The 72,089-nt window shown below is 42.3% G+C and overlaps 2 protein-coding genes across 3 annotated transcripts; one reads left to right on the top strand and one right to left on the bottom strand.

Annotated features, from left to right (window-relative positions):
• Positions 1-20,375: 20,375 nt before the first annotated feature.
• Positions 20,376-45,253, top strand: TM4SF19 (transmembrane 4 L six family member 19). Of its 2 annotated transcripts, none has more exons than XR_012689554.1 (5): positions 20,376-20,485; positions 24,202-25,355; positions 27,374-27,546; positions 36,656-36,831; positions 44,520-45,253. XR_012689554.1 is itself a non-coding variant. In XM_075201604.1 (5 exons), the coding sequence occupies exons 1-5, from the start codon at positions 24,220-24,222 to the stop codon at positions 44,531-44,533; spliced, it is 618 nt and encodes a 205-aa protein (XP_075057705.1). In that variant the 5' UTR covers positions 23,895-24,219; the 3' UTR covers positions 44,534-45,253. The 2 variants fall into 2 exon arrangements, 1 of the variants encoding a protein (XP_075057705.1); XM_075201604.1 differs by lacking the exon at positions 20,376-20,485 and having other exon boundaries at positions 23,895-24,396; positions 25,278-25,355.
• On the bottom strand, positions 41,585-63,625 carry NEU4 (neuraminidase 4). Its single transcript, XM_075201603.1, has 4 exons — positions 63,433-63,625; positions 51,483-51,688; positions 44,513-44,768; positions 41,585-42,716 (listed from the first exon to the last, which is right to left on the bottom strand). The coding sequence occupies exons 2-4, from the start codon at positions 51,681-51,683 to the stop codon at positions 41,620-41,622; spliced, it is 1,554 nt and encodes a 517-aa protein (XP_075057704.1). The 5' UTR covers positions 51,684-51,688; positions 63,433-63,625; the 3' UTR covers positions 41,585-41,619.
• Positions 63,626-72,089: the final 8,464 nt, after the last annotated feature.

The raw sequence follows: 72,089 nt of genomic DNA, 5'->3' as shown, positions 1-72,089 counted from the left end.
CAAGCTCTGCACTGGCGGTGCCCCAATCCCGCAGCTGAATCAACTGTAGGAGACGGTCCTGGCGCTTGTTGGACGTTCTTGGGCGCCCAACTATTGAACCTCTCTCCTTGAAGTTCTTGATGAATCGATAAATGGTTGATTTAAGTGCAATCTTCCTAGCAGCAATATCCTTGCCTGTGAAGCCCTTTTTGTTTAAAGCAATGATGACTGCACGTGTTTCCTTGCAGATAGCCATGTTAGCAGAGGAAGAACAATGATTTCAAGTACCACCCTCCTTTTAAAGCTTCCAGTCTGATATTCTAAATTAATCAGCATGACAGAGTGATCTCCAGCCTTGTCCTTGTCAACACTCTCACCTGTGTTAACGAGAGAATCGCTGACGTGATGTCAGCTGGTCCTTTTGTGGCAGGGCTGAAATGCCGTGGAAATGTTGTCTTTGGGAAAAAGTTCATTATCATGACAAAGAGGGATCTTGAAATTAAATGCAATTTATCTGCTCACTCTTCTTGACATTCTGGAGTATATATAAATTGCCATCATAAAAACTGAGGCAGCAGACTTTGGGAAAAATAATATTTGTGTTATTCTCAAAACTTTTGGCCATGACTGTACACACTGCATTCTTTAAATACTACACTATGGTGCTAGCTGTCCTTCGTGGGCTTGCCACACCACCTCTAGTAATTTGGTTACACCTCTCCAGTGGCTGGCCACACCCCCTCTGGTGGGCCTCTAACATTGTATTCCCCCTGTGGGCCCTTCATGCCCCAGTCCGACACTGCTCTACCACAAATATAAATCTGCAATCACATGTTAAACTTACCTCTCCATCCAATGCAATATGGTTTTGGTATACTTGCTTAGTTTTGCTTAACTTTCCTTAATGAAACAGGCCCATTGTCTCTACACTAATTAAACCTTGACACACGATCAAACATCTCTTTCAAAGTCAACTTAAAACATACACATTGGGCCTGATTCATTAAAGAAAGTAAGTCAAAAAAATTAGTAAGTTTTCTCCTGGACAAAACCATGTTACAATGCAAGGGGTGCATAATAATTTATTAACTTGCACACAAGTTAAATACTGGCTGCTTTTTAATGTAGCACACAAATGCTTGATAGAGTTTATGTTTACACCGAAATATATATATATATATATATATATATATATATATATATATATATATAAAATCAGCCACAACATTAAAACGAGTTGCCTAATATTGTGTAGTGTTCCCTCGTGCCGCCAAAACAGCTCTGACCCGTTGAGGTATATACACCACAAGACCTCTGACGGTGTCTGGTGGTATCTGGCACCAAGATCTTTTAAGTCCTGTAAGTTGCAAGTTGGGGCCTCCATAACTCAGGCTTGTATTTCCAGCACATAGCACAGATGCTTGTTCGGATTGAGATCTGGGAAATTTGGAGGCCAAGTCAACACCTTGAACTCTTTGTCATGTTCCTCAACCCATTCCTGAACATGTTTTGCAGGGAGCATTATCCTGCTGTAAGAGGACACTGCCATCAAGGAATACTGTTGCCATTAAGGGGTGTACTTGTTTAGCAACAATGTTTAGGTTGGTGGTACCTGTCAAAGTAACATCCACAATGAATGCATCCTGGTGCCATCTTTTCCCCAGGTGAACGACAGACACACACCCGACCGTCCCCATGATGTAAAAGATTGATCCATGGTCCAGTTTTTTTGGGGGTTTTTTTAAACAATTTTTTTTATTGTTTATTCGAACAAGTTTACAAGCGTGTAAAATCAGCAAGTAGTTGTATACATGGAATAGGATATAATTACATGAGGATATAAAGTCAACGCATAATAAATGTAAAGAAGTAATATCCAAATGTAGTATAGGTGTATACAATTCAAAGAGAAAAAACTTGTAGGTGAGGTGAGACATACAGGGGGTTGAGGGGGAAGAGAAGGGAGGTATCTGAGGGGGAAAAGAAAAAGGTAATTTAATTTGTCTATGGTCACTGGAACAAGAGGCTGGTATATTTAGTCAGTCATCTCCAATCAAAAAGAAGTATGAAGATAATAAGTTAATATAAGAGAATGTCAAACAGTAGATAGGGGCGGTTCTGCTTCATAAAAGGATGTCCAAGGGTTCCAGACAGCTTTGAATTGGATTGGAGTATCATTGAGGGTGGCGGTTATACTTTCCAAGATCCATGGTCCAGTTATGGTGCTCATATGCCCATTGTAGCTTCTATCAGTGGTGGACGGGGGTCACTCTGACCGGTCTGTGACTACACAGCCCCATACGCAAAACGCTGTGATGTTCTGTGTGTTCTGACACCATTCTATTATAGCTAGTATTAACTTTTTCAGCAATTCGTGCTACAGTAGTTGTGTGAGATTGGACCAAATGGGCTAACCTTCGCTCCCCACTCTCATCAATGAGCCTCGTGCTCCCCAGACTGTCACTATTTCACTGGTTGTCCTTCTTTGGTTAACTTTTGATAGGTACCACTGCATACCAGGAAAACCCCACAAGACCTGCCATTTTGGAGAAACTTTGACCCAGTCATCTAGCCATCACAATTTGGCTCTTATCAAAGATGCTCAAATCCTTATGCTTGCGCATTTTTCCTGCTTCCAACACATCCATTTCAAGAACTGGCAGCTCACTTTTTATTTCTTACCCCTTAACAGGTGCCATTGTAACCAGATAATCAATGTTATTCACTTCACTTGTTAGTGAACAAGTGAAGTGTTACTGAACTGATTGTCTTTCCTCCCCCTAGACTCCCCGCCCACCACATCCTCTCTATCACTGTTAACAATACCACCATCTCCTCTGTCACCCAACTCCGCTGCCTGGGCGTTACCCTCGACTCCTCTCTCTCCTTCGCCCCCCACATCCAATCCCTCGCCCAAGCCTGTCGCTACCAGCTACGCAACATTGCCCGCATCCGGCCCTTCCTCTCCCAGGATGCCACCAAAACTATCATCCACGCACTCATCATCTCCCGCCTTGATTATTGCAACCTCCTTCTTACCGGCCTCCCCCATTCCCATCTCGCCCCCCTCCGCTCTATACTCAATGCGGCTGCAAGACTCATCTTCCTTTCTCGCCGCTCCTCGTCTGCCTCCCCTCTCTGCCTTGCCCTACACTGGCTCCCCATTCCTTACAGAATCCTCTTCAAACTCCTGACCGTCACTTACAAGGCTCTCTCCCAGTCTACTGCTCCCTACATCTCTAACCTCTTCTCCATTCACACCCCTGCCCGTTCCCTGCGCTCGGCCAATGACCGTCGCCTCTCCTCCACTCTGATCACCTCTTCCCACTCCAGAATCCAAGACTTCTCCCGTGCTGCCCCCCTTCACTGGAACTACCTCCCTCGCTCCATCCGTCTTTCTCCCAATCTGTCCTCCTTCAAGAGGGCACTCAAAACTTACCTGTTCCTAAAGGCCTACCAACCTTCCACCTAACCTCTCCTCCACCTGTTCTTCCCCTCTCTCCTCCCGCCCCCTGTTCTCCCCACTTCTTCAACTTGCTCCCTGTGTGCCTGTGTTCTGTCTACCCTCCCTTAGGATGTAAGCTCATTTGAGCAGGGCCCTCTTCCCTCTGTTCTCCATACCTGCTCTTCTGCTCCGTCTTTACTGCATTAGCCTGCCTGGAGTCTCTGAAGTTTTGGTATTTTTTGTTAACCGTTTGTGATGTGTTACCTTGTTTAGTCTACTGTCTGTGCTGTGTACGGCGCTGCGGAACTCTTGTGGCGCCTAATAAATAAAGGATAATAATAATAATAATAATAGTGGATGTAATGTTGTGGCTGATCGGTGAATATATATATATGAGGAAGCAGTTGAAACAGAACAGATTTCTACAGATTAGTGCACATGTAAAAGTAACTGCTTTAGATTAGAAGTATGCATTTTGCCTGAGTACTAGAACCAGGACAGTTGGGTCAGGCTGTAATTGGGAGTGGGGCTGTAGAGAACAGAAGGGGTGATGTCTTTATTAGCAATAAATGTGTTGAAAATTTGCAAGCTATTAATTTGATTTTGGGGTTGTGGGGTAATAGGCCTTTTCAGTAAATGGGTATGTTATTAATTTAATGTCTGGGATGACGGGGGGGGGAAATATGTCAGTTTATTAAATTGGAATGTGATTAATTTGCTGTTGAGGCTGCTGGTAATATGTTGGTTTATTAAATGGGAATGCACAGAATGAAAAGACGGACTATGACGTTCATTTCTAAGGACCTGATTCATTAAGGAAAGTAAGGCATAAAAATGAGTACGTTTTCTCCTGGACAAAACCATGTTACAATGCAAGGGGTGCAAATTAGTTTATTTTACACATAAGATAAATACTGGCTGTTTTTTCATGTAGCACACAAATACTTGATAGTTTTATTTGTACACTGAAATTTAAAGTTGATCTAGGACATGCCCTAACCCAACTATAAATCTGTCCCTACAATTTAAATTTAGTTCCCCCTCCAATGTAACATGGTTTTGCCAAGGTGCAAAGTTACTAATTTTTTTTGCTTTACTTTCCTTAATAAATCAGGTCCATTATGTATCTATCAATGAATTTTGCTATTTGTAGAATCAATGAAATATTCCTCAGCCTTGATATATAGGTGATAACATCTTGTATAAGATTACATCAGACTAAAAGGGATAATTGCAATACTAATACTTTCTCACATTAGATTTCCACACCCTTACTTTCTGGTTGGTTTTAGAGAGTTTGAAAATCCAGCTTTGATAATGAATGGGTTTGCCTGGAAAAAGCAGATCACAGTGAAACTCGCGAGGACTTATTCGCTGAGTGTCTTTCTGCCTTCCTAGTTACTATCTAGATGAGCATTTTGGACTCATGCAGATATCTTATTAGGTCGTCTTCCAACTATAAAACTGTTCAAACCCTGAGATTTAGAAATGAATAGGTAGTTAGCAAATCACACCCCCCTCACTTAATGAATTTAGGGAACCGCATATATTAAAGCTGTTATAATCCCTGTTAGGCATTGATACTTATATCCTCCTAACCAAGAAATTTTGATGGTGTTAATTTATTATCCCACAATAGGTGCACTGTTGTATGAACAGGAACTAACAGAGTCTATGAAAAAAGGATATCCGTTTGGATCCTTAGATATATGAAATCATAGAGTGTCAAATCCAAAATGAAGTACCAATTGATTTGAAGGAAGACAGGGAAACACACAACACACAGACATTTTAATTCACAATTTTATTCACAATCACATTTATTTCACTGTTTTTAATAAACAATACTATTTTAGTTCAATTTAAAAAAGGTTAAGTTTTATTAACAAATAGAGGTATATATAACATGATGAACTTGGTAATTGAATAAGACTGTAGTGCACCAATTTATACCACTTCTTTCTCTCCTCTTTTCATCTTTAGCTGACTAAATATGTAAATATGTCCCAGAGTCATATGTCAGTCATATAAAAGTGTGATGGCTCTCTTAGAATACAATAGTTTGGGTTGTGGTGTTGTGCAAGAGATATGTGTGACATCACTGAAGGCAGGTTATGACATAATTGGTAAGGTCTGATTATTACCAAAAATAGGACATAGTATGCAAAAAGGTGGGAAATATAGCTCACTTAGTTTGCTCATGACTTGCACAGAAGGATAACATAAACATTAGTTACACTTCTTGCTTAATCATTCACTCATTATTCATTCATACTTGCTTTATGTTTTAAAAGAAAAATTATGACACTGAAAAGAAAGACACAAATTCCCTCACCAGACTGCTGTCAGCCAGTTAAAAAAGACTAATTAAAAATACCTCTTACTATAAATAAAATGCAGAAGTCTTCGCTACACATATTTGCAGAGATGAAAAGCCACAAACCACGCTACACCACTTCTGCTAATGGGATCGTTCTAATCCTAAACAGTGAGCGTACCCATAATGGGTCATACAATATATTTGTCTATTTTTTAAAATTGTGAACACGTACTCTGGACCATATGCTAGTTGATTTCATGTGTAGATTTGTTTCTCCAACCACACTGTTAGTTTTGCTACTAGCTTATATACTGTAAAGTAGTTTACCAGAGATCTCCTCCGAAATTTAACTAGGCACTATATGGCACGTCTATTGTCTACACAATGTTATTTTAAAGGTGGCAGAGGCACTGGTTAACAGCACCAGGTGTTAATTAATGTAGGCAACAGGGTTTTTGTTTATTGTATTCGTTAAAAAACATAGGATGTCCTAGTAACCACTGAAGTGAAGACACGAATATCACTGTTTTATAAGTATTGGCATAAACTTGCTTATTAATACAGGTATTCAGATACTATTTACAGGAGGTTTAAACATTTATAATAAACAATGTTGATGATGTATCTGTCTATGTACATATATATACCCCCCATTGGAGCTTACAGTCTAAATTCTCTAATACACAAAATATATATATATATATATATATATATATATATATATATATATATATATATATATATATATATATATATATTATAGTGTTGGACTGGCGGATGACAGGTCCACTGAGAGCCCTGTATGCTCTGATGGGGTGTGGTTAGTCATCTGCGGGGTTGTGGCCAGCCCCTAGAGAGGCGAGGCTATCCACTGAAGGCAACACTGATTATTAATTATTGCTGTTAATACATAAATATAGGTATCAATATAACCAGGAGACTGCATGTAAAAATTATACCAATGAAACTGGTAAGGAGTAAATAATGTCAATATAGATAGGAGACTACACACTGCATCCACAAAGAAGTCTTGCAAGCCAAGACAACGCATGTATTCTACTTTAATGCATAATAATTTGTTCAGAAGTAGCAATAGTTATACAATACCTAAACAAGATAAACATATTAAGCAATATGTGACACACAGAGCATTCTGGTGACTGATTTACAGTGCAGAAAGTATCGCAGTGACTGATATACAGTGCAGAAAGCATCCCAGTGACCAGTATACAGTGCAGAAAGCATCCCAACTATTCCTGTTGTGTAATGTCCATGACTATATCACCAATAAAGATTGTCCAGTGCGATTAAGGTGGTTCCAATTCACAAAAATATTTAATAGCAAAATATAGCAGAATTACAACAAACTATGATAAAGTATAACCAAATACATTACGCAGCACACTGAATCCAGTAATCTACCATCAATCCTGAAGTCAGTCTTAGCAAAGAGACTGAATGATACTGTCCAGTTGCTTTTTATACAGTTTGAGTTAACAAAAAAGACAGTGATGATGTCACAGTGTACACAAAAATAAACTAAGGTCTTTCTTCATTGGTCCAGGGTTTTCGATGTTCCAGTAGACTGCTGGACATAGGGGGCAACTCACTCCATCTGTTGCATACGTGACTTCCCACCGAAAAACCAGTTTAAACTGTAGCATATACAGAGTGCTTTTGAGTATTAATCTCATACTATTCATAACTAGCGCTCGCTATGTGTGATCACTACTCTGTTGATACTGGATTTCTGCTGGTGAATGAGGAATAATATAAGACCAAACACCATACATTTCTTAGAACCTGAACCATAAAATACATTTAATGTAAATTCATCTTTGTATAAAAACCCTTTAAGTCTAACTAATAAAAGGATGTGAGTTGGAACTTTATTAAAAGTGAACTATTTACAAATGTACGTGTGAATGTAAGTGTACTTGCTAGATTTTCCTATGTGATTGCATATTTAACATTCTTACGCTGGAGCTTACGAATCGCAATCGCAAAGGATTCTATGAAAAACAATATTTTTTCATTTAAAATGACTTCATCCAATTATTCAACTTTGACAGTTGACACAAATACTGAAAGTTCTGCATTACCCACAAAAGGTAGTAAGTCCAAAAAGCCCAAGTACAAATGCTTTATATGTCACAATATGGGACACAAAGCATCAGAGTACAAGTTGAGAGTTGCAAGTGGTGTGCATAAAAAGCGTGACAAGCCAAACGTGTCGGCATTAAATGTTGCAGACGGTCACAAAAAGGACTGCTGGTATATGGACTCTGGGGCCACTAGACACTTCAGCTGTAACCAAGAATGGTTCATTTGAATAAAATCATGTGAACCCATATCTGTAAAAGGAATAGGAGACAAAGTCCTTACTGCCACAAATGTGGGGATAATCACAGTGTGCCTAAGTTTAAAAGGTGTAACTCATCACAAACACATAAGATGTTCTGTATGAACCAGATCTGAAACCAACCGTATAGCCATAAGTGTTCTTGAAAGAAAAGGTCACAAAGTCAAATTTGCAGAGGGACTGTAATTACAACAGCAACTGATTGCAACCAACTATATGTTCTAGACACCGAACAGTGTTGTGGGATGGTGACTTCTGATAACAACCAATCCATGTAACTGCGGCATAAGAGTCATTTGGTCATCTGGGATATGATAATGTACAGAATCTAGTTGATGGGTTGGTAACAAGAATCACTGTGAGTAATCCTGAGATACTGGCATGTAAGAGATGTATAAAGGGCAAGCAAACCCATTGTCCCTTTCCAAAATCAGCAACTAGGGCTGAAATGCCACTGGAGGCGTGCTCTGGGAGAGAGTCTAGTGTCAGTCATCTCCACGTTTTTGGCTGTAAAGTGTATGCGCATATTCCCAAAAAAGAAAACTAAAGTTAGATCCCAAGTCATTGGAATGTATCGTGCTTGAATACTGTGAAGAAAGCAAAGGGTACAAGCTTTGGCACATTACAAACAAATAACTCATAAAGTCAAGAAATGTGGTATTTCATGAGAAGGCATCATCTAATGAAATGGTGGAAAATCAGCATCCACAGTAAACATTAATAACACTAGATATACAGGCAGCATAAATCGTATCTGAACCTGAAAGTGTTATTACAGATATACAATCAGAGAGCAATAGTTCTGTGAGGAGCATCAGAGCCATTCCCCCTAGGAGATATTGCAAGGAATTTGCTAATATAGCTTTCTGTGAATCACAGAACATACAGGAAGCAAAATCAAGTAGTGATTAGAAAGAGTGGAAATCAGTGATAGATACAGATCTGGGAGCTCTAAACGACAACCACACATGGACTGTAGTTGACAGGCTGAGAGACCGTAAACCGATCAAAAACAAGTGGGTCTTTTGAAAAAAGTTAAATGCGTATGGAACCATTGCCCGCTATAATATACCTTGTTGCTAAAGGATATCCCAAAAAATTTGGAATCAATTATGGAGAAATCTCACCTGTTGCAAGATACAGCATATTAAGGTTAGTAATCGCCATTTCCACCTTGATTTTGACTCAACATTTCTAAATGGGGAGTTAGTTGAGGAGATTTACATGGAACCACCTGAACACTACAGAGACGATGTGTTCCAAAAGGAAAAGTCTTACAGAATTCCCTATATAGCCTAAAGCAAAGTGGTTGGTGCTGGTATGTAAAATTGGATATTATACTGTTAAAAATGGACTTCATTAGGTTAGAGACTGTCCACTGTCTATACCATAAAACTATAGAAGGAAAAATGTTCATCATAGTGGTATACGTGGATGATTTGCTACTAACAATTCAAGAAAAACATATCATAATTGTAAAAGACCCGTTGAAGAAAAAATTCAGATTGAAAGTCTAGGCCCTGCAAATAAATTGTTAGACATGAGGATTATGCAAGATCTGAAAACAGGGACTGATACAGGCGATCAACAGACCTACATTGAGCAATACTTGCACAATATGGTATGTCTGATGCAAAACCAGTGAGTACTCCCATAGAAAAAAAGCTTAAAAATGACAAAAGAAATGTTAGCAAGAAGCAGCGAGGAGATGGAGGAGATGAAACGTGTTCCCTACCAAAGCGCTGTACTAAGCTTAATATATGCAAGTGTCAGAACTCCCCTGACATCACACATGCTGTGAGCCATGTGAGTCAGTTTGCAATCAATCTAGGGAGACAACACTGGATTGCAGTTAAAAAGATCCTGAGGTACCTGAAGAGTATAAACTCCTTAAAGTTGGAATGTAGAAAATCTAAAAATTCAACTTTAAAGATGTGATGCTGATTGGGGATCAGATGAGGATGAGCATCGTCGTTCCTACGCAAGATATCTGTTTATCCTGGCAGGCGCAGCCGTCAGCTGGGCATGCAGAAAGTAACCCACTGTTGCCCTATCCACCACCGAGGCGGAGTACATGGCACTGACAGAAACAGCAAAGGGAGCTTTATGGCTAAAAGGAGACTGTGCAAACTAGGTCTTCTTTGTCAGGATGAGACTATCAACATGAAGTGTGACATGCTAACGAAGATACTAGAATCACACTTGTTAATTGATAATTGATATTCCTGTTAAAATGTGGACTGAAATGTATGATTAATGAATGTTGATTTATCTAACTGATAACTTGATATTTTGTTTGGCTAACCCATCTTCTTGTTACAGGAAAGAGATTTTATTATAAAATGTGTTTGGTACAGTATATGTTTTTCTTGTAACAGGATACAATGCTTGTCAATACGGAGCGATGCGCTCTGTCTCACACCTTGATGGTGGTGTTATGTGCGTATCGTCGCTAACCAATAACGATTGTCGAACCTCGATTTGTGTTTCCAAAGCACAAAGATTTATTCGCAATAAGTGGAAAAATATGCTCAAGCGAAGTAATAGTAAATACAGCCGTTACTTATCGCAGGCGCTCTGGATCCAGTGCAGTCATTCAATCCTGAAGTCTGGGGACAAGAAGTCTGCACTCTGGATCACAAGCTGCTGCTTATATACACAATCAAATACAGTAATACAATTAAGATGGTATAGCTTGCATCTATTGGTCCGGGTCTCAGGAATGTCCAAGGGGTCGTCAATCATTGGCTGGTTCATCCTAAGGAATCCAAAGGAGGGGGTCATCTCTGCAGGGGGTATGCTCTGCTCTTCCCGCCCGGATTCCTTAGTCTTAAGTAGTTCACAATTCCCTATCATTCATAACTTGCGTATGCACTCTGCGATTCCCTCGCAGAGTGAACCAAACAGTAGGATATGTAATAAGGTTCATTATGATACCACTCATGATGTTATTCCTTTAACCCATTCCGTGTATTTCACTAATATGCATGTAACTCTGATATAACATATAAATACTACTATATTTCGACATAACTGACTATGTGTTGCAATTACCATTAATGTGTACTATTTTATAAGTATGTGTGTTTGAGCGAATGTATGGTAAAAGACCGATTACTGTTGCTGCCACGTGTAGTGGATGCGTATGCCCTTTCACGCCGTAGCGTGCCCTTGTATGTCATAGCGTACCGTACGCATCTTTTCAAACAAAGACAACCAAGTTTGCTAGACTTTAATTGAAATGACTTTGTCCAATTTGCTGACTTCGACAGTTCCACCCTTTGATAGTGTAATAAACTATCACCCAATCACCGTTTCAAGTTCAGGATTATACAATACTTCTTCACAGACCATGATCTCGGTATCTGGTACCACCCTTTCAGTCTCTTTCTCAGTGTTACTCTTATGAGACCGTTTTCCACACTTCAACACAGTAGGAACACATTTGTCAACTAAACCAATTGCTAAGATGACACCCAGTATAAGGAGAAGGAGCTTACCTACACTCGCAATCATTTCCTGTACCCACTCCCCCAGACCGGAGAACCATTTTGCTGGGTTCAACCATGAGAACCAACCCGCCACCTTTTCCCCGACCTCATATAACGAAGAATTATGGCTCTTTCGAAATTCCCATTTCAGCTGCAAAATTTCATCCATCTTCCGGTCTATAACCTCTTTAGGGTCTTCCGTATTATTAGTAATGTACGTGCAACATTTGACACCGAACTGGGTGGCCAGTGTCACACAGTACCCACCAGTAATAGAGGTGAGATAATTTAGTACCAGTCTATGTTGCACCAACTCTTTCTTGTACGCTTGTAGCTCCCTTCCAGTATACCTGAAAGTGTCATCATACATCTCGGTGATATTATCTATTAATTTAGCTAGGTCTTGGATATATTTAAAGTTTAATGTTCCCCGAGCGGTCCTGGTGAGATCTAGAGCAACCATAACTTGGAAACCAGCAGTTTCACTAATCAATTTTGTAGCTATGGGTTCCTCACCAGGAATCATATTTCTCTTGCCACGGTGTTCATACTGTGTGTGTATGTATGGTGGTGATGTAGTCTTGTGAATATCTACCATTTCCTAATGAGTAATAGTCATGATTTCAGGAACCAGTTTAGCTAAGAAACACAAGCCCTTGGAACTCGGAGTCACCCAGGAATAAGCTTTCCTCCCACAAACAAAATACACATCATCAGGGAGAACATAAGGAACAGTATGCCCATGAATTATATCACACAGAGTTTTGATAAAACTACCCATGCCTAGTGTCTCCATCTGCTCTAGACACGTGTCGGCATTAATGATATTTTCACATTTATCTGTAGAGACTTTTCCAATGGATACCTTCTTATGTTTGGTTATACGCCCTAACTTGTGACTTCCATCAACATTCCTGCCTAGTAGTGACCTTGTGAGTCTCTCTCTAAAATGAGTGTGGCGAGCCATTGTCTGATCTGATAGGTCAGCCTCCCAATTCTCCAGGCGCTTTGCATGAGATATGTTTAGGCACAGCAAAGATCTGCCTATGGAGTATTGTCGAAGCGTCAGACTAGGGGACCTAGTGTTATTGTACCTCCCTTCTATGGGCCTCCCACCCCTTAATTCGAGTACTTCGGATATGTTTAGAGGGAATGGCACTAATCCTATGTTATGCTGCCCTTGAGGCACGTGAGAGCACACCCAACACTCGGTTTGGTTTAGCACCTTACCCACCAGGGAGTGATAATCCTCCAAAGGATGCCCGCCTATATTCAGAGTACTGGGGGACTGGCATCGTTGGATGCATCTCTCTTCAACTAGGGAGTTGCAGAACTTGCAGATACAATACTCATCAGACAATAGCCCCTCACACTGCCTCCGAGTTCCTGAGCTAGCAGACCTCTTCATAACCCCTGGACCAAGTTTGATAATGGGCTGCTCAGGATATCCTATTAACTTTTCTTCGGCCTCCATTTCATCCGTATCACTCCCAGAACTCTCCTCCGTCCTCCATCCTCCTTCACAAAAATAGAATGTCCTAGAAAAAGTAAAAACAAGGAAAATCCTGGAACAAAAGAAAAACAAAAACCGCCACTCCATCGCTGGAGAGATAGTTCTGAGGCAACGTCTCTGGTTCAGGTGTCTCAACTGCAGGCTTTAGGTCTCCCGGAACAGGTTCACAAGTGACAGTTCTATGTCGTCGGTCTGAGTCTTGTCTTGCACTTTCTCCGGATTATGGACTCTCCTGCAGTGGGTGGAATGGACCCAAGTGTCTCTCTCTGCAACCTTCAGTGATGTAGTACTGGTCAGCAGCACTTGGTACGGGCCTTCCCAACGGTCTGTTAAACAACCTGAACGTAAGAAATTGCGGATCATAACATAGTCTCCAGGTTCAACATCATGACAGTTCGTTTCTGGCATACCAGGTGACAGCATTTTTAGTTTTTGTTGTTGTTGTTTCAGCTGTCTACTCATTCTTAGAAGATATTGTACAGTCACTTCATTATTACACTTTAAGTCGTCTTGTGGACTCACGATCAAATGAGGTTGTCGTCCGAACAGTATCTCAAAGGGGGACAGATTAAGAGGAGGTCTAGGAGTGGTTCGAATGCTGTGGAGGACCAACGGCAAAGCCTCAGGCCATGCCAACCCAGTTTCAGCCATTATCTTACCTAGTTTGTTCTTGATAGTACCGTTTACTCTCTCCACCTTACCACTGGCTTGTGGTCGGTAAGGGGTGTGAAGTCTGCTACTGATTCCCATGAGTTTACACATATTTTGGAAGACATCACCAGTAAAATGGGTACCCCTATCACTTTCAATGATTCTAGGGATACCGAACCTACACACAAAGTCTTGTACGATTTTCTTTGCAGTGAACACAGCAGTATTAGTGGCTGCCGGATATGCTTCTACCCAACCGGAAAACACATCAATACACACTAACACATACTTTAGATTCCTGCACGGTGGTAATTGGATATAGTCAATTTGTATTACCTGAAAAGGTCCGTCTGTAGGAGGGATGTGGGATGGCTCAGTTGGAATAGTTTTCCCGACATTTTTCTTCAAACAAGTAAGACATGACATTGCTTTCTTACCAGCCTGAGAGGAAAATCCGGGAGCACACCAGTATGCTCTCACCAGTTTGCGCATACCTTCTTTACCCAGGTGAGTCAGGCCGTGTGCTGCTTCAGCCAGGCTTGGATAGTATGTTCGGGGAGCTACAGGCTTACCTTGTCCATCCCTCCAGAGTCCTGAGGACTCTTGACCACATCCCTTCGCCTTCCAGACCGCCTTTTCCTGCAGGGAACACAAATCTTGCATTTCAATTAATTTCTGCGTGTCTAATGTCTGAAAAACCATCATAGTCTCGGTCGATACAGTCATAGGTTGCCCTGCTGCCCATTTAGCAGCTTCGTCTGCCCTGTTGTTGCCCAATGACACTGGGTCTTCTTCAAAGGTATGGGCTTTGCACTTTATGACGGCTACTGTTCTGGGTAACTGTATCGCTGTCAGAAGTCCTTTTATGTGTTGTGAGTGTGCCACTGGTGTACCTGCTGCTGTCGTAAAGTTTCTAAGACGCCAAAGGGCCCCAAAATCGTGCACTACCCCGAAGGCGTACCTAGAGTCAGTATATATATTGGCTGATTTACCCTCTGCTAATTCACACGCTCTCCTTAGTGCTACTAGTTCCGCCACCTGGGCTGAGTGAGGTGGACACCACATCCTGATCGTCTACAACAGCGTAACCAGTACATAGCTCTCCTGTCTCTGTCTGTCTATGGCAGCTTCCGTCTGTATAAAATGTAAAATCTACATTTTCTAAGGGGGTGTCACGTATATCGGGCCTTGCAGTAAAGGTCTGATTCAGGTGTTCCATACAGTCATGCGTGTCAGTATTCTTGCCTAACTCATCATCAACCAGGGTCTCCTCACCTCCCACCCTTTGTGTCTCTTGAGACACATACGGAAGGTATGTAGCTGGATTTAGGGTGCTACATCGTTTGATGGTGATGTTTGAGGGTGCCATCAGGGCTAGTTCCCACTTTGTGAATCTAGCTGAAGAAACATGTCTGGTTTGGGCTGAATTCAACAGAGCTGATACAGCATGGGGTGTATAGATGGTTGAATTATGTCCTAATACTACATCCTCGCTCTTACTTACTAGAAGGGCCGTTGCTGCTACACTTCTGAGACATGTTGGGAGTGACCTTGCCACATTGACTAATTGTGCACTGTAGTATGCTACCGGTCTGCTAGCGTCACCATGTTTCTGTGCGAGGACACCTACTGCACAGCCATCAGCTTCTGTACAAAATAGCTCAAAAGGCTTTTCATAATCAGGTATTCCCAATGCAGGTGCTCTTGTCAGACTATCTTTAAGATTAAAGAACGCTTGCTCTGACTCTTCTGTGTGTATGATACGTTCTGGTTTTGAGGAAGAGACTAGCTCCTGCAATGGTAATGCCAGAATAGAAAAACCTGGGATCCAGGACCTACAGTATCCACACATCCCCAAGAAAGTACGAATCTGCTTCTGGCTCTGCGGCAAGGTCATGTGTTGTATGGCCTCAATTCTGTCGGTTGTCAGGTGTCTTAGCCCCTTAGTGAGGCAGTGTCCTAAGTATTTGACCTTAGTCTGACATGGCTGTAATTTATCCTTTGCCACCTTGTGCCCTGTTTGTGAAAGATGAAGCAACAACAATTTAGTATCATGTAAACATGACATAAAAGAATCAGAGCACAACAACAAATCGTCCACATATTGAATTAGAACAGACCCATTGTGGGGTTGAAAGGATTGCAAACAGTCATGTAGGCTTGGGAGAAAATACTGGGGCTGTCAATGAACCCCTGGGGTAGTCTGGTCCATGTGTATTGCACTCCCCTGTAGGAGAATGCAAAAAGGTATTGGCAGTCAGGGTGAAGAGGGACTGAGAAGAAAGCAGAACATAGATCAATGACAGTAAAATGACTGGCAGACGGTGGAATCTGCATGAGGATGACAGCTGGATTCGGCACTACGGGGAATTGGCTCTCAACAACTTTGTTAATTCCCCTTAAGTCCTGGACTAATCTATAGTCCCTCCCCCCACTCTTCTTCACAGGGAAAATGGGACTATTTGCTGTACTGGCTGTACGAATTAAAATCCCTTGTTGTAACAGCCTCTCAATAACAGGATATACCCCTAGTTCCACCTCCGGTTTTAATGGATACTGTGGGATTTTTGGAGCTATCCTACCACTTTTTAGATTGACCATGACAGGGGCTACGTTTGCCATCAGTCCAGTGTCCTGTCCATCTCTGGTCCATAGGGAACCTGGTATTTCCAGCAACATCCCCTTTACTTGAGATGGACTTTGTTCTATAACAGGAGAGTGTAACATTAACCTTTGAGGGGTGTCCAATATGTCCTGTACCTCATGTGCAACCTTCTCGGGTATATCTAGGAACACACCATTTGAGGTACAGTATATGACACATCCCATTTTACATAACAAGTCTCTCCCTAGCAAGTTAGTAGGAGCCGCTGCAGCCAAGAGAAACGAATGCTTAGTATGCAGAGGCCCGATAGTAACTTCGGCGGGTTTAGTTAGAGGATAATGTAACACTTTTCCCGTCACCCCCATAGCTGGAATAGTTTTGCTGGTCACCTGTAGATTGAAAGGAGAGGTTATCACAGATCGGGCCGCCCCTGTATCTACAAGAAAAGTTTGTTTCCTGCCAGCTATGTCAACTATCATTGTTGGTTCTTCACTCTGACTCTTAGTTAACCTCACTGGCTGTAGACTACAGGTATGACCTGACCCCTAGCGCTGACTATTGATTTCCCGCGCAGCATTTGCTGCCGTAATATGCGCGGGTATATGTGAGTCTTCTAGTCTATGTGAATCCTTTCTTGGAGGATATCTATGTGACCCACCCCTATGTGTATTGAGTCTTTCTTTATTACAATCTCTCCTGTAATGTCCTTCCTCGTTACAGTTGAAACACCTGATTACTTTAGGTTTCCTGTTATATGGGTTGTATGCTGGTGGTCGTGTGTGCATCCCTTCTAGAGCCTGTATACTTACCGTCATTAACTTATCACTTTTCTCTTCCCTTTTTCTAAAAAGGTTCTTGTCATGATCCACAGCAGACTCCCTAAGGAAGTCTACCGTGACGCCTCTCCAATTAGGTAATGTGGTTTGTACTCTCGTCTTTAAATTTTCCCTAAGGCCATCCATCAGTACCCCTACAGCTACCTCTCTGTGATGTGGGTCCTCACTTATGTTGGATATCCCAGTAAATCGTGCGATCGCTGTTATAGCTCTAGCAAAGTAATCTGAGGCAGTTTCACTATCCTTTTGTTTAATGGTGAAAATCTTACTCCAATTTACCACTACTGGAAAACAGATGGCTAAGTGTTTGACAATTTGTTCTATATTCCGTTGGTTAATCTCATCAGTCAAGGTGTCATCTTCCTCCAACAAACAATCTCCAATAAATTTTTGTATGTTAGTATTGGGAGGAAGACACGCCCTCAACACTACCTGCCAATCCTTACTGGTTGGTTCGTGAGCATTCCCTAAGTCTTTAACAAATTTCTGACATTTAGCTAACTCCTTTCTAGGGTCCGGGAATTCAGTCATAATGGAACGTAATTCTGATCTAGTCCAGGGACAATGCATTGTAACATTTCTTAAAGGAACTACACCATCCTTATCTGGTTTCCCATTGGGAACCGATATTGTGCGGACCGGGAACACACCCTCTGGTACACTAACTTCAGGGGACGCTACAGGATTTACAGGCCCTAGATTTAGAACACTTTCACTCCTAGTGATCACGCTACTCTCACCTATCTCAGCCATTTTCTCATACTTGCGCTGAGCCTCTAGTACATTAACAGCATGTGCAATGGCCGAAATCACAGTGGGTTCATCTTCATTTTCAGATACACTTGATTGAAACTGATTTAAAACAGGGTACAACTTAGTAATTTTTCTATTTTCAGTTTTAACAATGGCTGTACTTACCCCTCCCGCCACATAAGGTGGCGGGGGCGCGCTTGCGCTGAGTTCGCCACGCTTCTCAATGGTTACATCCGCCTCGCGCGCGCTTTTCACCACGCCTATTTCCAGTTTGCATTCGCTGCTCTGCCACGTGTTACCTTCCATTTGCCACAATTTAAAACAATCATTATGTCTATTTCTCTTTTTCGTTGACTTGATCAACCATATTTTATCTTTTACAGTATTTAGTACCTCTGCATTAAAACTCCCTATTGTTGGAAAAGGCCTATCACAAGCTTTGGTCATCCCGACCCACGTGTCACAATACACAGTTGCATATGCACCATATTTCTTACACATGAGAAACCTCGCTGAACCAATAGGGCCTTCCTTAGGCAGTACACTGACCATCTCTAGCGTATGCTTAGCACCCATGTTGAACAATATACCTTCTACCCGGAACACAGACACACCGCAATGCTCTGTTCCTTCCGGCCAAATGTGAAATACAGACACACCGCAATGCTCTGTTCTTTCCACCTAATACTTTCAACTCTGTTGCTATACTCACCGCTAGAGATCTATAATGCTCGGTGAACGTATTTCCTTTAGCCGCGCTCACTGGCTTTTCTCGCCCCTGGCGAGGGTCCCTAATACAGAAATATCACTGTGGGCCCCAAGGGCTATCAGCTCCTCGATACCCTGGCTCAACCACAAAAATCTGCTGAGTTTATTATCGCTGGGAGCGCAAAGTCGATACAATCAACCTGCCTTTCCAGTATAATTCCTCCTAGCTGCTTCACCAATTCGCACTAACGGTGCGACCGGATCGCACTGCCTACCAATACTAATTATTAGCAAACCTTGCGATCTATTGGTAGCGCTTTGCGAAAACCCAGTTTTTGCATTCGGTATACCTGCCCTGTATACCGTCCTTCAGTTGGGCAATCCGCCTCGTCAGACAGCAACTGAGCACCTCAACAATAAAACAGTGTATCTACGTTACAACATCACACACTATACACCTTTTCTGCGCAGAAAATCAAAAGTTCCCAACAATAGTAATAATGTCTCAGAGGCTTTCACAAGTAATTATACTATGCATGTATAATAACTATCAAAACGATTGTTTAACCACGTGGCAAGTTTACCGGAAGTTCGCGTACGCACAGCAGGAAGTACACATACGCTAAACAATGCAATACAGTTAAAACGCACAATGACAGAAAAAAGAAACAGTTTTCTCTTTTGTCCCTAGGTTCTAGTTAGCGTGCCCTAGATAATGCAAAACGGACATTCGGTTTCGCAACACAGAGTAAAATTCAGGTTTTGAACACCATGCGTTCTTACCCGTTTATGACGCGTCTCCACCCTTTGTTGAGGAACCGAAATCCGTTGGTCTTGCGTATCATCGGCAACGAAACCTCCAAAGCTCACGAGCCCCCAATTGTTATGTGCGTATCGTCGCTAACCAATAACGATTGTCGAACCTCGATTTGTGTTTCCAAAGCACAAAGATTTATTCGCAATAAGTGGAAAAATATGCTCAAGCGAAGTAATAGTAAATACAGCCGTTACTTATCGCAGGCGCTCTGGATCCAGTGCAGTCATTCAATCCTGAAGTCTGGGGACAAGAAGTCTGCACTCTGGATCACAAGCTGCTGCTTATATACACAATCAAATACAGTAATACAATTAAGATGGTATAGCTTGCATCTATTGGTCCGGGTCTCAGGAATGTCCAAGGGGTCGTCAATCATTGGCTGGTTCATCCTAAGGAATCCAAAGGAGGGGGTCATCTCTGCAGGGGGTATGCTCTGCTCTTCCCGCCCGGATTCCTTAGTCTTAAGTAGTTCACAATTCCCTATCATTCATAACTTGCGTATGCACTCTGCGATTCCCTCGCAGAGTGAACCAAACAGTAGGATATGTAATAAGGTTCATTATGATACCACTCATGATGTTATTCCTTTAACCCATTCCGTGTATTTCACTAATATGCATGTAACTCTGATATAACATATAAATACTACTATATTTCGACATAACTGACTATGTGTTGCAATTACCATTAATGTGTACTATTTTATAAGTATGTGTGTTTGAGCGAATGTATGGTAAAAGACCGATTACTGTTGCTGCCACGTGCAGTGGATGCGTACGCCCTTTCACGCCGTAGCGTGCCCTTGTACGGCATAGCGTACCGTACGCATCTTTTCAAACAAAGACAACCAAGTTTGCTAGACTTTAATTGAAATGACTTTGTCCAATTTTCTGACTTCGACAGTGGTTTCCCCGGCGGTCTAGTGAGGACAGAAAGTGGGGCAGCCTCCGGCCATCTGTATGCTCAGACCAGAAGTTTGGCCTTTCTTTTGAGACAGTCGCGGAGGTAGGACGCACCTTTAACAGCTCCCTATTATATCTATAAAAAGTACACAGGGGCATAATATAAAAGATCCCACAGACTCTACTAATATTATAAAGAGAGTTTGCCCACAATAAAACTGTACGGACATGCAGTTTACCTCATGACGTTTATTATACATGCAGTATATATAAGTGTATATCTAATTGCTGACTGACATTAACATATTATCAGGTATAGGAGAAGGGATTGGGACAGGTTGCACTAATTGTCTGTAAGTGATAAATACCCTCTTATAGGATAATTTCCAATAGATTATATCCTAAATATTATGCCTCAATGAGGGGTGCATCAAAAACCCATAAATATCGAGTTTGAAAAGAAAGGGAAAGGGGGTTGTTTAAAGGACGATGCACTAATCACTTTACAATATCGAGATATTATATTTTATTGAAATGTTCAGAGATTCCTATATAAAACTTAAACCTTTATTGTATAATAAAATATCAAATGAGATAACAGTGAAATATAACCAGATAGATAAAAATTAAAATGAATTGTGTATAAAAACTGACTCCACCCGATGAGTCTCTATATCACTAATTAACTGGGGGCAGAGAAGGTTATATTAGTGAGTATGGCTAATTTCCATATTGACTATATGTATATCTCACTACGTATAATTATTCCCCTCAAAAGGTGTATGATTGCAGTCCTAGAATTTAATTCAATAATCCAGATATATAAAAATATTACTAGATAAGGGTTTCTCAGCTTCCAGCAATTAGTAGTACTTCCGTGACATAATTCTCTTATGTACAATTATAATTTGAAAGCTTAATTCCCTTGCTCAATCGTGTAGAGCTCTATAACTGGAAATAGGTTTCTAGCTTAGCATATCAATGAGTTCTAATGTATCAATTGACAACCGTTGCCATTATCATAGCAAATGCAACTGGTTACATGATTGAATTGCACACAGAAAACGGGAATTTATCAATTCAAATGACTGGCAGATCCTCTATCCTAGGATCTAATCTTGTGTCCTCTTATATATCTGATCATTTGATCCTAATTTATCCGGATAGGGAAACTGGCAGAATGAGTGAGAAAAGGAGAGGTATGGTAGATTTGATCATTAAGGAGTAGAGAGGATCAAGAACGAGTCTCCTAATGATTCATAAGATTCATATGCCCTTTTATCATCCTCATACACTATTCTAATGATAGTTCCACAATTATGAGTCAGTATTTTATATATAAATAATATGCCGGTGATGGTTCTATAAATCAAACACTGCTGACATTAGGCTCTAGTTATAGTGTAATTCTTGTCGCTTGTGATGTTAATACTACATGCTCTAATAATAACTTTTTCATGCTAATAATTAACCTCTAGATGTTAATACATAGGGACACTATGCCGATCATAATTCAGCAAGTGTGTGATTGGTCATATTCGCCTTGACTTATAATGGGCTTATTAGAGGTAATAGATCAATGGGTAAAACAATATCGTCCACTCCCACTATTCTACTAGTAGCTATCACGGTTATATATCCGTGATTTACATATCAGTGATATGCCGATAATAGTTTGACAAAACAAGTACTGCTGAAATCCAGTTCGGTTATAATATAATTCTTAAACATTTATAACATCAATTCACATAGCTACTTTGCTGCCTGAGGTACCTGAATCCAGTCACTTTTTTCTCCCTGCTTGAACTGCATGTCATTAACTCCCACTTTTCTCCACTACAATGGATCAGTCCATAGGCCACACCATCTGCACCATGGAACGTGATTGCCAGGGTCCATTTACCATACTCCTCCTTCGTCCTGTCTCCTCCTTCCTGTTTTCTCCTCCTTCATCCTCCTCCTTGTTTCAGAATCAGTACATTTGTGGCGATACATGTACTATCTGTACCGCTCCAAACTAGGTAACTAGAGTAAGGCTCAGCACACATTCTCACTGAGACTGAGCATGTGTATGTTGAGGCTGAGCCCCAATTGGAGGAGCTTCGCACACGTAGTTACGGAGTGCCAAGGTGGGGTAAACAATGAATGTACAGTGGGGGATTGGGGCCCTGGGTGGAGACCCTGTCCCCATACACTAGGGAGCAGAGAACCCAGATGGTAGGGCTCACTGGGAATTTATCTGGTACCCTGGTGGTCCAGTCCAACCCTGTATGTTTGTATGTATATCTCTATAAATAATATCTGTGTAATGAGTGTATTGTGATGTCATCACTTCAGTTTTCATTAGAGAAACGTGTTTATTGCAAGGAATAATTTGCAAGGGGTATTGGAAGTCACCAAGAATTTACATGACCTGTATAAAAGCACTCAACCTATGGCCATGTGTCTTTATATGCACACTGAACCTGGTAAATTCCACTATCCTTATAATTTATAGTAGGGAGTACATTATACCACATATTAATATCACTTCTATATTGCAAAAAATATTAAGTATGTATCTTTAGCAGCGAGGGGAAGGTTTGAGCAGGTAGAACCTGTATTCAGATACATATTTTCATCTACATATATCATTTAAATTACTCCCTTGTGGGAAATGTATCTGAATTCAACACATTGGATTCTCATGTAAACACGTACTTAACTGCTTTTAATATGGAGCCTTAAAATTCCTCTTTCTGGGCTAAAATTGGCAACTTGTGGTTCAGTCGTGCTGTATATATAACAGTGCAAGAGGAAGTCATCCAAGCAAAGTGATTATGTTTATTGTGGAAAACGTCCTGGTAAATACATTGCTGAATACGCTGCCTGACAGTATTGTGACAGAGCCTCATTGGTGTTAGTTTCTGTAAAAAGGTGAGTTTGAATATATTGCCTTAAAAGTTAACATATATAAGAATGCTACATAACGTTCCAGAGATATCTTGCATACACCATTTAATTAACAATCAAATAGGCCCAATGGTTTCATCAGTATTTCTACTGAGTCCTCATTTCAGTTGTTTAAGATTGTGGGAAGGACCCAGGCCTTGGAAACTTTAATTGGAATTGATTGTGAACGGCATCATATGAGATGTACTTCCAAATTTGCTTATCTCCACATTAATCCATAAAGAAAAAAATTGAATATATGACGTGGGATTAACATAGTTAAAAAAAAAAAAGACAATATAATAGATTATATTGTTACCTGTATGTTCCTTGATTGTTATTTCTATGTTCTCAATGATGGGGACTTTTTTTTATCGTGTTAATAGGAGCTGTATTTACTATGTAGGCAAATTAGGCATATGGATAGGGTGATTTTTATCATAGGGTGGCATAAAACTGGTGTGATGTAGATTTTGTTTACTTAGTTCCTTTTCAGTTTTTTCCTTTTTTATTAAACTATCTATTTTCCCTAGTAAAACTGAAACAGGAGGGGATGTTGAAAAAATAAGTATGATCTTGTGGGTGCACAATCACTTAGGACAAAATCACTCACAGTGCCTAGAACTGCACCGACTCTAAATACAGTCCTGGGGACAGCTTTCATGTTTTGTTTTGTTTTTATCTAATTGCAAACAATGAATTTGTAACTGAATTAGCATTCTGTGCTCGTTTACATTGCTGCTGTATAGGTAACATTCATACATGGCCCTTGAAAATAGTCAGAATTTATATATGTATAATTTGTAATCTTATTGCTTTGCATAGCGAGTTTTATTTAGTGGAAATGCATGTCTTTTGAATAGCTGTATCCCTACTTCATACTTTCAGTCCTGTGCTTCTGAAGACATGTGCGTAGGGAAGTGTGCCCGTAGTATCGGCATCTGCCTAATATTCCTGGCTCTGCTTTCTATTACTACAAATCTTTTCCTCCTCTACCCCAATCTTGATGGGTTGTACCTGCAAAAGGACCAGATCAGCAGCTATGCTCGAAGCATGCGGGGAGTTTGGGCAGGAGGAGTCATGGTGAGTATTAAACTACTCTGTTCACAGCTGCAAGTTCCTCCTTTACACTTGGTGGTCTCATTGTCACACCGTGACTCAGGGTGTCTCATGATGTTGATATCAGGGGCACAGTAACCCATACAGCTGCTGTCAGCTCTGCATTATAGGTGACCCATGATGACACAGTCTCTAAGAACTCTTAGGGCCCACAGAGCTTGGATACACATTGGTTAATTTACTTGGAAGTTTTATGCAGCAGCTCCAAAGAGTACAGTTGTGTACAGTATATAGTTCAGGTACGTGATTGATATTGATCAAGGGGTAGCCGTTTTTGTGGATACAGAGGGTGGGAGTTATTTTAAATGGAATTGGGAAGTCTCTTCCTATAATTTCTAGTTTCAATCCTGGTTGATATGGTGGGTTAGAAATATTTTATGCATTTGTCTCTTTTAATCAGGATCTGTTTACAGTTTGGCAGGTCCCAAGGATGCATATTCCTTGTACAATATCTCTGCTTTGCTTTTCATTAATGTACATTTCTTCTGGGTGTCTCCAAGGCTCTGGATTTTTTCCACTGCAATGGTTTTTACTTGCAGAAACTTTGAAACCATCTATGTATCAATAGCAACCAGCTAGGTAAATACTGTAAATAATTATTTTTGTGTAAGGTTACTGATTACATTACTGAACACCCTTGCATGAATGTAGAGTATATAAAGCATCATATGTAGTACATAAACCCTGCAAAATCACACAGTGACTGTAAGGAACACACACAAGACTATTTATTAGTAAAGCATCAATAACAGAGCACATGAGCACAACTGAGGATCATTGCAGATAATGTCTTGTATGCATTATACACTGTATCAAGTACATTTATAATTTATTTTTACTTTGAGGTTTTATTGGCTGGTATACAAATCACAGTTGCTGGATTTCAAGTGAGAAGATTGTCCTGCTGTGGACCTCGCTGTGACGTAAGTGGTCAAGTTTTAATAAAGCATTACATAAATTCATACTTGCCAACTTTCACGGAATGTCCGGGAGACTCACGAAATTCGGGTAGGGCTCCAGGACTCCCGGGGGAGCAGGCAAGTATCCTGCATACGGCAACTTGCTCATCTAAATGACGCGATTCACTGTACCCCCCGTGACAAAATGCTGTTTATCTTTCGGGGGCTGGGCCAAAATGGCACAATTCACCGAGCTCTGCCCCTCCAGCCCTCCAACCACGCTCCCTGCCCGGGATCTCTCGGAATTAACCTTTAAAAGGTTGGCAAGTATGGATAAATTATGTTATTGTTAGCAAAGTATGAAAAATGTAAGTGTACAGGTGACGCTATCTGTAATCTAAAACCGTAGGCACATCAGTTATATTTCCTATCTGACTGCACAATAAAGCGACATGGGATCCTATTAATAAATAGGCTCCTTTCTCTGGTGATATGGCTTAATTTTTTTTATTGCCACAATTTTTTTATTTTTTTAAAGACTTTTAAACTTTTTTTTACTGAAACCCCGTCCCTTCACTACCGGAGGAAGGGGATGTATTGTCAAAAATAGCTAACCGTATTAGTAGCTTCAGCTGCCAACAAAGGGCTCTTGAGCTCCTGCAGTTATGCTTGCAACTTTGAGCTACTAGCCTTTTCCTCTTCTCAGGGCCAGTGAGAGAGAGCACTAAATGCCCCTCTCCTCTGGAACTTCCACTCAGGAGCTTCGCCCCTAGCCGCCCCCTGCTTATTACGTTGTGTAAGGCAAATGGAAAGGGGGCAGCTGGCATCCTCTGCTCCTTAGGCAGACTGAGAGTGTGGCACTAGGCTGTGACATAATTGCCCAGCTCCTCTTTCAAGCCCATCTGTGACATCAAGGAGTAGCAGCGGTTAGCAGCTTCACAGGTAATAAGTTGCCCCTCCCTTTCAGCAATATAAAACATTATGCCACTTGTTCAGTGTTTTAGGTATCCACTAAACCTTGGAGTTCTATATGATGCCTTAGGTCACCTGGTGGTTGTGCCAGCCATGCTTCCTCTTCACCGCTAGAAACGCCTATACTGGACATGGCAGTCATCCATCCGTTACGTGTTCCAGCAACATTTGTTGTGTTTGCTTGGGATGGTGCATCTTGGAGAAGCACTAAGCCTTTCCAAAGTACTTTGGTATCTACCTCCAACTTCAGCGACCACCACAAACAGACATGATAACAAGAAAATGGAAGTGGTTGACTGCTAAGATGCAATATAGCTGCTTCCTTACTGGAAGAGGAAAAGGATAAATGTGTTTACTCTCAGAAAAGTGGGTGAGCGCTCATCAAAATATGCAGCTCCAATAGTAAAAATATGATAAAATAGTGGAAGGGCGCAATGATAATGAAAGGACTAAACAGACAACGGGAAATGTTTATAACTCTTTTCAGGTGGAAGTGAAAAGACTGTGTCGGAACTCCGCGAGGAAAGAGGATAAAAATAGAGAAAAGTAAATCTTACCCTAGTAATCCCTATTCGTAGTAGGAATCCTCAGGATGTGGCGATACATACAGTCCAGGTGTAGAGATGAAGCTTCAATCCGCTTTAGAGAAGATCTCCGTGCTGGCTTGATAACTCGTGTTGTCGCGTTTGACATTTTAAATTCAGCATAATCTGAGTAATAAAGTATTCAACCTATCAGGAAGAGGGATGATCTATAAGAACCCTCTAACTCCCTTCCAACATATCCTTGAAAAAGTCCTAACTTCGGATGAAACGCGTTGGTTATTATTTTTGAACCTTACCAGCCACCGTTAACTTGCGGGCCAGTTCATCACTTCCGCGTGTCACTTCCACCTGAAAAGAGCTATAAACATTTCCCGTTGTCTGTTTAGTCCTTTCATTATCATTGCGCCCTTCCACTATTTTATGATAAATGTGTTTAGTTGAGACTGGAGATGAAGGTCAAATGGTAATATGAAATGACTTTAAATATCAAAGAAATCATAAGACACAATATCTGTGTTCCTCTAGATGCTGTTGTCTGGTATTTTCTCCTTCATTGCTATGGTTGGAGCTGCAATTTCCCTTCTAACTTCTGTAGCTGGATTCTTCAGTGGTCCTTATTGCTTATACAAAGTGGATTGTGGAACAACAGAGGAGTGGGGTTATCCTTTTATAAGTGTTGACCTAAACCTCAACAATTGGTAAGTTATGTGCTACACATGTGCTCGTCTGTACTCTGTATAACCATGTATGACAAATAAATAAGTCCTGTTTCTGTTAGGAGCTCATTGGAGCAGTTATTTCTGTGCAGAAAAGAAATTAACTGAGACATATACTCATCACAGTAAACCTTTCATGTCAGTGCAGTCATAAATCCATAAAAGTTGTATTACCCTATTTGTACACAGCATAATGTAATATGATATCTTATTGCATAAGGTTTTGGCAGTGTTATTAATAAATGCAAAAGTTTTCCTTATGAAATGTAATGAAATACAAACACTCCCACATCCATTTCCCACTTCAACAATCCACTGGGAATCTTGTTTCCTGTCCAAGTGGAAATAACAAATAAGTGTTTGAGTAGAGTGATTAAAATATGAAAAAAGCTGTTGTTTTTTTCTGCAAAGCAGCTTGATTTATAGGTGTTTCCAGACCATAATACATAAAGTATGTGGCATTTGTAGAGCATATATGAATATCTTGGTGAAGGGCAGACTACTCTTCAAAAATTCCGCTCTTGCTCCTTTGTAGCTACTTCAGTCACAGGGCTCATGAGAGTGACAGGGACCTTTGGCCCTTCTCTCTTGTCCACAATGATGGCTACATGCTCTCACCACCTTTAATGTACCTATGTGACTAATAAAGACAGCAATGGAATCCATAGACAGTGTCAGGAATAAAAACCTTGTTAACAGTTCCTGGCACTGCAATGGGTACAAAAAGCGTTCACACTGATAGTTGTGTACATAATGCAGAAACATCCAGCATTGCACTACCTGATCCGTGAAAGATAGAGCTAATAGTAAATGGCCTGTCTGTCAGTTTTCTATTAGTTCTGGCAACAGGGAGATCTATTTCAGTCAACTGTCAAATATTCTTCGTTAAAAAAAAGAAGTAGCAAATAAAAATGAATATATGTCACTCACCGGACTGTGAGTGCTTCTTCCCGGACATTTAGGAACCGTGGCCGTCCTCCATCCTGAGGGACTGCGCATGCGCAGCCCTTTCCATACCTCCAGTGTATGTTCCTTTAACTAAATTGGCAGATCAGGCAACCTCCCTATATTAAGCACCTGTGGTCAACACCACGTTGCCTGATCTTGGAGTCTCATTCCCCATGAGTCTCTGAAGGTGTTCCTGTGTTTCCTCGTTTATTCAGCCCAGCTGATTCCTGTGGTTTCCAAACCACTTCTACCGCTGTGGTTTCCAAACCACTTCTACTACTGTGGTTCCCATACCACTTCTACCATCTACTATAACATCGTGACTGTGAGCTGATTCCTATCCGCTGCCTCCGTGCACTACAGTCTTCTAATCACTTCAACTCTACCATGTATCATTGGGACTGTTAGCTGATGCCTATCCGCTGCCTCCGTGCACTACAGTCTTTCATTCACATCCACTCACCTGTTCATGATTGTGACTGCCAGCTGATTCCTATCCGCTGCCTCCGTGCACTACAGTCTTCAACCTGCAACTCGTCTGTGTTTCATCATCGTGACTGTTTGGCTGATTCCTATCCGCTGCCTCTGTGCGCTTCAGTCTTCAGCCCTTGTCAACTCTCCCGTGTTTCCTTGAGTCTGCTGCCACTGTTGCTGCCCGCTACTCTCCGGTACCTACTGTTCCAGTTCATCTCTGCTCCGGTGTCCCATCGTTACTGCACCTGCTGGTTGCTATTGGCTACCTCCGTGTTCCCGCAGAGACCCGCTGCTGTTACTTCTCAGCGCTACTCATCCATCTACTGCTGATCCGCTCTCCACGCCTTCCTGTGTTCCCTGCTGGTCTACCTACCTGTGCGCTGCACCTGCTAGACCACCTCTTCACCCATCCAGGGACTTTGGATCCTGCCGGCCTCCTGCCCTTCAGGTATCTCTGCACTCCTGTCTGACTGCCTTCTCCTGAACCACGGTATGCATACTTCCCATTGACTGTGCTGTGTATTGCATACCTTGCTGGACTGTGTTGGTTCTCCTCTGGAGTGTACTATCCGCTGAGTCTATTGCCATCATTGACTGTGTCGGTTCTCCTCTGGAGTGTACTATCTGCTGATTCTATTGCCATCATTGACTGTGTTATCTCATGCTGGATTACTTCAAGAGACTTTCTATATTGGCAGTGTTGTTCAGTCATTTATACAGTTATATTGTGCATATTACTGTGGATCAAAGTCAAGGTGCCCGTGTATATATTGTGCATATTACTGTGGATCAAAGTCAAGATGCCCGTGTATATATTGTGTTGCAGTCTCTCCCCGTGCACCTCCTCACATATATATTCAGTGGTACAACTTGCTAGTAGCAGACCACTGACTCCTGTTTACAGTTTCACCCGTTCCAGTATCCTCTCACATAGCAGTGGTACAACTTGCTAACGCAGACCACTGACTCCCCGGATACCTCCTCTTGGATTCCATTCCTTCACTCAGACAGCGGTACAACTTGCTATCCGCAGACCGCTGACTCTCATCACCTCCTCGTTTCTGTTGGACATTCCTCCTCACTATAGCAGTGGTACAACTTGCTACCGCAGACCACTGACTACCTTCACGTGTCCTTTGTCCATACAGTTCCTCGTGTATTACTACTTCCATATTGCCAGTGCTGCTAGTCATAGACTTTCCTGAGCATCTCATCATCTGCTATTTCCTGTTCCGTGATCACCCTGCTACCAGAGTACCATATTACCACCTATACTGCTCTGGTAAGCCTATCACCTGGTGATCCCTGGGTAAAGACTCCTAGTGCCCGTGACAGTAAGATCAGGCCATGACAGACCCAGATACGGAACCTACCGCTAAAGAGATGCTGCAGCGTCTGGTCAGCCGTGTGGAGCAACAGGATGCTCGCCAACAGCTGTTACTTCAATGTTACCAATCTTTAACCTCCCAAGGAACATCTGGACAGACCGTTACAGCTAATGTTGAAGCTCCTGTGCTTTCCTCCGTTTCCCCAGTGCCATCCCAGGTGTCTACAGTTCCTACGCTACACCTGCCTACTCCGTCAAAATATGACGGGGACCCCAAAACTTGTAGAGGTTTCCTTAACCAATGTTCAGTCCATTTTGAACTTCAACCTCAAAATTTTTCTACCCATCGTTCCAGAGTGGCCTATCTTATCTCATTGTTTTCTGGACAAGCCCTGGCTTGGGCCTCCCCTCTGTGGGAGAGAAACGATCCAATTCTACAAGATAGTGCCAAATTCATTTCCACGTTCCGAAGTGTGTTCGATGAACCAGGTCGTGTGACCTCCGCTGCTTCCAGCATTCTTCGTTTGCGACAAGGCTCCCATACAGTAGGACAGTATGTCATTCAATTTAGGATCTTAGCCTCTGAACTTCAGTGGAACTCTGAAGCAGTAGTTGCCGCCTTCTGGCAGGGGCTTTCCGATAAAATTAAGGATGCACTGACTACCCAAGAACTTCCTTCGTCACTAGAAGATTTGATCTCTCTTTGCCATCGTGTAGATATGAGATTTCGTGAAAGAGAGTCTGAGAAAACAACGGCTGTCAAAGCACTTCTTCGTTCTAACCCTCAATTTCGTCCAGCTCCATCCTCTGCGATTCCCATGGAGATAGGACGTTCCAAATTATCTTCAGAGGAGAGGAAACGAAGAGTAAAGAATAGACTCTGTATCTATTGTGCTGATTCCACGCATATGCTCAGCTCTTGCCCTAAGAGATCGGGAAATGCCAGGCCCTAACTAGTTCTGGAGAGGTGAAGTTAGGGTCCCTGGAGTCCTCTCCATTGTCTATGAAATCTAAAGTCTGCGCTTTCGATGTTACGATTTCCTTTGCTACCAAATCCTTTGAGTCACAGGCATTGATTGATTCCGGAGCAGCAGGAAATTTCATTTCTAAATCACTAGTGAATCAATGGTCCCTACCAGTGATCACTTTAAAAACACCCATTACTGTGACGGCTATAGATGGATCACGCCTCATCAATGGTCTCATCACCCAGAGTACGTCTCCAGTAACCCTTCAGATTGGTGTATTACACCATAAAGAAATTTCGTTTTTAATTCTTCCAGTTACGACAAGTCCGATTGTCTTAGGCCTTCCATGGCTTCAGTGTCACTCTCCCCAGATTGACTGGCGCACCCCTCAAGTTACGTCTTGGGGGTCTGAATGTCACCATCGTTGCCTCTCTCAAGTTATTCCTCTTAAAGTACAGCAATCTTCCATCTCATCTTCCTCCCCGGGACTCCCTCCTCAGTATGCTTCATATGCCGATGTCTTTGATAAAGCTCAGTCTGAACGTCTTCCTCCTCATCGTTCTTGGGATTGTCCGATCGACCTTCTACCTGGCAAGACTCCTCCCAGGGGTCGGGTCTATCCTCTCTCGTTACCTGAAACTCAAGCCACATCTGAGTACATACAGGAGAATCTCCAGCGTGGGTTCATTCGACCTTCCACCTCTCCCGCTGGAGCTGGGTTCTTCTTCGTCAAAAAGAAGGATGGATCATTACGCCCTTGTATAGATTTTCGTGGACTCAACGCCATTACTATCAAGAATCGGTATCCCATTCCGCTGATCACTGAGCTATTTGATCGCATCAAGGGAGCTCGGATATTTACTAAATTGGATCTTCGTGGTGCCTACAATTTAATTAGAATCCGTTCCGGTGACGAATGGAAGACCGCGTTTAACACCAGAGATGGGCATTACGAATATTTAGTAATGCCCTTCGGGCTGTGCAATGCCCCCGCGGTTTTCCAGGGTTTCATCAATGAGATCTTTCGGGACTTATTATATGTATGTGTCGTTGTCTACCTGGACGACATATTGATCTTCTCACAGGACCTGCCTTCTCATCACCAACATGTGGCAGAGGTCCTCTCCAGACTACGGAAAAACTCGTTGTTCTGTAAATTGGAGAAATGTTCATTCGAGTTACCCCAGATTCCATTCTTGGGGTATATAGTTTCCGGAGTTGGCCTGAAGATGGATCCAGACAAAGTAAATGCTGTACTACATTGGCCTCAGCCAACTACTCTTCGTGCCATCCAGCGTTTTTTAGGTTTTGCCAATTACTATAGACGCTTCATTCAAGACTTTTCATCCATTGCATCTCCCATTGTGGCCCTAACTCGGAAAGGGGCTAATACTAAGCAATGGTCATCTGAGGCTCTCCAAGCCTTTCAAATCCTCAAAGAGTCCTTCTCGTCTGCTCCCATTCTGCGACAGCCTGATGTGACACTCCCCTTCTTCCTAGAAGTAGATGCCTCTAATGTGGGCTTAGGAGCTATTCTCTCCCAACGCTCGGAGCAACAAAAATTACATCCTTGTGCCTTCTACTCTCGGGGTCTTCTGCCCGCAGAGAAAAATTATACTATCGGGGACAAGGAGTTGCTGGCCATCAAAGCTGCATTAGAGGAATGGAGATACTTGTTGGAAGGAGCTCGCCATCCGGTGACGATCTTCACGGATCATAAGAACTTGTCATATTTGCAATCTGCTCAGTGCTTGAATCCTCGTCAAGCAAGATGGTCTCTTTTCTTTTCCCGTTTTGAATTAATTATAACCTTCAAACCAGCCGCTAAGAACAAGAAAGCTGACGCTCTATCTCGAGCTTTTGTGACGTCCTCTGATGTAGAAGAGGTTCCCAACCATGCTATTCTAGATCCCAAATGTATTTCTCTGGCTGCTTCATCCACCAAAATGCTACCATTTGGGAAGACCCTTGTGCCTCCTACTCTGAGGAGGAAAATCCTTTCGTGGTTCCATGCCTCTCGTTTTTCTGGACACGCCGGTGAACACAAGACCTTTGAGATTCTCTCTCGTAGTTACTGGTGGCCTTCAATGAGGAGAGACGTCAAAGAGTTTGTTGCTTCCTGTGATTTATGTTCTCAGTTCAAATCCTCCCGCAGAACTCCAGCAGGGTTGCTGCGACCACTACCCATTCCGTCCAAGCCTTGGACCCATATTAGTATGGATTTCGTTACTGATTTGCCACCAAGTAAGAATCACAATACTATTTGGGTAGTGGTAGACAGATTTTCGAAGATGGCTCATTTCGTCCCTCTGTCCGGTTTACCTTCCTCGTCTACTCTGGCTGAACATTTCGTTAAAGAAATCTTCCGCATCCATGGATGTCCGTCTGAGATTGTGTCGGATAGAGGAGTACAATTCGTTTCCAGATTCTGGCGGGCCCTTTGTAAAACCTTGGGCATACGATTAGCACTCTCATCTTCTTACCATCCGCAATCTAACGGACAAACGGAACGAGTCAATCAAGATCTTGAGACCTTTATTAGGATGTTCTCTTCAGCCAACCAAGACAACTGGGTAGAATTGCTCCCTTGGGCTGAATTCGCCCATAACAACATGTACCATGAGTCATCATCCAAAACTCCATTCTTTGTGGTCTACGGTCACCATCCGTCTTTTCCGGAATTTCCTGCCCTCCCGCCCACCCAAGTTCCTGCTGTGGAGACTGCTTGTCAGACCTTCAAAAATATCTGGTCTCAGGTCAAAACCTGTTTAAAGAAGACATCTAACAAATATAAGTCTTTCGCAGATAAGAAGAGGCGGGCTATTCCACCACTAAAAATTGGAGATCGTGTCTGGTTATCCACCAAAAATATTCGTTTGAAGGTTCCATCTATGAAATTCGCCCCTCGTTTTATTGGTCCATATAGGATCATTCAAGTTGTCAATCCAGTATGTGTTAAACTTCTTCTTCCTAAGAATCTTCGGATCTCCAATGCCTTCCATGTGTCCTTGCTCAAACCTCTCATCATCAACCGTTTCTCGACTCCTCCCTCAGCACCGCAGCCAGTTCAAGTTCATCAGGAGGAGGATTTCGAGATTACTGAGGTATTGGATGCAAAAATTTCGCGAGGAGTCCTCCGTTTCCTCGTTCATTGGAAGGGCTTTGGTCCTGAAGAGCGTTCATGGATCAAAGCTGAAGATCTTAATGCTCCTGCCCTTCTGAAGAAGTTTTATTCCAAAAATCCGGACAAGCCCGGTTCCAGGCGTTCTGTGCCCACCTTTAAAAGGGGGGGTACTGTCACTCACCGGACTGTGAGTGCTTCTTCCCGGACATTTAGGAACCGTGGCCGTCCTCCATCCTGAGGGACTGCGCATGCGCAGCCCTTTCCATACCTCCAGTGTATGTTCCTTTAACTAAATTGGCAGATCAGGCAACCTCCCTATATTAAGCACCTGTGGTCAACACCACGTTGCCTGATCTTGGAGTCTCATTCCCCATGAGTCTCTGAAGGTGTTCCTGTGTTTCCTCGTTTATTCAGCCCAGCTGATTCCTGTGGTTTCCAAACCACTTCTACCGCTGTGGTTTCCAAACCACTTCTACTACTGTGGTTCCCATACCACTTCTACCATCTACTATAACATCGTGACTGTGAGCTGATTCCTATCCGCTGCCTCCGTGCACTACAGTCTTCTAATCACTTCAACTCTACCATGTATCATTGGGACTGTTAGCTGATGCCTATCCGCTGCCTCCGTGCACTACAGTCTTTCATTCACATCCACTCACCTGTTCATGATTGTGACTGCCAGCTGATTCCTATCCGCTGCCTCCGTGCACTACAGTCTTCAACCTGCAACTCGTCTGTGTTTCATCATCGTGACTGTTTGGCTGATTCCTATCCGCTGCCTCTGTGCGCTTCAGTCTTCAGCCCTTGTCAACTCTCCCGTGTTTCCTTGAGTCTGCTGCCACTGTTGCTGCCCGCTACTCTCCGGTACCTACTGTTCCAGTTCATCTCTGCTCCGGTGTCCCATCGTTACTGCACCTGCTGGTTGCTATTGGCTACCTCCGTGTTCCCGCAGAGACCCGCTGCTGTTACTTCTCAGCGCTACTCATCCATCTACTGCTGATCCGCTCTCCACGCCTTCCTGTGTTCCCTGCTGGTCTACCTACCTGTGCGCTGCACCTGCTAGACCACCTCTTCACCCATCCAGGGACTTTGGATCCTGCCGGCCTCCTGCCCTTCAGGTATCTCTGCACTCCTGTCTGACTGCCTTCTCCTGAACCACGGTATGCATACTTCCCATTGACTGTGCTGTGTATTGCATACCTTGCTGGACTGTGTTGGTTCTCCTCTGGAGTGTACTATCCGCTGAGTCTATTGCCATCATTGACTGTGTCGGTTCTCCTCTGGAGTGTACTATCTGCTGATTCTATTGCCATCATTGACTGTGTTATCTCATGCTGGATTACTTCAAGAGACTTTCTATATTGGCAGTGTTGTTCAGTCATTTATACAGTTATATTGTGCATATTACTGTGGATCAAAGTCAAGGTGCCCGTGTATATATTGTGCATATTACTGTGGATCAAAGTCAAGGTGCCCGTGTATATATTGTGTTGCAGTCTCTCCCCGTGCACCTCCTCACATATATATTCAGTGGTACAACTTGCTAGTAGCAGACCACTGACTCCTGTTTACAGTTTCACCCGTTCCAGTATCCTCTCACATAGCAGTGGTACAACTTGCTAACGCAGACCACTGACTCCCCGGATACCTCCTCTTGGATTCCATTCCTTCACTCAGACAGCGGTACAACTTGCTATCCGCAGACCGCTGACTCTCATCACCTCCTCGTTTCTGTTGGACATTCCTCCTCACTATAGCAGTGGTACAACTTGCTACCGCAGACCACTGACTACCTTCACGTGTCCTTTGTCCATACAGTTCCTCGTGTATTACTACTTCCATATTGCCAGTGCTGCTAGTCATAGACTTTCCTGAGCATCTCATCATCTGCTATTTCCTGTTCCGTGATCACCCTGCTACCAGAGTACCATATTACCACCTATACTGCTCTGGTAAGCCTATCACCTGGTGATCCCTGGGTAAAGACTCCTAGTGCCCGTGACAATATATTAAAATTGCAAATGTATTGTATTTTGTATTGCATTTTGCTTTAAAGTTTAAACACGGTAGATTGTGGATCATACTGAGATGCTGCAGAAGCTTCTAATATACCTGCATTATAATTGCAGATGTCTTTGGAACTTTACTTATTAAATAAATGCAGTGGATATATGAATGTTTATGCATTTTTTAATATAGTTGCGCTGTAAATAAATGACCTCATTCATTTTTTTTAATGCTTTGCAGCATCTCTACATCAGACATGTCCTTCACCTGCATTGAGCCTCCACAAATCATAACCTGGAACTCAACTTTCTTTGTGTCCCTGTCTCTAATCAACATTCTGCAGATTGTCCTGTGTCTCTTCCAGTTCATGAATGCCATTCTTGGAGTGTTCTGTGGACACTGTGAGCAAAAAAAAGGTTTGGTTTGTTATTAATCCACTTATTGTCAATTGCCTGTTTTTATGACGTTGTAATTTATGATGTTTTAGTTTTAGGTGTTTCCAAAGATTCTGTATTCAGTTTCTGTAAATTTTTGAAAAACTTGAGAGGTGTATGAATTGAAAGCTTTTGTAGTATGTGAAAAATCCTAGGCAGGACATGCATCTTGATTAGAATTTCCCTGCAAAATGAAAAGAGAAGAGCTTGATAGATCTAAGATGTAAGATCCCGCTTTCTTTTGTATACTAAAGGAGGGAAATTAAGTTGGTAATGGAGACTAGTGTCTTAGTTCCCAAGTATTTGATACTTGATGGGTGCTGGAAGAAAAATTGTAAGTCTGTTGGAGCACCTGGGCCTAAGCATCAGGGATAAGTTAACAGCAACTTAGTTTGAATAGTTAATTTTAAAATTAGAAAAGGGTCTAAATTTGTCGAACTCCTTGATAAGAATGGGGTGAGAGATTTTAGGCCAGAAGATCAATGATAAATGAAAGCCAGAAGATCATTGGCTAGTAGTTTTTTTTTTTGCGCTTGGAGATCAATTTTTTAATACTGTTTACATTAAATAAAAAATAACGATAAGCTGGGATAAAGTGCTTCTTTTTCTAATACTGTTAGATATATTAAATGAATCATAGAAGGAGCCACTCATCCTTTTCCAAGCAAAGGGATTCCTTTATAGGGCTAGTATTCTATGTAGACCCAAGTGCCCAAAAACAGGTTTGGTAAACCTCCAATCAATCCTACCGAAGGCTTTCTCTACATTAGTCCAGAGGGTTGTTGCTGGGATTTTGACAGTACTATATGGTGGATAAGATCAATGGACTTTGTGGTATTGTCTGCTGGGAATAAAGGAATTTGTTCCAAATGAATTACATCAAAAGCAAAAAGAAATTTGAACCAAATGAATTACATCCAGTCTAGGAGAAGTAATATTAGTTTGCTAATGTAGCAAAAAGTTTGATATATACATATAACAAATAAATCGGTCTACAGCTGAGGCGCTGGATGGATCCTTTTAGAACTTGGGTTTGTGAATGGTTTTAATAGGAGTCTCTAATGTAGAACACACCTGATAAAACCTAACATTCAGAACAGTTTTTTGTCTTCTTTAATCCCTTTGCACCATATGAAGGTGTAACGGTAAAAAACATTAAGGTTGCTTATGCTATGAGCCCCTTCATCTGAGGAAAAATTAGGTAAATGCCTTCATGTCCTCACCTCCAAAGGTGACAAGCAAACAAGTTCTGGGTTGCCAAAGCTGGGAACAAGGTTACTATAATTTAGCAGGTCTGATGGATCTCTTATAGGTGGCGGATTTCCAGCTGCCCAATTTTTTTTCCTACTCTCCACAGATGACCCTGCTACCGCTGTGGACGTAGCCACACCTATTCTAAAGGAAAGGGTGCCATAATTGGCTGCATTCAGCTCTATAATTGTGATACATCATTTAAAGACAAACCCAAGTTAATAGTTGGTAAGAGACATAGTCAGAGTCAAAATGCAGCAACCAAACGTGCCCACTGATAGGTCTAACCAACACGTAAGCCCTAGCTAGTGCAATCGGACAAATGGCAGGATCTGGTTGTGCCTCCACTGTAATCTACGCACTCAGCCAAATTGCTCTGTTTTCAATTTGTGCAAATTGCAAATCAATGGATGCATCTCTTAAGATAAAAATTTTCATGCTTAGCCCTAAAACTGATATTATGTTCGAGGCAGCACAAAACTAATAGCCTAATCGCAGGGGAAGAAATAGTGTACACTATGTCCTTCGGAAAGATCCCGAAACCCCTAGAACCTTCCGCGTCTGTGTACATCTTAAGCTCTCGGCTGGACACTACAGGTCCTGGCCGTATGTGCACCCCATTAAATTCAACAAGGAACCACACCCAAATTTACAAGTCCTCTCTAATTTCTTGTGATAGCCGAATACGCCATAGGCTTTAGTCACACTGGTCATCACCTTCTGCAAACTTTACCAATAGTGATAATGTGGTAAGCAAAATTAAGGGATCCTAATACCAATTGGATCTGCCTGATAAATACTTTTGCCAAATTATCTGACTGACAAAATCATCTCTCATTTCAATTCGCCACCTTTTCCATAGGAAGGCGGTAGCAACACACTATAGTGTCAATTTCAATACCCAGAAAGGACAAACATGTAGGCCTTCATTCTTAACGAGCACAATTGGCGCGGCAAGCACCTGCAATAGGGACTGGGTATCGTATAAAATCTTGTCACATTGCAGGGATAATCATCCAGGTAGTAAGCCACTCCTGGATGACCTGTGCCAGTTTCTATGCACCAGTGTAAAAACATACTGAAACGTTCAAAGTAGGTGCACAATATAGAGCACCCCATGGGAAGGCACCTATTTATGAAAAACCCATCTAGGGTTTGAAAACTCAGGAATCTGAAAGATTCAGTGTGTAATGGGAGGAGGCGGAAGGCTGATTCTATATCAACCTTCGCCAGTAATGCCCCCTCGTCTAATTCTCTCACTAAACCCAGGGCAAACTCAAAGGTCTGGTAAATTACTGTAGTTTGCTGTGGGTCAATGGCACTGTTTACTGAACTAACCTCCGGAAAGGATAAGTGCTAGATCAGATGAAATTTACCTGGGGCCTTTTTGGGTACAATTCCTACAGGAAAAAGAAACAGAAACAAAAAAACAGTAACAATCAGCGTGTCTAAATGGGAGGAGGGAGATAGACAACACATGTGGCCTAAATCAACTTCCTTCTGTATTTTATCTCCCAGGATGTGTAGTTGAGTATGATCTTAGGTTCCTCATAGCCATCGCCGGCAAAGTCCCCGCTATGGGCAACTTGAAACCCTCCTTAAAACCCTGCAACAGAAAAAAACATGCTCCTAATCAAGGTATAACCGAAGCTAATGAGACAGGGCTTTGACATCGATAGGGGAATAGGCATTACTTAGCAGGAGCGCCCTGTGCTCCTCTACTGGTGGTGGACACTAGATTTGTTAATTTCTACACTATATATCCTCTCCGGTATATTTAGTATAGATGATGGCACACATAACTGAGAGACGGAAAACTATTTCTTCTTAGTAAATAGACAGCAGTGCTTTCAACAGTGCATTGTTCACAAATGATTTTAACAGCAGCAGAATTGTTGACCATTTTGGTAAGTGGAAGGGTGGATATATTACACATGACTCAATAAAGAGAACTTATCTTTTGTGTAAAATAATTTTTCTTGTTTAATCTTTATTTAGAATTGAACATACCTGTATATTTATACATTAACAACGTAATGAGAAACAGACCTCAAATTTTATTTTATAAACAAAAGTGGGAAGAAGTGGTGGGTGGAAAAAGGGGAAGAATGGGGGGATCCTCAGGACTGTTCCTAGATAGGAAGCACTGCTTCGTGTTGCAGGAAGAAAGAGAAGTGATTGAATCTGCATGATCAGATAAGGTATGTTTAGTTGTGCCACCGGTTTGCGTGCCTCAAGGGAAGGAAGTCTAAATGCCTTTGGAAATACAGAGATAAGTTATCCAATGCTCCATCTTAAAGTGATAGCAAGTAGACTTATTGAACTCCAACCATCAAAACCAAATTGCCGTAAATTACATATAGCAGTCTTGATTTGACATGGGAATGTCGCCCATGGCCTTAAAGAAGTCTATCCTTGTTAGATAATCCTGTAGGATTGGAGGACAGCGGGACCTTCAGTGTACTGGGATCACTGCTTTTGCAGTGTTGTTTAGGTGTGTAAGTTGTGACTTTATACATTGGGATATAGGGATATAATTGGGAGGTTAAATAGCTAGAAGTCTGGTCCTTCTGGGACTGGGTATCCTATAGCCTCTATTGCATATTTCCTAACCTTTAGCCAGAAGGGAACTAGTCTTAGGCAATTCCACCATATATGCAATGGAGACCCCACACCCGATCCGCACCTCCAACAGCAGCTCGAGACACCTGGGTGCACCTTGAATAGTTGGGAGGGCCCACCTGTACCATCTAGAAAGGACCTTGGACTGAATTTCTACCACAGAGAGGACAGGAACTGGCTGGCATAAATTGAAATATCTTTTACCAGATCAGGTCAGTTTCTGACCTCCCCAGATCCTGATCACAAGATCTTGCATAACTCAGAGGTGAGTTATACAGATTTACATTTAATATTTTGTAGATAGTGGAAATAATGTATTTGGTGTCTTGGGGACATAGATAGTTTCCCCCTCACCTATTGGAGATAATGTCTAGCTTGCAAGTATAGCCAGAATTCAGAAGAGGGGAAACTTAATCTCTCCTATCAGGGAAAGCATTTTTCATACCTCTCAATTGTGCAGATTACAACAAGATGGTCACAATTTGCAGACATTGAAGGAGGCAGGGTTTATTGGGACATGGGTGGGGCTTCATCAGAATGTGGACATGTTTGGTCTGAAAGTGGGCGTGATTAGGCAGCAGGGCTTATTTTGTTCCAATTTTTGCCTGGTTAAATGGTGTGAGGTATGATTTTTTTACATAGGTGAGAGGGAGAGAGCATAACATATTAGCATGCATTATATTTAAATTCCCTGGCTTGGCTTTAGAGTCAGCCCCATACTATGTTATGCTAATTTCCAGGTGACTTAAATTGCCCAGCAGTGAGCATTATGTAGTATTTATTAATATTAATATTTATTTATTTATAAGGCGCCACAAGGCATCCGCAGCGCCGTGTGTATGTGGCCTTATTTGGACAGGTGACAGGTTTTCCTAAGAATGAAAGTGCTATTTTCTTTTAAGAAGTCATACAATTCCCTTTCATTCTATTTTTGTTTACAGACTGACGGAAAATGGGTTTAGGAGGTAGGTTTTGTATGACCTCATATAGGGTAAACATGCTAAATGATATCTGCTCATAGGGAGAGGTTATACCATTTTCAAAAAGGCATGCAATCACAACTACTGGAGAGGATCCCAATGCCCCAACTTCACCAGAACTTAGCTCTATATATGCCAGGTCAGAGTAGGCACTAGGTCCTTCATAGATAATCCAAGGGCCTGTCCAGCTGTCAGCATCCTTAGGATATGGGCTGAGGTAAACACCCAGATTCACACGAGACTGTGCACTGGTGGGATGGGAGTACAGGACCCAGGTAGGGGTCTGGAATCTTTGGCTGATCCTGTAAAGAGTCTCTTGTTGCACATGGCATTCTGTTAATCCCAATAAAGATGAAGATTCTGCACTAACATGATGGCTGTCCATGCAAACCTCTTTCCCTCGTGACTCCTTGTAATGTATCACTTTACAGAGATTGCTCTCACAGTTTAAATGATATTGTTGTAGCCTATTTCCAGCTTTATTAAGCTGCTGATATACTCGTACTCTCTTTCTTTCCCAGTTTCCCACATTTATCATTTTAGCTATAGTTATTGCATTCTTAGGCTGGTCAGATAGGAGATTATTAGCATTAAGGCTTGAGAAGAATTTCAGTGGAGCAGGAAAACCAATGACACTTCCATGGCACCCACTGGGTGTCTCCACCAATTTCTCAACTAACTGTCCTGGCTGGAAGACAATACCATCATCAGAACTCAGAGCTTGCACTCTGAATCCTAGAGAGCTTCTGGCATTGCAGTACAGAGTGTTTCTGCCATCTTCCTCGTCCACTGACACTAGCTGACACTCCAATGTTTGCAGGTTTGGGATGAGTTCTCCAAATGTCCAGGTCTTTCCATGGTCATCACTGCGGAATGTAAATGCTCGTGGTGTAGTACGGCAGAGCTTCCCAAAACAATCTCTGCAGTTGATGTGATACGTATAAGCAGGCACAAGGAGACGCCCTGACTTCAGCTGGATGCCATGGCCTGGTCCCAAGGCAAAAGTGGCCCACTCTGAAAAACATTAAAATTCTCATTTAAAAATAATAGCAACATGCATATTATACACTAAATTACATTTAAAAATGATCCCAGTTCAGCAACGCTCCCGACAGTGACAGTTTCTTAAGACACTTGAGGCCTCATGTACAGTTAGACCGTATGCAGGAAAATGCCCGTACATTAAAAAAACCCACATTGTTCTAACAATGCGTCCAGCTGTACATAACTAGCATTTGCGCCAGGTGAACATTAGGAGTAACAAGTGAGTGTGAGTGTATACTTATACCTGCTATAGTGATAAAACGAAGATATGTGGCTTAACAGTGTGAAAGCAGTGTCCTGAGAGTGTTATAAATAATTGTGGAAATTGCATTTTCAATATTAAATATATTAAATATAAACAAATATAGATTAAATTCAATGAAATAAAAACATCTGATTTTGTCACCTGTAAGAATATTCTTTCCTGCTGCAACCCAAATGGAAATATCAATTAAGCAATGCAAATAGAGTTCTGTAGACACAGTAATGATTTCAATGCTATTAGCTGGAGAGGTCAGTGTAACAGTCAAGCAGCTTGCGAGTGTTGCTAATAGTCACCTGCATCATTGCATCTCATTGCACCAGCCCTCCAGCACCCGCCACAGATACGCATCATACTTCCGTCGCATTTACATGAACACACCCTTACTGTGCATGGCCTACGTTTGCCCACCCCTTCCCGCACGCGTTCCTACTTACCAGCCGCAAAAAGTTGTATGTGTGAGATGCGTGAGCCGCATACAGACATATGTATACTTTTTTGTATGCAAGTGCAGTAATAAGATGCGTATTTTACGCAAATGAAACATACATGGATCCAACTCGGCATGCGACCCATGGTGATCATTTCAGCATGTATTAAACAGTCACCAAACAACAGCAATTACTGTCTGTTATTTTTAAGAACTTTCTGTATAACCAGTTTACAGATAACAGATCAGATAAATTCAATAGTTTATAGTCATTAATGTACATCACTTTTAGTGGATCAATTATTGTAAAATACAAGTTGTTATGAGTGAAAAAGCTAGAATTTACAAGAATATATGCTAAAATGTCATTAATTTATTAGTAATACATTTTAAATATTTTTTTTACCATTTACAAAAGAGCAACATTGTAGCCTAAAAAGGTGATGTTTAATTGAAAATAGCCTGCAGATCGCAAATTGTGGGCTTTCCTAGGCTTATTAGCTACCTTTAAAGATATGGAGAGTCAAGTTGTTATTAGTAAATCTCCCTCTCCAGCTGGTAATACAGTAGAGGTCCAATGTCTGTGATCGCTGCCACTCATGTGATGAACCCTCCCTGACGCCTCTATAATGGATCATTCTTCTCCCATAGCTGGATGCAGGATTTACAATTATTCACTGCTCATGTCCTTGTTCCCAGAGCAGCCTCTTGGTTCATGGTTGACGCACAGGAAGTTTTCAGCAGTGAAGAAATGAAAAATTCACCTGTGATCTTTTCTTAGGAGAAAGATCTGTTATAGAGGCATTGGGGTTTGAGTGGATTTCTACTGATATGGGGAGACAAGTCTGCCATTAAATATTAAGTATTGTCAGGGTTGGGCACATGGGAATTCTGTCATGGTATTTTTGTCAAGATTGTTTTAATACTGAATCAGTTTTTTTTCTATTAGTATTTTAAAGTGCATCAGTTAATCCCACATAAAACTACACTGGTGTCTTCAACACATCAAGTAAGGATTTCTCTAAATAACTTTCTAGCAATCTTCAGTGTAATGATACGTTTTCTCATTTGCACCTTTTAGTGACTCCCCGATGACCTTGCAAGTCAAGTCTGTGACATCACTCCAGCTTCTGCCCTGATCTGAACTTGTCACATAGCACAGCCGGGCCAGGTTACGCCCAGTGATGATCTGGTAGGATTCGGAGGCCCGGCCCAGCACAGCAATAAAGAAAAGGAAGATCTGTCCTGTAAAGTCATTGTAGATTGGACACGGGTTCATTGAGCGATGTCCAGGAAGGTGGGCTTTCTCCAGTGCACACATGTCCTCCCACTGCAGGAATACACAGTGTATTCATTTGCATTAACAAATACATATAATTCTATGTATATATTGTATATACACTAATACTTTTATCACATTCTTGTATCCTGCTAGTTAACATTACACTAATTGTGTTTCTATAGTGGCACAAACACTTAAGTTTGAAACATCACCATGTAAGGGGTGCAGCGCACCTGCTACTGGTGCGTGCTGTAGCGTTTGGAGAGGAAGGGAAGTTTCTAAGTGACAGCATAGTGCATTACAGTGCTAGGCAGCCCTCTGCGGGAGTGACCACACCCTCAACGTGACGTGGTCACACCCTCATCGTGACATGGCCACACCCTCATCGTGACATGGCCACACCCTCATCGTGACATGGCCATGCCCCCTGTCCTGAAGCCAGGTACTGAAATGTTGGGAGATATACAAAGCACTTTTATGAATCAGTTGTAACATGTTGTAGACATACAATAAAAAGAGAAAACATTTTTAAATGACAATTGTGAACATGCATTTCTAATGTTTCCTTGTTTCCTCCAACATTGTTTCATTTGCTCAGTGATTAGGGCAGTAGAAACGATACAACAGTACAACATAAGCTTGATGCATATAAATGAGGAAAGCACATGTATAGTATGGCCAGATTGTACACAGCATGCAACCCCTGGTTAATGGGAATTGTAGTTACTCAGGGATTTACTTGGGAATGTAGGGAGTATTACATAACATATGATATGATGGCAGCTGTGGTTGGACATGGGTTAAACAGTTTGTGGGCTGAGGATGAGTATAATATTAAAAGTACTATTGAGAGTTATATGTTTGCACAGTGGAAACCTTTCAGATTTGAAGAAAAAAAATATGGCATCTAATTAATGCACATTCCAAGTGCTAACCCTTGCAAAGGTTATTATCTGACATTTTATAATAATTTAGTATTTTTCGTTATGTGTTCTGAATCAGCAGTTTTTCACAATGTTGCAGAGATATTTGCAAAGCACAACCCGAAAGCCACAATCAGGTGTGTTCTGCTGTCTTCTGCAGACCAAGGAAGCACTGGTACACTCCATCCCACATTGCTGTGGTCAATGGCCACTTATTGCAGGATTGAGTGAGGAGACTGACATGGTGAGTCCCTATTTTCTCTTGCGTTATCAGTCACTGCACTATAGTGATTGCAGGAAGCAGCACAGGTGGGGAAATGCTTGTTGGTGGACAAGAGGCAACGAACAGCCCGTGGTGCCGACTAAGACAAGGTTGTCACATCGATCCATGGCAGCAGCGACCCTTGACACAACTGCTTTTGTGGTGAGTGTACTTCATCTTAAGCCTGTCAAAAGGGCATGTTTTACCAAGGAGCAAGTTTCTCACCTTTTATTCTGGAGTGCATCTTTTAAAACAAAGGTGTTTCAAGTCATAGATAGTCCTTTATTCAACGTTTTGCAACTTTAAAGGCACGTGGCCGGGTATAAGCTCCCTGTTATTGCTTTGTGCCAACTATCTCTTCTGTTTTTCTGCATATTGTTATTTGGTGTGGCCATGCCTAGATAGACTGTAGCACACTATTTTACCTTTTGTGTCCTCCTTTTTATGTTTTACTAAGGATAAATTATTTTAGCCTCCATGACTGAATTGCTAAACCAAATTTTTATTCTGTATACAAGATATTAAAATAAGGAGGGGAGACAATGTAAACGTGGAGGCACTGTCACATTTTCAGTACGTCACAGATCTTTTTTTACTGTTCAAATGGTCTAGCATTTAACACCACCTCAGTAGTAGTATTAGCAGGTGTTTTGGTGGGATTTTGTTTGCTCACCCGAAAACCATTCACTGCCCATGGTAAGGATTCCAACATGCACTGATTTTATAAATTTTTATAAACAGATCTATTGACATACAATATTTTTATTAAATGATTTATACACACATATCACAAGCCAGGGTTGGAGAACCCATTAGAACCCTAGGGCCCGATGGGTTCTTGGGGGCCTGCTTGCTACCTGCCATTTACATATATTTTTAAAAATTTACACTGAAACTAAAGCTGGGGAGAGCCGGAACGGGCTGCCTGAAGTGTTAATAGTAATATAACACAGCGCAGACCCGGCAACCAGGGCTGTAATGTCAGGGGCAAACGCAGGATTTGTAGAGAGGGGTTGCCACGCCGCCAGTGGGCGTGGCTATAATTGTAGATAGTGCTTGGCTGCTCTCCAACTTTTCCTATCCCCATAATATACACGGGTAATGCTGCATGCACTACTTTTCGAGCAGAGCCGTGTGAAGCGGGACATACTTCCCAACCAGGGGAGGGCTGACAAATTTTAGCCCCGGAGGGGGAAGGCTCAACTCAGCAGTATATTTTAAAGGGAAAAAAATGCAGGTGGCCCAGTGACCCAGCCCACTATGGGATTGGCCCGGGGGGGGGCAGATGCCCCACTGTCCCCCAGCCCACCCTGCCCCTACCCCCAACTGTCCCTACGTGTGTCAGAACAGTTGGCAGACTGTCCTGCTCTTTCCTACCTGTTGTTGCTGCTTTCACTACTTGTTGCTGCTCGTGTCCTAAACCCAGTTGCTGCTTGTCTGGTTCCTGGAATGGGGGGTCCTTGTTTTGAAAAAAGACAGGTAAGAACAGGGCCGTCTTTTCCACTGGGCACGATGGGCAGGTGCCCGGGGCCTTACGGGCAAGGGAGCCCAATAGACAGGGCTCTTAAATAGAATAAATAATCATGCATAAAAAAAATCCTGCAAAAAACCCCCCAAAAAACAACTTACCTTTTGCGGACACGCGCTCAGGTCAAGTGGCGATCTGGCTTCGGCTCCCTCCCTGTTCCCCTCCTCCGTGCTGCCCTCTCACCGACTGTCGTCATCACGCTCAAAATTTTCATTGAGAAGCACAGCTATATATATCTGGTCATAGTTATAGATGGGGGCCTTGATTTATGGAATATCGCCCGAAAAGTTGTGAAAAGACGCGATAGAATATAAATATATATATATATATATATATATATATATATATCTTATGTTACTCTCTTCTGCAGTCTGTTTTCAGTTATGTGAGTGGTTGTCCATAATGTTCTTAATATGGCCCTATGTAAGAAATCCCAGCAATGAGTGAACACAGTAGTCCTCCCTCTCCCAAAGCAGCTTGATATTAAATCAAAAGCACCCACGTTTAATAATTAGGCTTCCCAGTAACCAACCCAGACAGTAAATTAATGTTGTTCACCTTTTATTAAAAGATTTCCCTCCAAAGAACCCCAACATTAAATTAATAGTATTTACATTTAATAAATAAACCTATTTCCTCCTAAACATTAAAGAATTAGCATTTACTTTTAAGAAATCGCTCTCCTTCTTCCCAAACTCAGCCACACATTCAAATACCAGCACCTAAACCACCCCAGCATTAAATGAAAAGTCCCATCATTCCACCCATATAAGTCCCCGCTATAACCCCACTATTAAATTAAATATCCCCAACCTTCACCCCACCAATAAATTAAAAGCCTCACTCTCTACCTACTATGAAATTAATATTTCACACCCCATCCACATCACATAAAATATCCCCCCCCCCCACACTTACATTAAAATCCCTTTACCCCCCTTCCCCTTATATTAAAAGTCCCTCCAAGCCTATGTTCATAAAGGAACTATTGTACTTATATATTAAATCCCCCCACTTACATTAAAAGCCCCTCCCCCCCCACACACACACATTCACACACTGGCCCTCATCATCTAGTGCTGTGTCTTGTGTCCTCCTGCTGCACACATGACACATGCAGGCAGTGGAGAGAGGGGCGGAGAAACAGCAGGGGAGAAAGGGGCGGGTACACAGCAGGGGAGAAAGGGGAGGGGAAAACAGCAGGGTTGAGATGGCTGTGAACAGTGCAGATAGAAACAATCTGCACAGAAGCTGTTAAGTGACTGGTCCTGGGGACAGGGTCCAGCCACCTCAAACATAAATTTCCCAAGCTGGGAGGGGGGGGGGGGGTCCAGGCACTAGAAAACCCCCTTGCTTTGCCTATGAATGTGTCGGTGCCAGGGCTGCCAAGAGGAATTCAGGGCCCCGGTACACCAAATTCATGGGGCCCCCCTTACAGGTGTGCAAGTTAAAAAGTTTTGCGCCGCCACTCAGCGGGGAGTGGGTGTGGTCATACAATTGGGGGCGTGGCTATGCATAATTGGGGCATGCCTGGCGGGGAAAAGCGCTAGCCCCTGAATTCACCGGAGCATCACATATGTCCAAGCACTCCTGACTTTCAACACATCTAGCACCACAGTGTAGTACACAAATAATGCAGTGTGTACACACAGAGTTCACAGTCTTGGCCTGTACCTTACATTGGGCAGAACACTCACCAAAAATTTACATTGTCCCACTAGAATCACAACATTTCACACAATCTCCTACTCTCTCCTACCTGGTCTTCTCACTCTCACCCCATGTGGCTGCAGGTTTCTTTAGTTGCGGCTTGTCTGGCTCCTCGAATGTTGGGGGACCCTATTTGGAAAAAAAATGGCTACATTTAGAAAGTTACAACTAGCCCTGCCGTTAAATCAATAGCACCCATGATTAATAATTAGGCCTTCCTCCAGCCCCAACATTAAAATAATAGTATTTCCATTGCCCCGCAAACAAAATAGCAACCCTTAATTAGCCACCATCTACCTCACACACACTACATTGCCAAAAGCTTCCTGTGCCATCACACACACATTACTGTGCCCCTTCATCATCACCACGCTATGCCCCCTCATGATCGCACTGCGCCCTCCATGCTGCTTTTGCCTCTTTCTTCATCCCCCTGTGTCATGCTGCCTTGGCCCCCCCCTTTATTCAACCCCCTGTGCATTGCTGAATTTGCCCCCCCCTTTCTTCATCTCCCTGTGCCATGCTGCCTTTGCCCCCCTTTTTTCATTCCCCTGTGCCATGCTGCCTTTGCCCCCCCTTTTTTCATCCCCCTGTGCCATGCTGAATTTGCCCCTCCCTTTCTTCAACCCCCTGTGCCATGCTGAATTCCCCCCCCCTTCAACCCCCTGTGCCATGATGAGTTTGCCCCCCCTTTCTTCAACCCCCTGTGCCATGCTGAATTTGCCCCCCCCCCCCTTCCTTCAACCCCCTGTGCCATGCTGAATTTGCCCCCCCCTTCCTTCAACCCCCTGTGCCATGCTGAATTTGCTCCCCCTTCCTTCAACCCCATGTGCCATGCTGAATTTGCCCCCCCCATCTTCATCCCCCTGCGTTTCTCCTCTTTCGATTACCTCTGTATTGCTTTCTTTCATCTTTCTTTTCTTTTCTTTTGACTGTCTTCTGTCTTCTTCACTGAATGACAGGTGTGACGTGATGATGTCACGCCCGACATTCACTGCAAACAGAGGAGGGGAGAAGGACGCCGGCGCCGCGATCATGTGAGTATTTGTATACACACATGATCAAGAGTACAGAGTGAGGGAGTGAGGGCCCGGGCCCGGGTAATTAGTACCCGCCCCCCCCTCGGCGGCCCTGGTCGGTGCAGGCGGAAGACTGTGGGATCAAAACGTCTGTCCACTATATGCAAAGGCCCAAGACCCCAGATAAACATTAATGCAGTGCGTGTCACAGGGCAGCACTGCAGGGCTACATTTGTCCAGTGTCAGGGAGGCGGAACAACGAGGAAGGTGCCCAACTTCCTGCTCTCTGCAATGTCACTGACATGGAAACATAAGGTCAGGGCGCTGTCAGTATAGAGAAGCCGAGCGAAGCCAGCATGCAGGCAGCAAGAAGAAGCAGGAAGAAGACAAAGCAAGAAGAGAAGCTGAGAAGCCCCAAGTTTATTAAATTGCTGTGAAAAGGGGAATTGCTGGAGAGAAGATGGGGAGATTCCGGGGGTTGGAGAGAAGGAGGGATTTTCATTGAAGAATATAAATATTTTTCTGCAGCAATATATAGAATTGTTATTTTACCATCATATGGGTATTGTGCCCATTTGCACTTATTTACATACATATTCACATTTTGGAAATTTTAATTACATTACTGCTCTAGAGGGCACCTTTCTGGGTTTTTTTGTTCCATATTTTAGATTCAATCTTTGATTCACAAAGGGTTTATGGAACTGAGCTGCCACCTGTCATTAATAAGAGAATGCAATTGAAGATTATGGCCTGCTCCGCTTAGGCATGCGTGCCTCAGCTATCGAGCCAAATGGGGTAGATTGGCTTTTAACGCCCAGAATTGTTCAAATAATTCAGACAAAGTTTACAACTTACGGGTGTGGCCTGGGGCTGATTGGTCTGCTTATATTTGCCACCTATTTTCAATAAATTTATCTTTCAATACATTTCTGACCTTTCATTTCGCCAAAACAGGTCTCTGTGTTTTTATTTATAGTGGTAAGTTAACTCTTGTAGGTGTAAGATTGTAAAGGTAAAGGATGTCAGCCGATAAGCGGATTAATGAAATTGCACAGTACTGCAGCGTTGTTCCTAAGCAAATGCAGTATGGCTGGTAGCAGCAGTGGTACTGAAGTAAGAGGATCACTGTGTGGGATGGGGTGCACCATGGCAAGAAAAGTCCCTGAGTAGTGGAATGTTAAGTTATCCTTGTTGGAGTGTGAGCAAGAACCTCCTAACTCTCTCTTACATTCCAAACAAATAAATCATCATTGTTTTAGTTAATGGCACTGTGTGAAAATGACTAGATATGTTTCAGTTTGTCAAGTACCCTCTGACCTCCACGTAGTTGCGGTAAAAAGTGCCACGGCGTAATACCAGCAGATTAGCATGGGCATCATCCGCACTAAGTCTTTCTTCTGCAAATGCCAACAGTGTTGACCAGCGTGGGATGTACAGGAGGGCTGGTACACGATATGTCACTCCATTCTTCTCTCTCTCAAAGAGAACTGTGCGAGCAGGAACATGACGGGACCCCATAACAACTGAAAAGTACAAATGCAACTTGGAAGTTCTTCACTGAGAAAACACTCATATTAATATCTAGCATTAATAGTACTTGTTTTTTTATATATATATATATATATATATATATATATATATATATATATATACACATATATAAAGAAACAGATACTCAGCACTCGCCTGTTTTTAAAATAGAAAAAGCAGTTAGTATATTATTCATTTTGAATTAGGTGACTGCAGAATATCTCTGTTTATACGTGGTGGGCGACCCCCCTCTTGCACCCCAGTCTGTAGATGGTGACCAATGTCTACATATATATTATATATAAATATATTATGTGTATATATATATATATATATATATATATATATATATATATATATATATATATATAAAACACCACAACTAATGCATACTCATATGCAGAAATAAATATAGAAAAAACTGTGTTGACAGAACCAGAGCTCATAGTCTTGGCTGGTGGCTGCAAAATCGAGATGATAAAAAAAAAACATGTTCAGTACGGGGCTAAATTCCCTAGGGGAACGGGGCCCACTAGACAAATTCACCCTTCCACTATGAGCACAGGGGAGGAGGGTGCACCATTCTTTTGTTTTTGTTTTAAAACTACATTAACACACCAGTATACCTACTATTTACCTACTGGTTTGATAGCTCTATATAAGACTTCAAAATCGTGTCTTTCAAAGGACAATTTTGTCAGGATTACAATCTACATTGTACAAGTCTTTCTATCATCACCTACATGTGCACTGTATTCCTTACACTCTTGGGGGTATATTTAGTAAACTGCGGGTTTAAAAAAGTTGAGATATTCCCTATAGCAACCAATTAGATTCTAGATATCATTTATTTAGTACATTATACAAAATGATAGCTAGAATCTGATTGGTTGCTATAGGCAACATCTCTACTTATTCAAACCTGCCGTTTAGTATATATACCCCTTAGACATTAAGTCTATTTCTGAAGTGTCATCTTCAGATCATTGTATGTAATTTACATCATGATGCTCACAACGTACAACACTGCACAGTATGTTGGCATTTTATATATAAAGGATGGTAATCATAATAATTACACTCCTCTTCTTTGTTTAGCATTCTGTACATATACACTATATTCACTCTACTTCACTCTGTCTCTTATCATCCTGTACATCTACTCTGTATCCATTACTCCTCTCTGTCTCTTATTATCCTGCACATGTACTATGTATCCATTACAAGCATCTCTGTCTCCTAATATCCTGTACATATACTATATATCCATTACAATTAGAGATGTTCACTGACCCCCGTGTTCTGGTTTTTGATCTGGATTAACTTCATGTTTTTTTTTGGTTTTGGCAAAACCGCCCTTGCGTATTTTGTTTTTGGTTTTGGATCCCTATTTTTTTCTAAAATTACATCATTTTGCGCTTTTTTCCCCTACATTATTATTAACCTCAATAACACTAGTTTCAAGTCATTTGCAGTCAATTTTGACCACCTCACAGGTCACAATATTAATTTCATACACTTTCAAACAAAGACTGCAGCGACCTGGCTGGATGCTAAGCGACAGAGCAATGACACAAACACACGGCAGTTCATAGCACATCTAGGAAAGATTGATCATGAAATCAGTTATGGTTCATTTGATCGCTCCACCCGTTCCTTGGATAACTGAGGTAATTCTACAGCTAATACATGGCGACGAACTCTGACTACCCCGGGATGTGTGCTTTTTATAAGACCAAGACCAATCCAGGGTGCCAGACAATGCACTGAAAAGAGCCATTGTAATTCATAGCAAAAAGCAAGTTCATCATTGAGCTTCGAATCAGCCTCAATTCCCCAAAAATTACAACATAGTTAAGTACCTTTGATTTAAAGTGCAGATTACGACAGCGTGGGAAAATCCCTTATACTATAAATAGACCTTGCGCATGAGCTAAGTTCATTGTGTATCGGAGCTTCTACAGTATAGAAGCTGTTTTGCTGCGTCTGTCCTTTTTTTCATATTTTTTTAACCAAGCATGTTCCGGATTGGATTACAAATAATGGGCCCTTCTGGCTGAAGATAAGAAGACTGCTATCAACAAGGGGGCCCTCCTGGCCAGAAGAACTGAAGATTTTTCCAGGCATGGATTTTGGGATACAAATTTATTTGGGACATTTACAAGTTGAACTTTGGAATTACAAAATACTTTTGGACATTTCAAGCAGGTACTTTGAAATTACAAATACTTTGGACTTGGTTCTCAAGCATTATTGGATTAAAAGCTGCTGACGAAAGAAGAAGAAATGTGATTGATAAGTATTTTGGGGTTTTCTTATTTGTAATAAATATATGTGGTATTAATGAGGGTGTGTATTTTTTGTATTGGGTTTTTATTATTATTATTATTAAAATGTGGTGGTTTTAAACAGGGACTAGTGGTTTATTTAACATTTGTTTTGTGGAACTACAGGTCCCAGCCAACTGTGGGTGTTAGGGCATGTTGGCACTTGTAGTTCTCCAAGTGTCAGCATGCGCTGGCTGCCATGGGTATGCTGGTGCTTGTAGTTATACAAGTATCAGCATGCCCACATTGTTTATGGCAGCCCGGGCTGGCTGGGACTTGTAGTTCCACAAAATAAAATGGCGTCTGTTTGTTTTTTTAACTATATAATCGCCATTATTACCCTACACCCACCGCCCAGGGGTTTAGGAAGAGCCCTAGTGCTTTCAGCACTGGGCTGGGTTTTCATAAAGGGGGGGCCCTCTCATTTTTTTCGGTAGACCCCGCTCCCTAGGGAATCCAGCCCAGAACTGAACAGCCTGGGGTTGGTTTGTCATTATGGCAGGGAGACCCCTGCCGAGTGTCCCCCTGCTATAGTGCCACCCACCCCAGGCTGGTTTGCCTAGTGCTGGTTAAGTGAAAATTGGGGACACCACAACATTTTTGCCCCCGATTTTCACGTAACCAGCAGTAGGCTAGCAGCACTAGGTTTAATAGTGCTCGGGTGGGGGGGACCCCACGCTTTTTTTAAAAAAAACTTTTATCTCTTTTTAAACATTTGACAGCTGCCAGACCTCTGGCTGTATAGGCAGAACAGTGTAACAGTGAAGTGTTTACTAATCTCGCAGCTAGATGAGGACAACACAGGAGAGTTTGCTAATCACAGGAGTGTTTGACATCACAGCAAATCGCCAGAGATGACCAGCGATTTTTAAGATCAGAGTAAAAATCGCAGTTTAATATAACTGGCGACTTTGAGACTAAAATTGTGGGTTATCACCCGCGATTTGTTGACATTTTAAAATGCTGAAAAAAATCGGACCTTGATACATTTAGCCCCAGATGTCAAAATGTTGTGCTGAGTCATCTGCATCATCAATGGGTATCTAAGATTTTTGCAAAGCACACAACAACGAAAGTGCCACTCCTTGTGGCTGAAGTGCTTGGTTTGTTTGGGCCCCACAAAACAAGGTAACAATGGGCTTAAGGCACCTAAGGTAACAGTGCTGTTAATGAACTCTACTGTGGCAAGATGTTGTTGTCATCATCTTCAGCCTTATCCTCACCCTCATCAGTGTGTGCATCATCCTCACACATTATAAATTCATCACTGCTGGAATCCACCATTACAGAAGTCTCAGTATTTTGATATAATTGGCAGGAAAGTCCTTCCTCGTGGAAATTGAAGTTCATTTTTATGAACATAATATTTTCCACATTTTGAGGAAGTAGCCTCCTACACCGATCGCTGACAAGGTTCCCAGCTGTGTTGAAAACTCTTGCCGAGTACACACTGGAGGGTGGGCAGGTTAGGCAGTGCAAAGGAGTTGGTACATGGGTCTCCAAATTCCATTTTTTTTCCTCCCAGTATCCAAAGGAAGTGTCTGATGTGTCTATTTCTATGCTGTTGTTAAAATCATCCTCCACCATCCTTTAGATGTTGATAGTAGGATCAGGTGGAATTACGGCAGAGGTGTCACTTTTTTTGGTCAATTCTTTTAGACAAGACCAGATATCAAAATGTTGTGCTGAGTCATCTGCATCATCCCTGGGTCTCTTGGTAAAGCTAAGTTTTTTCCTAGGAGCAATTGAGTGAGAAACTGAAGGAGGAGACGCTGTCCTGTTACGTAACACTTGAGCTGTCATCTTGCTCACCAGGAGCTCCTTGCATCTCTTCAGATCTGGGTCAGCTGGAAACAAAGAGAAGACATAGTTTTTAAACCTTTGATCAAGCACAGACGCCAAAATGTAGGGATTCGATTTCAAGATTTTGATAACTCTTAGATCCTGGCGAAGCGAATAAAGTACTTGATCTACAAGTCCGACATGCTTAGCATAATTGCTTTGTTTAATCTCCTTCAGTTTCTCAAGCTGCTTTTCCAAAAGTCTAATTAAGGGTATTACTTCACTCATGCTAGCAGTGTCTGAACCAGGGCCGGATTTACCACTAGGCAACCTAGGCAATTGCCTAGGGCCCAGCGGTCCCCAGAGGGCCCTCCCAGGGCCGGCGGTGAGACCACCCTTTAAAAATGGGCCGCTACTTATGGGACAGTGCTATGTGCTTGCCCCCCGGGCTAAAGTCTGCCAGCCAGCCTCTGAATAGGGGTATAGCTTATGCTAAAAAACTATAGTGCTATGGATTTTTTCAGGGAGGGGGCCCCAAACCAGTATCTTGCCTAGGGCCCCATGAGGTCTAAATCCGGCTCCGGTCTGAACTCACTTGACAGGTGACTACTTTGAATGGTTTCAGCACCTTGCACAACACGAAAAATATTCTCCACTGCACTTGAGTAAAATACATCACCCCTCCTTTCCCAATGTCATGGCTTGTGGAGTAAGCGTGGATGGCTTTTCGCTGTTCCTCCATCCGCAAAAGCATATAAAGGGTGGAATTCCACCTTTTCACCACCTCTAGCTTCAGTTGGTGGCAGGGCAAATTTAATTGCTCTTGTAGCTGCTGCAATCTTCTACATGCTGTTGCCGAATGCCGGAAATGTCCATATATTTTACGGGCCACAGACAGCATCTCCTGCACGTCCCTGTCATTTTTTTAAAAGCTCTGCACCACCAAGTTTATTGTGTGAGCAAAACAGGGAATGAGATGGAATTCACCCAGCTGTAATACCCTCACAATATTGGTGGCATTATCAGAAATTACATATCCTGAGGAAAGTCCAAGCGGGATAAGCCATGTTGCAATGATATCCCTTAGTTTTTGTAACAGATTGTCAGCTGTCTGCCTCTTAGTGAAGCCAGTGATACACTGCCTCTGAAAAATGTGACGTACTTAGGTACATGCTGCTGCTGTTCCTGCTGGTGAAGGCGAATCACCAACCCAGTGGTCTGTCACAGTCTTATAATCTTTAGCTTGCTCAGTTCCGCTTGTCCACATATCTGTGGTTAAGAGTACAGTGGGTAGAATGGCATTTTGTAACCCAATAATTAAATTTTTACGAACCTTCTGGTAGAGGTGAGGAATAGCTTTTCTAGTAAAATGGTGTCATGAGGGAATTTGGTAACGGGGACACAAGACCTTAAGTAACTGTCTAAAACCAGCTGCATTAATAGTGGATATTGGATGCAGATCTAATAGTAGCATAGTCGCCATGGTGTCTGTGATCCGCTTTGCGACTGGGTGACAGATTTCATACTTGCTTCCTCTTGCAAATGATTATTTAAAAGTCAATTGTTGTAGTCTTCTTCTTGGTCTGCTTCTGGACTGAAGATCCACCGCCAGCAGCAGCAGCAGCGGGCCTAACGCTCATGAATTCTTCTGAGGAATCCAGGATAGTGGAGGAGTCATCTAGCTTTACCAACTTGGATGCAGGACTAACTCCGTTCGCTACTGAAGATATTGATGAGGACGTTGTGGGTGTAGATTGCAAGTGTTAAGATCTAGCTGAGAGAAGGGACCTAGCTGATGCTGGACTGCTTGTTGTTATTTTTTTTTTAGCATAAGTTTCCAATTTTCCCAACAGCTTGCCATGAACTCGTTTCAAATGGCATAACATGGATGGGGTTCCTAGATGGTTAAGGTCCCTACCTCTACTGACTGTGGCTTTACAAACGCTACAAATGGCTAGACAACTGTTGTCAGGATTTGGGTAAAAATAATTCCACACATAAGAGGTGAATTTTTGGTCTTATGCCCAGGCATGTCAATGGCCTTCTTCTTATCACGTGCAAGAACTGCTTCCACTGGTGCAGAACTTACACAAACAACATCATCCTCATCAACATCCTTATTAGAGCCCTCGTCAGCTACACAAATATCCCCCTCGTCCTGTTGCAATTCCAAATTAGCATCCTCAATTTGTGTGTCACTGGTTACAGTTGGGCTGCTCATCCACACATCTGCAGAAATGCTGAAATGGGCCTTTTTTATGGGTACACTATCAGAAAGGTCAGGCTTACACATAGCACTCGTGGATAGACTTTCCTCAGGGATTTGTGTCATTTCTGAATCTGAACATACATTTTCCTCTAATGCCTTACTGTTTTCTTCCAGCTCGGCTTTTACTCATAAAAGTATTTGGACACCACTTTTGGAGTCAGAATGACAAGGTCTTGCTTGGTCATTACTGACCTTACAAGAAGATGCCTCAGTGACAGTTGCAGAACTAGCACTCATAGGGAAAGGCGAAGGCCTCATTCTTTTCTTGCCACTGCATGTGCAGAATGGCATGTTGGCAATTCTATTTTTTTCTGCAGATAACTTTGCCTGGATTACAGGTCTTTTTTTCTTGGCCAAGGTGAAAGGTGTTTTTTTACATTTTTGTTTCCCTGACTTAAAAACACTATGCACTTTAACATAGGCTTTAGCAGATGACGTAGTGGGATTACTATCAGTATGACTGGTGCCAGCAGCTGCTTGGTGCTAATGACAATTAGCAATGGACCTCTCCTCTTTGTGTGTTACCTATATAACACCGTACAATGTGACTGCAAATTTAGACCAAGACTGCCAGCCCTATTATTTCTATTTCAGCAATGACAATTAGCAATGGAGCTCTCCGGTTTGCACGTTAGCTATATAACTTCGTACAATGTGACTGCAAATTTAGACCAAGACTGCCAGCCCTAGTATTTCTATTTCAGCAATGACAATTAACAATGGAGCAATGGAGCTCTCCTGAATGTCACTGGAGATTTTGAAGAACAATACTACCCCTCCTCTTTCTTTTCTACCTATGACACTGCCCAACTGCGCTAGAGACTGCCAAGAACCGTGCAACCCCTTCTGTGTACCTCTGTGAAATGGCGCTGGATTGCCATGGAGGGCGGTACTTAAAGAATCCAAAACTCGCGAGATCCAATAACGTAACAATGATGTTTTGCCTTGTTTCTCAATTCCGAGGGCACGCAAAAGTACCGAGCCAACTCGGCTCAGTACTCGGATCTGCTAAGTTCGGGTGTGTTCCGTTCTCGGGGAACCGAGCCTGAGCATCTCTAATTACAATCATCTCTGTCTCTTATTATCCTGTACATGTACTCTGTATCCATTACAATTATCTAAATTGTATTCAGTGTTGGACTGGGGCAATTGTGGAGGCCCACCAGAGGGGGTGTGGCCAGCCACTAGAGGGGCGTAACCAAACCACTAGAGGTGGTGTGGTAAGTCCACGAAGGACAACTAGCTCCACATTGTAGTATGTAAAGAATGTAGTGTGTATATAAAGAGTACCTGCCCCTTAGATTGGACAGAACAGTCACCAAAATTCGGGATTGTCCCACTAGAATCAGAACATTTGACAGACTATCCTGCTCTCTCCTACCTGTTGTTGTCACTTTCACCACCTGTGGCTGCTGGTTTCTTTAGTCCTGGCTTGTCTGAATTCTGAAATGTTGGGGGCCCTAATTGGGAAAAAAATTGGTACATTTAGAAAATTCCAACCAGCCCCGGCATTAAATCAATAGCACCAACGATTAATACTTAGGCCTTCCTCCAGCCCCAACATTAAAATAATAAGTGTTCCCATTTAGTAAATAGATCTATATCCCTCCCTGCAAACAGCCCCAGCAATAAATTAGAGGGATTTACGTATAATAAATATACCTATTTACGTATAATAAATATACATATTTCCCGCAATAATCACTGCCATTAAATAATTCATATTTACATTTAATAAATAGACCTCATGCTCCTGAAACTCAGCCCTACATTCAATTAATTGCCCCCAAACCACCCTGTCTTAAATGAACAGTCACCACTATAAAATTAAATTGCCTCACCATCACACCACAAGCAAAATAGCACCCATAAATTAGCCACTACCTACTTCACACACACTACATTTCCACAAGCCCCCTGTGCCATCATACACATACTACATTGCAACAAGCCCGCTGTGCTATCACTTACACATTACTGTGTCCCTTCATCACCATGCTGTGCCTCCTTATGATCACACTGTGCCCTCCATGCTGATTTTGCCCCCCCTTCACCTGGCCCCTTCATCACACTGTACCATGCTGGTTTTGCTCCCCGCTTCTCCTGGCCCCCCACCATCACCCTGTGCCATGATGCTTTTGCTCCCCCGTTTCGTCACACTGTGCCATCCGACCCCCCTCCCTTCATCATTCTGTGCCATCCTGCTTCCCCCCTTCATTACTCTCTGCCATCCGGGTCCCCCCCTTTCATCACTGTGTGCCATCCTGCTTCCTCCCCGTCCCTTCATCACTATGTGCCGTCCTGCTTTTCTCCCCCTCTCCCTTCATCACTCTGTGTCATCCTGCTTTCCTCCCCATTCTTCCGTTCCTTTTCTTACATTCCTATTGGCTTCATTTTTCTCTTCTGTCTTCTTGCTGGTTCCTCTTTGTGCCGCTCCCCACTGAATGTCGGGCGTGAAGTGATGACGTCATGCCTGACATTTAGTGCGAATGGAGCAGAAAGAAGGGGCACTGGTGCCGAGATCATGTGAGTATTTTTTTTTTAGTACCCTGCTTCCCCTACCAATGAAGTGGGCGAAGCCATCAGGCGTCGGGACCCACCGGGGAATACCCCGGCTCCCCAGCGTGCCAGTCCAACTCTGGTAATATTATCCTGTACATATACACTGTGCCCACTACAATCATCTCTACTAATATCCTGTACATGTACTCTCTATCAATTACAATCATCTCTGTCTCTTATCCTGTAGATATACACTGTATCCATTACAATCATCTCTGTCTATGAATATCCTGCACATGTTCTTTGTACCTATTACACTCATTTTTGTCTGTAATCCTGTAGATATACACTGTATCCATTACAATCATCTCTGTCTCTTAATATCCTGTATATGTACTCTGTATCCACTACAATCATCTCTGTCTCTTAATATCCTGTATATGTACTCTGTATCCATTACAATCATCTGTCTCTTAATATCCTGTATATGTACTCTGTATCCATTACAATCATCTCTGTCACTTAATATCCTGTATATGTACTATGTATCCATTACAATCATCTCTGACTCTTAATATCCTGTACATGTACTCTGTATCCATTATAATCATCTCTGTCTCTTAATATCCTGTACATGTACTCTGTATCCATTACAATCATCTCTTTCTCTTAATATCCTGTACATGTACTCTGTATCCATTACAATCATCTCTGTCTCTTAACATCCTGTATATGTACTCTATATCCATTACAATCATCTGTCTCTTAATATCCTGTACATGTACTATGTATCCATTACAATCATCTCTGTCTCTTAATATCCTGTACATGTACTATGTATCCATTACAATCATCTCTGTCTCTTAATATCCTGTACATGTACTCTGTATCCATTACAATCATCTCTGTCTCTTAATATCCTATACATGTACTCTGTATCCATTACAATAATCTCTGTCTCTTAATATCCTGTATATGTACTCTGTATCCATTACAATCATCTCTGTCTCTTAATATCCTGTATATGTACTATGTATCCATTACAATCATCTGTCTCTTAATATCCTGTACATGTACTCTATATCCATTACAATCATCTCTGTCTCTTAATATCCTGTACATGTACTCTGTATCCATTACAATCATCTCTGTCTCTTAATATCCTGTATATGTACTCTGTATCCATTACAATCATCTCTGTCTCTTAATATCCTGTACATGTACTCTTTATCCATTACAATCATTTCTGTCTCTTAATATCCTGTATATGTACTATGTATCCATAACAATCATCTCTGTCTCTTAATATCCTGTACTTGTACTATGTAGCCATTACAATCATCTCTGTCTCTTAATATCCTGTACATGTACTCTGTATCCATTACAATCATCTCTGTCTCTTAATATCCTGTACATGTACTCTGTATCCATTACAATCATCTTTGTCTATAATCCTGTAGATATACACTGTATCCATTACAATCATCTCTGTCTCTTAATATCCTGTATATGTACCATGTATCCATTACAATCATCTCTGTCTCTTAATATCCTGTACTTGTACTATGTATCCATTACAATCATCTCTGTCTCTTAATATCCTGTATATGTACTCTGTATCCATTACAATCATCTTTGTCTCTTAATATCCTGTACATGTACTCTGTATCCATTACAATCATCTCTGTCTCTTAATATCCTGTACATGTACTCTGTATCCATTACAATCATCTCTGTCTCTTAATATCCTCCGTTTAGGCAGCGCTGTCCTATACAGCAGCTGCGGCGCTGTCAAAGAAGCGTCCGCGGCGGTGCTGTATACAATACAACACCGCCGCGGACGCTTCTTTGACAGCGCCGCGGCTGCTGTATAGGACAGTGCCGATATGGTGAGCACTAAGTTAGCGCGGGGGGGGGGGGTTCTGGAGACTCAGAAACCCCCCCTGCGTGCGCCACTGCTCTTCTTTGGATTATCAAGGCAGACAAAAGAAAATATATAGAAAATTGATGTCACCAGTTAATAATAAACGCATTAAAAATAAAACAGTGATTAATTTAAAAAAAACAAACAAATAATGTTTTTGTTTATTTTTTTCTCATGAAATACATTTATTAGGATGTTATTAATGTCTACTAAACATAAAATACATTGTACAGTTGCTCTTGTTTGCATACACATGTTGTAGCATGCATACAAGCCTGTCATCACTAGTGCTCAGGACTTAGACTAGCTCTGCAGCTAGAGATATGAAAGAAAACCTTTGCAATACCCAGAGCTTGATTCGGACATAGCTGCGTGCGCTTGTGTTTGGCACGACTCTACTGTACATTGACAATGGCAAAACGCCCCCTTCCACACCCTGTTCACTCCCCTAGAAAAGCACATGTCCTTTGCGCTGGAAGACGCAGCGGACAGGGCTGGTTCTTGGCATGCGCAGAGTGATTTTGCGTATGATAAGCTCGGTACATACATGCCTTGATGAATCAGGCCCTTTGTCTCTTATGATCATGAATGTGTTCATTAAATCAGTTACAATCCTTACAGTGTCTTATCATCATATACCTGTACATTATCATCTGTGCCATTTTCCTTGTTGTTACTGTTCCTGTTTTCCTTACTGAAATAACTTGTTCGCTTCCTGCATATTGGCTTCTTTCCACCTTAACTTACATTAATAATAAACGGTTATCCTTTCATTTCTTAATGTGTATCCAGACAAGGACATTAAGGATCCTGGTTCAAGCTGTGTTTTTTCTTTGTCTGTCAACGGTGTGAAACTCGATCTTAAAAATGAAGCTTCTTACTTATATCATATACTGCAGGTTGGATTACTTTTATCTACTTCCAAACTGTTACCTGTGAAAAATGATTCTTAGCCTCCTGTGTTCCTCTTCATGCTGCTGGGTCAAACCTTCGCTCTCTTTATCCATTTTTCATTATGTTCTTTTATCTTCCAGGGCTTTCTACCTACAAACCTAGATGTGATGACATTGCAAGCGACCCAGAAATTCCCCCCCAGTCAGCAGTCAGTGACAGTCACTGCAACCTCCTGGCACAACTGTTTTTGTGTGGGTGCTGATACAATATTGTCTGCTACTAATTAAAGTTCATCTGAATATGCTAGATTGTTAATCTCACTGCAGCAAATTCACACATGAATAATTTGTAGGTAACATATATGTAAAATTGAATTGAAAGGTGTATTTTCTAAGTGGGTATGAGGCCTTAGGCATTTTAACATTTATATTTATTTTTTATGTATTTATTGTAGGCACTACACACATTTTTTCAAGTCCATGAGCTATATTTACTAAACTGCAGGTTTGAAAAAGTCAAGATGTTGTCTATAGCAACCAATCAGATTCTAGTTATCATTTATTTACTACATTCTACAAAATGACAGCTAGAATCTGATTGGTTGCTATAGGCAACATCTGACTTTTTCAAACCCGCAGTTTAGTAAATATACCCCTATGTTTTAATTTATCATATTCACAAAATAATATATTGCCTTAAAACTCTGACATATGGTTGTTACTTACTTGAGTGCACATTCTTCACCCTGAAAAGAAATGGATTTTAAATGTTATCTATAATAATGCTTGTATATCCCTTTTCGTCAATGTTCTATACTGCTTCTAGACATTCACAAGATGCACCTTAACGGGGATAAGAATTGAATATTATGTTAAGGATTGAAGTAGTGTTGTCGCATTAAACGTGCCTATCACTGTCATTTGCCTATTTTAAAAAACACTTTTCAGTGTACTTTGCAAACATCACCAACGTTTACCAAGGCTTTCTATTCTCTGTAAAATCAAAGTCAATTGCTCAGGTATATGTTGCTGATCTTTACCTGTTTAAAAGCTATTGGAAACTTTATTTTCGCCTGGTTTGACCAGGTATTATGCATTACTTTCTATGGGAAAACTAAAATGTTTGGGGAACAGATGTATGTGAAATCAATGGTGAAACGTTCATGGTAGAATGGCAAATACAGGCTTCAGGGCACCCCTGGAAATTTGCTAACTGGCCACAATACTAGCCAGCCGAAGCTGATTCTAACTATACAAGGGAATCCACAGGCATAGGTTCCTCTGTTACAGATAAAACCAGTCTGGTGCCTCTTTCATGCCCTGCAGAGTGGTGGAGGTCCGGGTAATGAAAGATGTTGAACCCTGGGATAGGAAGTTTGCCAAGCCTGTGTTTCATGTATAATGGGCAAGGGGTCCAAAATACTGATGACTATTATACCTAATAAGTGTAAAAAGAAATAAAAAAAAAACTATAAAAATTCTTTTCTTCTTTCATCCAATGGAGTCCGGGACCAGTTGAGCTTTTCCCACCTAGGGACACCCTTGTCCTCACTGTTCTATTATAATCCAATGTATAATAATAATGTAGCCCAAACTGGACTTTTTCTTGCCAAGACCCTATACATGACACAGTTATGACTAGTGATAAACCCCCACCATATGTTTTTATAGTCATGACTCCCCATACTTTTGCTCTTGTTCCTGTCCTTAAATTTTACATGGCAAGAGCGCTTTCCCACTAGCTAAGGAATACACTATTATGATTGGCTGAAAGTGTTACGAGCCGCGGCTCCCCGACGGGCCGCCGCGGCTCGCTTCCGGCTCTCCCAGACAACTCGGCCGTCTCTATGACACAGACCTCGTCCTGTTTCAGTCAAAGGGCACCAAGAGTTCATTGTGGAAAGAATTCTAGACTCCAAAAAGGTGCAAGGCCAAATCCACTTTTTGGTCCACTGGAAGGGCTATGTCCCGGAGGAACAGTCTTGGGTGCCATGCAGACATCTCCATGCTGACCAGCTTATTAAGAACTTCTTCAAAAAATATCCTGGGAAACCTGGTAGTCGGGGTGCATTGACCCCTCCTCTAGGGGGGGTACTGTTACGAGCCGCGGCTCGCTTCCGGCTCTCCCAGACACCCCGGCCGTCTCCATGACGACCGGGGGCGTCACTTCCGCCTCTGACGTCCCGGTTGCCTAGGCAACAACCGGGACGCTGTAACCCTACTGCCGCAGCGCCCGGCCAGCGGGCTGACACCCGGGTGCATGCGAGCAGAGAAAGGTAGGTGTCACGGGCACTAGGAGTCTTTGCCCAGGATATCACCAGATGATGATCTTACCAGAGTAGTGTGGGTTACACAGTGGTCCTCTGGTAGCAGGGTGACTAGCGGAACATATGACTCAGCAGATGGTGAGAGGATGCAAATAGAAAAGTCAATGACTAGCAGCAATCTGGTTAATGATTAGGTAGATATGAACACGAGGATCTTGATGGACGTGAAGAAGTGCAGGAAGGTAACAGGGAAGTCAGTGGTGTGCGTACAGCAAGTTGTACCACTGCTTATGGTGAAGAGACTTGTCCAGGTGCAGGTAGGTAGCGGGGAAGTCAGTGGTCTGCGTATAGCAAGTTGTACCACTGCTTATGGTGAAGAGACTTGTCCAGGTGCAGGTAGGTAGCGGGGAAGTCAGTGGTCTGCGTATAGCAAGTTGTACCACTGCTTATGGTGAGAAGACTTGTCCAGGTGCAGGTAGGTAGCGGGGAAGTCAGTGGTCTGCGTATAGCAAGTTGTACCACTGCTTAATAGGTGAGGAGGTGTACAAGTGTTGATGAGTGGAAACATAGAATGTAGACACTGAGAGCACAAGGAACTTGATCCCAAACAATATGCACAAGTCTATGTTGGTGTGGCAGGCGCTGCTTGACAGAGAGGAATTCACTACTGGAATCCAGGCTAATAGCAGAAGGTCAATTAGCATATGTATCTCACGACTGAACAAAGAGGTAAACTTCCCAGCAGATATGCGGAGTAATAACACAGTCTCAGGGAGATAGAGGATTCCGTGGGTAAGTGGAGAACAGTCCAAGCGGATATGCAGTAAACGAATACAGTCAATAGAAAGTAAGCATACCGCGGTTCAGTTGAGCAGGCTGTCCACGAGAGGATACAGGAACAGCTGAGCGGCTGCACGCCAGCACGAGTAAAGAAACCACAGGTGAGTGGTAGCGGTAATCAGAGTCCGGGTCAGCACACAGGCAGAGAACTTGACACGGGTAGAACAACGATGAGCAATGCAGGAATCACTGGAGATAGCGAACACGAGTAGAACACTGGAGGTAATAGCGGACTGGAAGCCGCAGATGATTAGAGCAGGAATCAGCAGGGAACTGAAGACATAGTAGAACACGGGAGACTTGTAGCGGTCTGGAAACCGGCAGGAATCAGCAGGGAACTGAAGACATAGTAGAACACAGGAGACTTGAAGCGGTCTGGAAACCAGCAATGAGTTGAGCAGGAATCAGCAGGAAGCTGAAGACACGGAGAAGTACACAGGAACACCTTCAGAGACTCACAGGGAATGAGACTCCAAGATCAGGCAACGAGGTAATGAACACAGGTGCTTTAAATAGGGAACGTTGCCTGATCAACCAATTAACTAAAAGCAAATGTCAGAAGAGTTCTTAGGAACTGCGCATGCGCAGACCATCAGGATGGCGGGCGGCTACGGTTCAGGATAGGTGCTGGCAGGAATACTGGAGAGCCACGCACCAGTGAAGAGGCACTCACGGTCCAGTGAGTGACAGTAGGGCTATTTCATGTTTTTTGTATTAGACTTTGGTGAGAGTCTTTTGATATATATTTGGTGCTGTTTTATTCTTGCCAGTATTGTCTAGGGTGCTTAGACTATGCAGTGGGAAGGGGTTCCATTACACTGACTCCTATTGGCTCTCCTTGTTATTTAAGGCAGTGAGGACTTAGCCTCATTGCCAGTTATAGCTTCCTTTGTAGCTAGGCTCCTGTTCCTGTTTTCCCTGCTTCTGTGCTGTATTCTGGTTTGGATTTCCCGTGTATGACCCCTGGCTTGTTTCTGGACATCGTTGTATTGCCTGTGACCCCTGACCTCGGCTTGTTATCTGAAATCGCTGCCTGCTGCCGGCCCTTTACCTTTGCTTGGATCTCACACCGCTGTGTACTACTTCGCTACCTCAGGGTTCTCCCCAGTCAGTGCACATTACACGACCCTCCGTCGTCTGCAGCCAAGTCTGTCCCCACCACTAGGGGCTCCAGCGAACACCAGACTTCGGAGCAGACTCCGGGTTTTGTCGTGCTGACTGGAGGGATTCCTAACAGAAAGTAGTATTTACCACTTTGAGACAATTAGAGGCAAGAAACTGTAGTAATGCATTTACCTGCTTGTCTGGACATTGGAATAAATTCCAAGACAGTGGAAAAACTACAGTCAGTACACAAACTCATAACAGTGGATGAGAAATTAGCGGATAAAACAGACACTACTCTGTGCTGTGGCCTCACTGGCTGTTTATTCCCAGTAAATTTTAAAGGTAATAATATTAATCTGAATAACTTCCACTGTTTACCCATCTAGTATGTCAATTGGAAATAGGTAATTTCCATACACTTATTGTAGTTTACACCGTATCTCAAAGACCTTTGACACAGACTGTGGATAACACTGATTAGAATGCATTGTAGGCAGCATGGTATTTCAGCGACCTCACAAGCAGGGGCACCGGCCCCCCGGGCCAGACCCATAGTGGGCTACCTTGGGCTGGGTAACTGGGCTATCTGCTTCTATGTTCCTAATAGGCTGTTAAGCCGAGTCTTGCCCCCAGGCTAAAATTTGCCAGCCAGTCCCTGCTCACAAACGACCTTGGCACCAGGGGGGCTGTATATTACCATTGTTTAGAACCATCAGTTCTCATTATGAGATCAGATCAGCAGGAAGTATGCACACAGCCTGTCTGCTTAGTGCAATCCCAATCTGCACTAACTCTGTGATATCACATTCTAGAGGTCCAAATAGAGGAAATGACTGTAACTATGAGGGCCACTCTGCCACCACGGGTACAGACTTTCCTTTGAGCAGTGATTAATAGAAAGTATACACTTTGAACCAACTTGAAAAGTCTGTAGGAGTTCTTGTTTGCCCCGTTTATTTATCATAAACGGGAGAGGTACGCATGTCCACCGACATGTAGCACAGGTCCCATCTCCTGACAACCATGTAAGTAAGCAATAAGATGCCAATCATGCAACATTTTACATGTATGTTAATTTAGTCTAAACAGTTGTGTAGAAATAAGTATTACATATGCCCCCATCATGTTTCTATTCATTATCTGAAAGTACACCATCATGACAACTGGTCAAGCCTTTTTAGCTGTGTGCCAGCCATTCCTCCTATGTATCTTCCTCTTTAATAAAGACATATATATATATATATATATATATATATATATATATATATATACACACACACACCGTATACACACACACACACACCAATCAGCCACAACTTTAAAACCTCTGACAAGTGATGTGAATAACACTGATTGTCTCATTACCATGGCACCTGTCAAGGGGTGGAATATATAAGACCGCAAGTGAACAGCAGTTCTTGAAGTTAATGTGTTAGAAGCAGGAAAAGTGGGCAAATGTAAGGATCTGAGCTACTTTAAAAAGGGCCAAATTGGGGGCGTGGCTAATGAGCCAACATGGCCGGACGTGTCTGATAGAGGCTCCGTTTGGCGATTAACAAATAGACCCAATTCGAGAGGACTGGGGTACCCCAGCACCCACTAACGAGTCCACACCAACAGAGAACCTGAAATCTGAAGTCTCGGCTTCCTTGCTGTCGGCGGTCAGCTCTTCCCCCCGGAGCATGCTAGGGCGACATTGAGGGGCCTGAAAGACTTCACGCCACCAAGACTGCCAGGTGTGTATAATCATATAAGCGCTGCTAGCGCTAACAAGACTGTCCACCCTTAGTGCTGCCGCGACTGTGTAATACAGCCGGAATTAGGGCCAATAGAACAGCGCTTGCCTTCAGCGGGAACTCTGCTGCCTGAGGGCTAAAATTAATATAAAGAGGGTTTTTGGCGCAAACGGCACCTGTGGATAAAAAGTGCACCATAGAAGAAAAGGGGAAAGGAGGAGAAAGGGGAGAAGAAGGAAAAAAGGGAAAAGAGAGAACAAGTAAAGTACAAGGTGCACATAAGTGAAAACAACAACAACAAAATAAGAAAGGGAGCAAAGGTGACATACCTAAAATTTGGTGTTCGTTGTTTACTGTTCACACACGCATTGAACACTCTCTGCTATACAGCCCATATATTCTATTCAACAACAGATAGATTTGCAGAGGCTGAGCTCCACCTAGTGGTAGCTGAGATCATTACAGGACATTCTTTACTTGTGTTCAGTGGACAGAAAATTTCTAAAAGCTAACAACACTGACGAATAACTTGTCCTGATTCCCTAATCTTTCTACAAAATTATATACAAATTACATAACAATTCCCCGATTGTTACAAAACTACTCCCTGAGATGTAAAGTTAATATGTAACTTGGAGGGACCACTACCCACTCTGTCTGATATTGATTGGGATTACACCAAAACCACCAGCTTAAAGCATTGGTCTCAGGCCTTCACCGTTAACAATGGATAGATATGTTAGCGCAACCACAAGTGTTAAACCGCAAAGCGCTGAATCGGAGCACAAAAGAGGAGGAGCGAGGAATACTGGTCAGGGCAGCAAGGTGAATGACAAAGATGCCAACGATAACTCACCTAACACAGCAGCCAGCCCTTAATCTCCGCCACAATCTAGCCAAAAGGCGATAGACACACCAGCTTTTTCTTATGAATCTGTTGTACGAGCCATCAGAGAGACTATGGAACCATTAATACAACAACAGATGAGTACTCTCACAGCGGCTATACAGGAGATAAAGACCAAGTATTACAAACTGCAAAACAGGTCCAGATGAACGAGTTGCGAATTGGAGAAAATATGCACGAAATTAAAGAACAGAAGACTCTCACGGCTTTCACTATATAAAACACAAAAGCAAATGCTGAACAAGCTGGATGACCTGGAGAATAGATCTAGGAGAAATAACTTGCGCCTTGTGGGCTTGCCTGAAGCAGTTAAAGGCCCAGCTCTACTGGCATTCGTTTCAAAAGAGCTACCCAGGATTCTGGGGATAAATGAGGAATTCACCAGTATAGAAATTGAAAGTGCGCATAGATTGGGGCCGCCAAGAAATATGAAGGAACGACCCGCACAGTCATCTTCAGATGCCTCAACTATACACATAAAAGCGCTCTTAGGTCAGCCTCAAAGTTAGTAAGGCCGATGAGCTGGGAAAGTAATCGTCTACTTCTCTTTCTGGATTAGAAGTCACTAGAGCATGGAAGGAATTTTCCACAGTATGCTCTACACTAGTAAAGAAGGGGAAAAAATTTGCTCTTCTATACCCGTCACGCCTGAGGATCTTCGATGGTCAAGAATATAAAGACTTTACAACTGCAGAAGATGCACAAGCTTTTCTGAGAGAATTGGATGCGGAAACTGAATCACCAGATCAATGAGCATTGATTAAGATTTGGAACCATCAATGTTATTTACCAGCCGGACAATATTACAGAGACAATTCGTTTGTTGGCCTTCAAAACGCGTAAATATGCCTTTCTGTTCTCTTTCCTGCTATACCGTATTGATGTTCGGTGATTCTGTTGGTTCTTTCTGTTTCTTTTTTTTTTTGTTCTTCTTTGTTCTCTTTAGGCCAATAAGATACTGACTGTTGAAACCCGGCCGGAAAATGTCTTAGCCAATAATGCTGCATTATGGGTAATGATGTTGTGATGTTGTTGAAGTATTTTTACTCATTGAATCTAGCCTTTACACAGGTATTGTGGTTAAGGATATAGCTATACTATTGCCATACTATTGCTTATCGAATTTAGATTTTACACAGATACTGGGGTTATTTCCCCACACTCCTTCTATAGTATATTATATTATCTGTAGCTACAGGTTACGTAGATATCATAATATAGATTTGATCTCATTACAATATATTTGTTACGATTATGATGCCTTAGTCAGTATTAGCACAGGCTTACCTAGGGCGCGGAGTCTAACGGCCTTCCGGTCTTCACCAAGAATCACCGCAAGGTAGTGTGGACTTTGCTGCCGAAGAACCGCAGGTCGCAGCCCCCAGATTAGCCTACTGACGTAAGGGAGAAAGTTCTAAGTGATGGCAGGCAGACAAGAAAATAGACAATGCGGTGCAAGTACAGGCACTAACCGTTAATTCCAGGCGTTGTAGGTCTGGAACAGTAACCGGTAGATGCACGAGCCAATGGGTGCGTGGCAGGATTAGGGTCCAGAGAGACGACCGGGTCAGTACACTGGTGATATCAGATATACGGTACCAGAGGGAAATCCAGAGAATAGTTGGTAACACAGCCGAGTCGGTACACAGAAGGTATCAGGTATACGGTGCCAGAGGGAGATCCAGAGAATAGTCGGGAACACAGCCGAGTCGGTACACAGGAGATAGTCCAGTTCGTGGTGCCAGGGATAAGCCAAAGAATAGTCAGGTCACAGCCAGGTAGGTACACAGGAGTAGGAGGAATAGAGGGATACACAGGGAGCAGGTTCACAGGAGTCAGG

Source organism: Mixophyes fleayi, chromosome 3 (genome assembly GCF_038048845.1).
Source record: "Mixophyes fleayi isolate aMixFle1 chromosome 3, aMixFle1.hap1, whole genome shotgun sequence".
Lineage (NCBI taxonomy): Eukaryota > Metazoa > Chordata > Amphibia > Anura > Limnodynastidae > Mixophyes > Mixophyes fleayi.
The sequence above is the reverse complement of the archived record's forward strand: the minus strand, read 5'-3'. Positions and strand labels throughout refer to the sequence as shown.

Excerpts from the sequence above, each read along its gene's own strand:
- TM4SF19 (XM_075201604.1), top strand. The coding sequence starts at position 24,220 with ATGTGCGTAGGGAAGTGTGCCCGTAGTATCGGCATCTGCCTAATATTC. Across the intron at positions 25,356-27,373 it reads GCTGTGGACCTCGCTGTGAC|ATGCTGTTGTCTGGTATTTT; the intron begins GTAAGTGGTCAA and ends GTGTTCCTCTAG. Across the intron at positions 27,547-36,655 it reads GACCTAAACCTCAACAATTG|CATCTCTACATCAGACATGT; the intron begins GTAAGTTATGTG and ends AATGCTTTGCAG.
- NEU4 (XM_075201603.1), bottom strand. The coding sequence starts at position 51,683 with ATGGGGTCCCGTCATGTTCCTGCTCGCACAGTTCTCTTTGAGAGAGAG. Across the intron at positions 44,769-51,482 it reads TTTACCGCAACTACGTGGAG|TGGGAGGACATGTGTGCACT; the intron begins GTCAGAGGGTAC and ends GTATTCCTGCAG. Across the intron at positions 42,717-44,512 it reads CATCGGGGAGTCACTAAAAG|AGTGGGCCACTTTTGCCTTG; the intron begins GTGCAAATGAGA and ends AATGTTTTTCAG.